General features: G+C 38.5%; 2 protein-coding genes and 2 non-coding genes across 4 annotated transcripts; 1 reads left to right on the forward strand and 3 right to left on the reverse strand.

Annotated features, from left to right (window-relative positions):
• Window positions 1-7,608: 7,608 nt before the first annotated feature.
• ACRALDRAFT_t90 lies at window positions 7,609-7,680 on the reverse strand. The gene has a single exon. It is a non-coding gene; the product is annotated as a tRNA-Thr (tRNA).
• Window positions 7,681-8,734: 1,054 nt separating this feature from the next.
• ACRALDRAFT_1028816 (uncharacterized protein) lies at window positions 8,735-8,995 on the reverse strand (the record flags this gene model as incomplete). The annotated part of the gene is made up of 1 exon (XM_071014858.1): window positions 8,735-8,995. A coding segment is annotated over one exon (261 nt), but the record flags the coding sequence as incomplete, so codon positions are not given.
• A 1,287-nt stretch (window positions 8,996-10,282) lies between these two features.
• ACRALDRAFT_208373 (uncharacterized protein) lies at window positions 10,283-16,611 on the reverse strand (the record flags this gene model as incomplete). Its single annotated transcript, XM_071022446.1, has 4 exons — window positions 10,283-10,312; window positions 10,487-10,510; window positions 16,180-16,365; window positions 16,597-16,611. 4 exons carry the CDS (start codon window positions 16,609-16,611, stop codon window positions 10,283-10,285), a joined length of 255 nt encoding a protein of 84 aa, XP_070878260.1.
• Window positions 16,612-33,577: 16,966 nt separating this feature from the next.
• On the forward strand, window positions 33,578-33,652 carry ACRALDRAFT_t86. Its single transcript has one exon. It is a non-coding gene; the product is annotated as a tRNA-OTHER (tRNA).
• The last annotated feature ends 38,437 nt before the right edge of the window (window positions 33,653-72,089 follow it).

Raw genomic sequence — 72,089 nt, forward strand, 5'->3', positions numbered from 1 at the left:
CCTATATATAGGGTTTAAAACGCCTAGATAATAGCGGATCTTAAAATCAAAGCTTAATAGCTCCTCTAGCTAACGGGCGTATTAAGGTTTAATTCGAGGCTTATTTAATAGATACTAATAGTTTAAGTAGTTAGTTAATACTTTTATTAGGGTCTAACTATACGCTAAATAGTGGCGCTATTACCGGAACGCTTCGATAATCGCTATTAGCTCGGTGTCTAGTATTAAATAGTTTAGTTCGGGTCCCCTTGGCTTTCTAGGTAGGAATGCTATAGGTCGCTAGGTTCGGTCCTTATACTAGCTAAGTATAGCGCTTAATACGAAGTTAAGCGCGTTAGGTTCTACACGAATAGGCAGGGCTAGGTTAAAATACTATAGTATAGGTACTAACTAGAATAATAATCATAACTTCTCGAAGGCGGCCCTCTCCACGTCCCCTAACTAGAATATGCCTAGTCTACCCCCTAACCTTAATAGGTCCGTAAAAGGGGTAGCGACCTTAGAGTAGCCTTTGATAAAATATCGGTAAAAACCAGTAAAACCCAGGAAGACCTAAATCTTCTTAATATAAGTGGGTTCCTCCTAATCCTTAATAGCCTTAACCCTTTTAGGGTTTATAAAAACACTATTAGGGCTATATATAAAGCCTAAGAACTCGACCTCTTATATCTCGAACACGTATTTCTAAGGGTTTACGAATAGGGACTATTCCCTTAGGCGTATAAGGATCTCCTTAATATATACGCGATAGGTACTAAGGTCCTTACTATAAATTAGGATATCGTCTAGGTATATAATATAGATATTGTCGATAAGACCCTTTAAGGTTTTATTACTATAATACTAGAAACTAGCGGGGGTATTATATAGACTAAAGGGTATTACTAAGTACTTAAAGTATCTATACTTAGTTCTAAAAGCCGTCTTCTACTTATCCCCTTCTTAAATTCTTAAGCGGTGGTAGGCGTCCTTAAGATCTAACTTAGTATAAACCATAGAGGACACGAGGCGGTTAAGGGTTTCGTGTATTAGGGGGAGTAGGGTATAGTCCTTACGGGTAACCTTATTAAGACCTTAATAGTTTATATATAAACATAGCTATCCCCCTTTCTTTAGTATAAACAGGATCGGGGCGCTTATAAAGCTTATCGATAAGCGGATCCACCCTTTAGCTATAGCCTCCTTAATATAGTCTTAAAGAACGGCTAGTTCTTACTTAGCTAGGGGGTAGATAGGGCCGTATAAGGGTAACTTACCTTCCCTTATCTCGATTATATAGTCCTAATACTAGTAGGCGGATAGACCGCCGGCCTTTATAATATTAAAAACGTTTAAAAACTCTTGATAATACTCGGGGATAACGTTCCTTAACTCGTCCTTATCTAATAACTCTTAATACGGCCCGGGATTAAGATATTCTAGGGTCCCTTTATTTAGTTAGGTCGGGTTAGGGGGTATTAGGGGTATAGGTTATAACGGGTCCGATTAGATAATAGGGATTAAAGGACTATTAAGTAACGTATCCTTTTCTTCCTCGGTAATATTCTACTTTATACCAATAACTCGGCTAATACGGGGGGCACCGGACTTTATAAGGCGGATAATAAGCTATATATACTCCTTCGCTTTCTTTAACTCTTTTCGACCCGGGACGCCTTAAAGGTCCTTTTACTAGAGTCGATATATCTATTCGCCGGACCGGAAAAACGTAACGGGGTTATATTCTACTAACTATAGTATACTAAGGATAATTTAGGACTTATCGGAGTCTATATCTAATACCTTAAACTCGATCAGATATATCCGGGTCCGATCCTAACTATTTATAACCTTAATATACGTCTTAAAGGACTAGATAAACTATACGTCGACCCTAGGGATAACCTATCTAAGTCGCTTTAATAGTCCTAGGGGACCGTGGTTAGGAGGCAGGGCCTTTCGGTTAATTAGGTTAACCTCGGCGCCTTTATTAAGCTTAGCGCTCCGGCGGCCCTATCCGCCGCTTAACTATAACTCTAACTTTACCTTCATCGCGCCCTTACTAATAAAGAACGGCTAAGACGGCGGCCCTTCCTAGGCCTAAGCCTATCTAATAACGGGGTGCCTTATATTAACCGGTAGGTTATTCGGGTTCTGACTATTAGAGTATCCTAACGACTAACCTAACTTAGAGGGTTCCTTCGGATACGTTTTCCTATAATAACCCTTTTTATTATAGCTAAAGCATATACCGCCGCTATAGTAGCGCCTTTTAGGAGGCCTAGGGGCTTCTATATCGTTTACTTTAATTAATTCTATAAAACCTTAGAGAGATATAGAGAGTCGAATAGTTATTGTACGGGCCCTGTTAGGGGCCTTATTACGCCCACGCTTCTTACCGCGGGGCTGCCTTAGGCGATTATTCTAGGGCGTCTTTTCTTTATTCTTACGTAAAAGAGTAATCTCTGCCTATTAGGCTACGATACCTAACGCCTTATTATCGGTAAGAATACTAGCCGCCACGATGTAGTTATATATCGGCTTATTAAGCTTTATTAAGATTAACTATATACGCTATTTATCGGGGAAGGGTAGGGACACCTTATAAAATAAGGAGTCTAGCTTATTAATAAACTCAGTATAGGTTTAATTAGGTTTCTATATAGTCTAGTCTAAGAATAGCTTTTTAGTTATAGATATCTTACGGGTTTTATGATTAATTAACTACTCGGTTAGGAAGGTCTTAATATCCTCCTAGGTAGCACCTCTAGTCTTGCTATAAACGCGCTTATCGTAGGCACGCTATCGGGATTTTATAATCTTTAGTAATAGGGTAGAGGTAAGATAGATTTTCTTTACTTTAGACGGCTTAACCTTATCGAGTATAAAACGCTCTTCGATTTCTTTAATAAACGTTTAGAACTGGTTATAGGACTGCCCGTCCTATTCGGGGAGCATTTACGGGACCTTATACTAGCTTTTATAGGAGTCCCCTCGGGGGACACGCTTAGAGGTATTAGGGTCCTTCCTTTATTAAAGGGTAAGGAGGCGCTTCTCCTTTTATTTATAGGCTTAGCGGTCCTTATAGTGCTTAATTGGGAAATCGAGTTCCGCCGATAATAAAGTGCTAGGGGGGCGGCTCTTAAGGTTTTTAATATCGAATTAGGGTCCTGTTCGGATAACTTAGGGGGTCCCTTAATCGAGTAGTGGTTTTTTTACAACGGTCACGAAGAGATGGAACGGAAGAGGAAGATCTAGAGGAAAAGAGGCAGTTTGAATTGTGGAAGACTATGAAGACTGCAGAAGTAAGATACAGAGAGAGAGAAAAAAGGAAAGGAAGAGGGAGGCGGGCAGCCTGGTATATATATAGTCCTTTCCTACGGTTTATTTAAGCTACTGATTTGGTGTCTAGACCCTCGAAGTATAAGCGAGGGTCCGTGGGTTATTCCAGAGGTCCTGAAGGTCCGTGGGCCTACCTGGAGGTCTATGGGTCTACCTGAAGGTCCGTGGGCCTACCTGGAGGTCTATGGGTCTACCTGAAGGTCCGTGGGCCTACCTGGAAGTCCGTGGGTCCACCTAGGGTCCTGGGGGACTCGGGAGGACTCTGGAGGACTCAGGAAGTCCCTGGAGGACTTAGGAAGTCCCTGGGGGACTCTGGAGGACTTAGGAGGTCCCTGGGGGACTCTAGAGGACTCAGGAAGTCTCTGACTTATAGGAGGTTTCGTATATCGTACTATACCGTATATAGTTATATTTATTTTCTGGGTATAGTACTAACAGTTTTATTATAGGATCACGAGCGTCCGGGTTAGTTTATCTGCGAATCTCGAATCCGGGGTTACTATCTTTATCCTTTAACTTAGGTATAAAGGATTACTCGTAATCGGCGCCTAATAGCCCGGCTTTAGCTCCTTTAGTAGTAGGGGAAGTATCCCGGGTACGAATAAGGGCGGTGCGCTTAAGGGGTATCTTAGGTATTAGTTAGGGGTAGTAATAGGATTTTAACAATAACTAGTCTCTTAAACTCTTAACGGTTATTATACCCGTAAACGGTTAGAATAAATAAAATATTATTGGTTTTATATAAGGAGTAAAGAGAGTCGTTAAGACTATAATAAGAATAGGTCACGAAGCTAACCTTAGGGGGGGAATAATTATAAGATTATTCGTTAAGCCCTTTTAACTCAGGACTTAACAGGAAACACCCTACTTAAGGACTAGTGACTATCCTCCTTAGGATCGGTATATAATAACCTAAGGCTCTAAGACTATAGGGTCTTAGGCTAGCTTAATAATCATAAAACATAACTCGGTCCTAAATATCCCTAGGGTTAACCTTAGGACCGGTTCCGGGTTCTTAATATATTCCTTAACGCCTCTAAGTCCTATCCGATTCACTTAAATAGAATATCCCTGATACTTACCCTATTAGCATGGGGCTACCGTGTTAAGGACGTATATAAGCTATACTTAAGTATTATTAGGAGCCTAGCTATATACGCCGCGCCGGTTTTCTATACCCTTATAAAAAAGGGTAAAACACCTAAAGGCACTATAAGATAACTTACCGCCGAATAGGCTTAGTGCCTATATATTATTACCGGCGCCTATAAGGCCACTACGACTAAGGACCTAGAGACGGAAGTAGGCGTTCACCCCTTAACCTTTATAATAACCTCCTAGTCGTACAAAAAATAAAAGATATAAAAGAAACCCCCGTAAAGGAATTCCTAATAATAACCAGAACTATAGCCGACACGGCTACGCGTATAAGGCGTAGGGGCCCCGGGAGGCACACGCCAAGGGGCTAGGAGCACCTAAAGAACTAAGTATAGATATAGCACCTAGGGCGGGCCCTAAGACATAGACTACGCAACGAATAGCGGTATAGATAGGAGAATATAAGTACCAGTATTTGCAGCCTGCCTGTCTGGTATTTACAGCCCACTTTATCCTATTTCGGAAGGTTACGCGAGCCCGCGTAGTAGTCTATATACGCCACCATCTTAGCTACAGATATCGCGTACCGGTACGTATATATTAGGATAAGACTTTCTTACCTAATCTTATCTCTAATATCTATAACTATAAATTCACTATTATAATAACCTTCTATACATAAACCTCTAGGCGATACGAATATATCACGTCTACCTAGAGGTAGAAGAGAGTAGTAGAAAAGGGTGGTAGAAAAGGGTAGTGGAAAAGGGTAGTAGAAAAGGGTAGTAGAAAAGGGTGGTAGAAAAGGGTAGAAAAGAGTAGTGGAAAAGAGCGCGGAAAATCTTTTCTTATAAGGCCACGTAATCAGTCACGTAATCAGTTATATAATTAGTCACGTATTTAGTTACGTAACTAAGAGCTAATAATATATATATATATATTAATATCATATAATACGGTATATAAAGAGTCACGTGATTAGTTACGTGGCTGATTACTTGACTGATTATGTGACTGATTATGTGACTGATTACGTGGCCTTATAAGAAAATTCTTTCCGCCCTCTTTTCTACTACCCTTTTCCACCCTTTTCTACTACCGTTTTCCACTACCCTTTTCTACTACCCTTTTCTACTACTCTTCTACTATCTTTTTAGCCCTCGGACAGGTAAAGGATATCGGGTATTCTAAGATACTTAAAGATAATAAAAATAATCAAAAAATAGCAGTGATTTTATAGTACAGAGTATTCGAGATAAGTCATAGTGAACAGCAGCAGTCTCAATACCATAAACATTTTATTATAATCCGGGGTACGTTGTACGTACCGGTACGCGACATCTACAGCCAAGATAGTGGCCTATATAGACTACTGCGCGGGCTCGCGTAACCTTCCGAAATAGGATAGAGAGGGCTGCAAATACCAGACAGGGCGGCTATAAATGGTGGTACTCGGAGAATATAAGTCCGCGATAACATAGTAGCGTGGCCGTGGCGTAGACGCCCCGCTCCTTAAAGACAGCACTTAGAAAATGTAAAGGACTCTCTAAACCCTAGAGCTCTATTCTTATATAGATACAGATAAAGAAGCTAGGCCTCCGTAAATTCCTTTTCTAATACGGTATCCCTAGCACGGTAATACCGCGCTACGCCTATATAGATAAGGGAGCAGAAATAGCTAAGTATATCGTACTATAATGCATAGATATAGACGATTAAATATGGGAGAGACTATAAAGCGTAGCGGGAACGGAGCTAAGGAGTAAGGCGGATTAGCTCCGTACCCTTAAGGACAATAAATAGGTAGGAGCGGTAACGAAATAGTTCCTATAAATAGGCAGACTCTACGATTTCCGCCTTGTAAAGGCCTTAGACCCCGAGGAGATAGTAACGGTATAAGGACTATCACGTGAATATAGTATAGGGCAAGATTCGTGCGGGCGTTAATAGGTTTCTTAGGGGGTACCGCGCTTATACACGGCTAACCCCCCGCTATCTCGATTATTATCCAGGCAGCCTTATTACCGGTATTTTATATATTCTCGGCCTTATCGGCCTCGCTCTTATTATCTTTAGCACTATTCTCCTCCTTACCGGAGGTAGTAGTGTCGGCGGCGGCGGGGACTTCGAGGTTCTGGGCAGGTTAGTAACGGCAATATAGCGGAAATAAAGCTAACCCACTATTTAGCGGCTAATATTCTTAACTATTCGCTTAACTCTAGCGAATTATGCCTGAGTTATAGGATAATTAGTTATAGCCGTAGCTTTAGCGGCGGCGCTAGCCCGATGCTAGGAGCTACGGTTAGCACGTAGAGCCCGTAACTAATACTCGCTAGCGGCCTTATAAATACAGCGAGCCTAAAATAATTAGTAGAGGCTAATATAGTAACCCCGCGATTAATACTTATAGCGGCGGTATCGTCCTCCCTAATATAACGGACGGCTTATATTAGGCGGTTTAAGGCTATACGATAACTTACTAGTATAGATTTATTACTGTCTCTTTTTCCTTTAGCTTGATAGTAATAGCGAGCGCCCGTGCTAGTAATATTACGGTATTCGTCGACTAGTAGATTAACGGCGATAATAAAGACGTAGCGGGTATAAGGTGAAGCTTAAATAGTTATAGAAATTAGTTCTTAGTTCCTATATAAGTTAGACGCGCTAGATATATAGAGATAGCATATAGAGGACGTATATTTTCCTTACTAGCCGGGGCGGGGGTATTACCGGCGCTATCAGCGCTGCTAATAATAGTTTAGTTAATAATAAAGGTGATGATGATGATGATGATGAATATATTTAACGTCTGGGAGATCTCTAAGAAGAGCAAAGGATGCCCTATATCGTACCCTAAGGGGTCTATATATATAAACACCTTAATAAAGTTAAGTAGGGAAGTTCGAATAAGAGGGGTTATTCAGGTCTCGCGGGACATCAAACGTCCACTAAGAGTATTTTCAGGTATTAGCCGAGCTAGGGCTAGGTGTGTGTTTCTGCAGCTAGATAGGTCCTGTCTCCTTAGTATAGCAAGTTAGTTTCTAAGAAGACTTGGCTATATAGCTATGGTTTTAGTTCTTCTATTAGGCAGTGCGTAAATGGTCTGACTAATATATCCCTATTGCTAGGACCCCTATTCCGTGTAGGGGCTCCGGGTAGTCGTGGCGAATTAAAATTCGCGCACGGTTTTGAGGGGAGTAGGATTCGAACCTACGGCTTTACGCTGCCACCAGGCGTGTCTACCACCTACGCCATCCCCCCTAATAATAAAGGTTATCTAGACTAGCGAACGTTAGCTTAGGCGAAACGGACTTAAACTAGGTATATAGATAACGCAGGCTACCCGCGAGGATAGCACTAAACTTACTTTAATAAGATAGCTTAAAGAAAAGAAGAGAGGAAGGAAAAGGGAAGAAGATCGGAACAGGATTTTCTATTAAAAGGGCTTCTATAACGGGGCGGCTTTAAAGGAAGGCAGGTATAATCGCTATTCCGGTGCCTGTTATAAGGTAGCCATGGATAAGCGGAGCGGTAGCGTAGGTAAACCGCACCCCGCCTAGGGGGCGTATAGGATAAAGAAGACTATGTAAAGGAGGAGCGTAATAAAGAACACGGAATAAATAGGGCTAGGAGGCCATAGGGCTACTAGGTCGGTAACGCACCGCCCTAACACAGAATCACGAACCCGATAATAGATACCCCGTTAGCTACTTTACTGGAGGTAAGATCCAGAACACGCACCGAGTTAGTATACGGCCGTATAGCGATATCGTAGCGGCCGCCCTGGGGGCACCCACACTATACTATATAAAGGGAGAGGTTTTCGTCCTAACTAGTTTCCCCCCCTTCTAAATCAGAGAAGGACTATCGCCTAGAAGGCTAGCCTATATAATTAGGTAAAAACAGCGTAATATATACTAATAATAATACTAATAGTAATTATTTACTAATCTTAACTAGGTTCTAATAATACTATTCTAAACCATAATAATAAGGATAATTGTAGTTATAATTATCGTGCTCTCTAGTCGTCCTAATTAAAGCCTCTAGCCTCGAAATCATACTCCTTATCCCGAAACAGGCGATCGCTTTTATCCTCGTCATCGACTATATCTTCCTTCTTAGCTGTACCAGGCAGATCGACCTGCTTACCCAGATTAAGGTGCTTCTTTATGCTATCGTTAAACTCGTTTAGTCGTTTTAGAAGTATCTCTTAACTAAGCTCGTAGATATTAGGCGTATTAAAAGCAGGCCTATTATTTTAGCGAGGGCAGGTGCCTCTATTATTATAGCGCTTATAAGTATATTCTACAATCTAATAAGAGGCCTGCCTAAAGGAGTGTATGCCTTTCTGCTCTGTACTAATAAAGCTCTTAACGGCTTTATAAATAATAGTAATATAGTTACTATTAAATACGAGTCTCTTAAAGGCTAATATAAGAGCGTGAGTTAAGTTCTTATTATATTCAATATCCAGCGTATACGAAGCATTAATATACTTAATTAGGAAGTTAATTGCTTTATAGCCATAACTAGCAGTAATATAACGAATAAGGCCGCCCTTTAAAATAGCGTCGCTTATATTCTAGTCGGAGATATCTAGATATAATAGCTAAGAGAAATATAATATTTCTGGGCTATACTTCTAGGATTTACCGCCCTAGAACAGGATAGGTAGCTATAGTATACTAGCACGGAGGAGGCTAAAGTGTTTATATCATATAGCCTTATATACGATAAGTAGGACCTCCACGTATTATAAGAGACGATAGTATCTACCGAATTCCACGTTAATAGTGCTGGTGCTATTCTCTAATCGTCTAGTATCGCTGACCCAGGGCTTGAAAGTAAAAGGCTTCTCCTATAACTTAGTCACGTACCTATTAAGTTTATTATGGAAAGTCTCCTTAGCCCGTCTTCAATATTTACTAGTATAATCGCTATGTTTTCGACTTAAGAACCGTCGAATATCTTATAAATAAGATAAGCTAGGTTTCTTACTATGAATCTATATAGAAGAACGGGTAATACCTGGTGGTATTTGATATTTTTACGGTTAATATAGCGGCCGCGCTAGAGCTATATTATATCGTAGGAAATCGTGGCGCTAGATTAAAGGCGTTAATTGCCGGTGCCCTAGAGGTTATAGAATAGTATCTCTAGTATATTTAGTTCAATATAGGAGAACGTAGAAATCGGAAGTATGTAGGCACGTCGCCCCTAAGGGATTCCGGACTTAAGCTATAATTACTTAAAATTAGAGATAAATATAATGGTCTTCTAATCTCTATAAATAAGAATAAGCCGCTCGTTAATAGTCTTCTTATAATCTAAACCTAATCTCTACCTAAAAAGCTCCTTATATAAAGCATAGACTCCGTAAATCATGCCTTTATTCTTAAAGATAGCGTCTATTAATAGGTAAGAACTATCGGTATAACTAAGCCTCTTAACGGTTGGTAATTTATATCATTATCTACTATTAATACCTACTTTATAGTTATAGGAAGTAGAATTGGGAGTAAAGATATATATATCTTTGTATAAATATACTTATCTTAATATCTAATTCTTAATATAGGTAATTAGTAATATAGAGGTATAAAATATAAGCCGCCTTTATAGTATAGTAGTGGTGCACCTAGTATATTATCGAGGTGACTAGGGTGGTTCGAATTCAGCTAGAGTCGCACGTAAAACAGTAACCCCTTTGCTTTTTTACGCTCCTCGGAACCTATTCTTAGGGGGCCCTTATCTGCCTTACCACGTAGATAAGGGTTAAATATAGGGCCTGTTAAACCCACCTTCCGCCTGGCTTCGCTAGTCGATAATATATTCTATAGGAAAGTTAGTTGCCCCACCATTAAAAAAGAAAAACAAAGACGGTACCGCGCTATCCATGAGCGCGTAAGTAAAATACACGGCGTTGCTTCTACGATACGGAGGCAGCCTTTTATGCTATTATATAAGCGTTTTACGAAGGTATATAGCCTACCTTAGCCCTACCTATAGCTATAGAAAGAGTAGGGAAGCTTAGGAGCTTTTACCCTAGGAAGCGCATACACACTAGCCCGTCGTAGGCCCGCAGGGGCTAGCCCCAGGGCACACAGGGTATATAAAGACAAAAGAGGATAACCACGCGCGCGCCGTTAATCAAGCACGTAGTCGGCTTTAAAGCCGCTATAGGCAACGTTATAGGCTTCCTAGTATAAAAGCCGCGAGTTTCGTACTAGTAGATAAATTAGTACCGGGGCCGCCAGGGCCGTATAAATGCACTAATCCTTAAAAGAGGGGAGTATAGGGGTTTTTATCTAAGTCTTATACCAGTTCTATAAGTCTTATACTGCGGTTGTCCCCCCTATAAGTATCAGAGAAAGAATATATAGTTAGAATTCTGGCTCCTAGACTCCCTAGGTAGTAAAAAGAATAGCGGAGTAAGAAATAATAAATAATAAATAAATATATTAGCCGAGGCAACAAGTCTATTATATAATAAAGAGCCTACTATATAATATATTATGAAATACGGAGTCTACTACATAATATAAAGAAGACTATACTAAGTCTACTATATTATAAACAAAGCTTATTATTACTGCTTTAGGGCTAGTCTCCGTATATTCTATTTATCTATATCTATCTGCTCTATCTCCTTCTTTTACTCTCTTTCTTATACTTTTTATTAATTACTATATTCTACTATTAATACTATAGAATATTACTCTATTAAGTTACTCGACCTTCTATTACTTAAGCGTCTCTTACTTTTTGTTCCTTTAACCTACGGCTTCTAGTTGAGCTTATAGATTTTATCTAAACTCTTATAGGTTATAAGCCCGGTAAGCTTAAAGATCTATAGGTGCTAGGGTTTATAAATCCCTTGATTTATTACTTAAAGCTCGAAATCTATCTTAAAAATAATAAAGCAGAACCTTATTTCCTGATAGTTCTTAAACATTACGCTGTTAATATAAGAGCTTCACCGATTAAGTTTCTTAGAAGTATTTAGTATTTTCTTAATTAAAACGGACTCCTTTAACTAATAGTTATCAATTCCCCTCCCTTCCTTTCTAAGGAAAATCTGGGCTCGCTCCGCTATAACGATTATTTATTTGCCTCTTTCGAAAGGAGGGAATAAGAAGCTATTTATAAAGAAGAACCGTGCTTCTGGTCTACTTATTATATTATAAATAAGTTATTCAATAAATTATAGATTATTATTAATCTTACCAATAAACAACTCTCCTGCCTACGTATTTTCCCACTTTTGGACTATTAGTGTATTCCACTATTGCATAGCGAAAACACTAATAAACGTAATTTCCGCTCCCTAAGTATAGCCCCGGCTACCGCTTAGGGGGCCGGTATACCGGCCCCCGACCCCTCTAGGACCCCCTAAGGCCTCCGGCCCCCCGCGAGACTAATACTAGCTATATCTAGCCCTTTTATAAGCAAAGGCTTACCCTTAAAAACCCTCCGAAAAAGAGTTACTATCTTCTCCCCTAACCTAATCTCGAGCCTTATTACTACGATCAGAACAAAGAACTTAGGACGACCTCCTGGTTTTCTCCTAGGAACTAGGAGGGCAGCGCCCGGACCCTAACTAGGCTCTACTGGCCCTACTATAATCTCGACTACCCTATAAAATAAGATGACCGCTAAACTCGCTAATATCAGAAAGGCCTAGGAATCCTCTTACTATATAGGAAAAACCCTAGTTAACTTTATCGAATATACCCTCTAAAAGCTATCCGGAACTACGCGGAAGTATTAAAGCAACACGCTAACCTCCTTATAGATATACTCGTGAACTTTATATCTAACCACCACGCTAACTATATTAAGCCACGACTCTAATAAGAATTAAAACCCACCGCTATTACTATGGCGGACACTAGGACTATACCTAAAATAAAATCCTATACTAATATTACCGCCACTAACCCTATACACCCCCCTTTAGCGAGGAGCACCGCCGCCTTTTACTACGCTAACTATAGGTAGTATATAGACTATATAAGCGTTACCTAAAAAGCCTTTACAGGCAGCCTAGGATAACTGAATCTTTATCCGGATCTTTAATAATAACCTCTATAGTATAATTAACCCCGCTATTATCTATTAAAGTATTATTAAGTACTACTAGATTAAGGATAATAGTATTATAGCGTTAACTCAAGTTCTAACCGGTTTTATAGTTACTACTAAGGGCGCGAGAATATAGTAGGCCCTACTTACTTATAGTACTAAGCTTTCCAAACTATTTAATATAATAGCTATTAAGGGAGCCACGGTTTAGAGCACCTACGCTATCCTATATATCTCCTCCAGGATCTACGACTACTCCGGACCGGTCCTAATCTCCGGTACCCTTTAGGATAAGATCACCTCGGTTATTAGTATCGCTCCTATCCGGCTAGTCCTAGCCGGGGGTAGATACCGCCCTAACTATACCATCTAAAGCTGGTTCGCCTTATTTATAAAGCCAGTTAAACCCTTCCGGGTCTATAAAAGCGGCTAAGCCTGCCTCCTAGATAGAAAGGGAACCCCCTTATCGTATAAGAAGTGTTTTAACTAGTATAGTAGCCGGGTCTACTATAAAAAGTAGCGTTACTATAACTATAGCCGACTCGAATAGCCCTCCGACTATACTAGCCTAACTATATACTATATAAACTATAAAGGACCGTACTATAATGACTTCGACGTCTACCCTGTATAGCTAAAGATAGTTAACTGTATTACTACCCGCCTAACTAGGGTAAAGCTAAAAGACATCCGTAAAAAGGGCTCCCGTTAGTATACCCTTACCCGGAATAAGTATTTAGCCTAGGCCGATACTAAGGCCTCTACGTAGGCCACGGAATCGACCTAAGCTATTACCGCGACCCCCTTATAGGCTAAATAGACCACTAAGACTAAGACCGAACCCTAGGACCCGGCCCCCCCCCTAATACCCCCTAGACTATCCCCGACTCCTCTATACCTAGCTTATAGAACTCCCTATTAGAAGCCGCGACCCCTACCCCCTACGCCCCCGCCTAGCTTACTAGCTTATTAAGCCCTCCCTTAGCTTAGACCCTATAAGAGGAAGAAACTATTACCTAGATACTTAAAAAGTACCCTATTAGTAAAGGATGTACCACGCCTACCCCCCATATCAAAGATAAAATAAACCTCGATAATATAGATATCGACCCGCCAATACCTATAGCTGCTTTATTAACCCCGAAGGCTAGACGTAAATCACTCCTAGCCCGTAACTAATACAGAAAGACCTTAAGATCTTTTAGGCTACTATAGGCAAAGGAGGCCCTAGTCACGATATCGCCCTTAACTATACCCACTAAGACGGCGTAGATGTTATCCTTATCGAAGAGACCTAGTGCTCCCTTAATAGGGACTCTAATAATATAAACACGTACCCCGGCTACGATTACCTATCCCACGGCCAGATATAGGACACTATATTAAACCGCGCCCGGGTACTTATATATATTAAGAAGAACTCCGGCTATCCTATATCCCTTAACCTAACCTCCCTATCCAGGGATATACTAATAGTAAAGGTTCGCGGGCACTATATCGTGAATATCTATAGGGACGGAGATAAGCTATATATACTTAATATCCTCGATAACTAGGAACCCCTATACAAACTCCTAATCGCCGGGGACTTTAACGCCTACTATGCTATATAGTAACTAAGAGCTACCCCGAACCATAGCGCCGCCTAACTTATAAAATAAACGGAGTGGCATACCCTTACCCTCCTTAATACCTTAGGGGTCCCTACGCATAACGCCGGGAATACCCTAAACCTCGCCTTCTTACATATCCCCCTTACCTCTATATAAGTTATAGACTATCTATATACTAGATCCGACTATTATACCCTTATAATTACTATCCCTACCCCGCCCCGCTCTAGGGCCATAATCCCGGAGCGGTACCGGCTATAGCTTAAAGATATCCTAAGATACACGGAAAAAGTTAGACTAAACACCTAGCTACTACCTATAACCCTTAACTTTACTAAGGACTTGGATAACTTAGCTATAATAATCACCTACCTCCTCTATAGCTCTCTTAGAACTATAGGACGCCGCTACCGCCTAATAGCTAAAGCGGTAGCCTAGTAGAATAACGACTATAACTAGGCCCGTAGAATATACTATAAGGCCCGCCGTGTCGATACCCACTCCGATAATATTAAGGAGGCATAGACCTACCTAAGAAAAACCGTATAAAGAGCTAAAGCCAGCGATTAGTAATAGTAAATTAAAGGGATTAAATGGGATAAGGACCTATATAGGATTATAAGATAATATACGCTACGGTTATAACTATAGGCGCCCCCTCTTTAGGATAGTAAAAGAGTCCTTACCGCGCCTAATTAGAAGGCAGACTCCCTTAGAAGGAGACTACTCGTGAGGATATTATTATCCAATAATATCTACCCGCTAACCCTAAGCTGCCCTCGGAGGGTTGTCCCCTAGGATAACTTCCTGCACTATAAGGAAATAGAATAGGCAGTCCTCTTAGTCGGCAACACCACCCCTAGACTAAATAAAAGATCACGGTAATAATACTCCGGGTAGCCTAGCCCTCTATTAAAGAGCCAGTTACTAGGCTATACGATAAATACCTTACCCTAGGACACCACCCTTAACCCTAACGGGAAGCTAAGGTAATAATAATTTTTAAGCGATTGGGCTACGAGTAGTAGGCTGTACGCGTGGAAGAGGGAAAAATCAAGCAAATAGCTGTTGAATTCGTAGATCCGTAGGATTACTGCTTATTGCGCGAGCTTGAAGCTGAGTATAATAATATTAATATTATATATAAAGAACTAACTTCTGGGATTTCTTCCTGGATCTGGGGCTGGCAAAAGACCCTGAAAGATTGGGTGGCGACTATTACGTCAAGCGCCTACGCGACGGGTATCACGCCACGTTATTAGCTTAAGTAATAACCAAGATATCGAATTTACTATACCTCGTATATTTATATAATATATATCATAAGCCAAGTATATATACACGTATAATACGTATAGTATTATAGTATAGGTTAAGCTGGTTATAAAGTAGACGTCTAGTTATATAGCTATAGTCATATACCATTTATTTTGACTTAGATATTATACTTATGATTATTATAATTATTACTTATTATAAGTATAATATCAACACCCTCCCGTAAGCTGACTCTTATATAATAAGTGCAGGTTAGTCAGGTTATAGTTATGGTTATGGTTATATTATAGCGCAGTAATCCTAGTCTATCTAAGATTATAATATATAGAGGAAAGAAATTAGAAAAACCTCTTGTTATTAATTTAAGGGAAAATCTTAAGAACCCTTGTTCTTATTATGATTTATTATTTAAAGAAAAATTCAGAAAAACCTTTAATATCCAGGAAAACCCGAGCATAAGAAACCTAGTTATATCTCCTTATATAGAACTAAGAATACTAAGTAGTAAAACCTAGTATTTTAATTCTTTAATATTATTATAAGGCGGTAAATCATACTCAGGCAACGTATCGTCCTTGTGACCTAGGTTCATATAACCGTAAAGAGTATTATGAGTCTCTTTTGCTAAACCTTTAGTCATTATATCAGCTATATTAAATATCGTATTTTTACATACGATTTTTATTTTATTATTATAAAGTTATTGCCCGTAGTAGTGATACTGCCTGTCGATATGCTTTACCCGTTTATAAAATTCAGGGTTTTTAGTGAGTTTCTTTACACTCTTACTATCTATTAGGATAGTAGGAATCTCGAGAGTTTTATTATTATTATTATTATTATTATTATTATTATTATTATTATTATTATTATTATTATTATTATTATTATTATTATTATTATTATTATTATTATTATTATTATTATTATTATTATTATTATTATTATTATTATTATTATTTTCCACCTAAGATTTCCACTCTTTTATATCTGTTATAACCATCGTTTCATACTTATCTAAGAGCAGTTATGCCGATAGAAACCGAGTAGAACGGTCTAGTATAAACAAAATCCAAGGCTTTTTATTTCTCAGAAACAGGTTCGATCAGTCCGCAAAGATCTATATAAACCTTTTCTAAATATAAAAAGTCTTTATATTTATTAACTAAATCTTTATTCGCAAGTGTAATAGACTCACTTCTCTTATAGGCATCACAGCTCTGTTTTTCAGTTAACTCTTCTTAGTTATATTATATTCTTTTTAAAGAGTATTAGTATAAAGACTTTTTAAGGTAATAGGGTTAGTATAACCTATTCTATTATACCATAGCGTTATATTTTCAGCTATAAAGGTAGTTATTCGACGGTTATTACGGTCTCTTTATTTATAAAGCTCTTCTTAAGGTTAAAGAGGTTAAGGTTTCTTTGTTATATTATTTCTTTATTAAGGTTTAATCAACCCCTTTCTTTATTTATTTAGTTTCTTTAAAACATATTCTTTATACCTTTAAAACCTCTTTATTCTAGTTAAGTCTTAAAACTATTCTTTAGGTAAAATACCTCTCTATAACAGTTTCTTTATGTTTTGTCTAGTATTTATTATATTTATTTTCGGAGACTTAACCCCCCCGGACGATAGTGCCTATACTATAGCCTAGTATAGCCCGTTATAAAGCAGAGCCATTATATAAAGAAAGAGGGGCTCTTCATTATTAACTAATAAGAGCTTCTTATTTCTAGTAAGACCGCGAGCTTTACTATTAACATAAGAGAGACTAATAATATTCGTGCCTATTTCCGGTATATAAAGACACTCTTTTAAAAGCAGAAGCTTTCTAGTATCCCGGAATTCTATCACGTAGTCTCCTTCACCTTATATCTTTATTTCTTTTACCTAATCCTAACCAACAGTTCTTCGTTTTATATTATAAGTAGAATAGAGTCTTTTATTAGTTATTATATACGCCGTAGCCCCGCTATTAACACAGAAATTCAGATTAAGCTTAATACTATTTTCTGCTTATATTTTATAGATCCTTTCTACTAACCAATTAATATTAAGGTTAGTATTATTATTATTATCTTTATTATTAATTCCAGAGCTGCCCTATGGCTTCCGGGCAGAGACCTCTTTGCTAGTGTCTTATTAAGCCATTTTTAAGTAGCAGAATGATAGTTTTAATTATTTATTTAACTCAGAATTAACTAAGTCATTTAATAATTTATTTTTATTATTTTTCTTTATTACTTTGTCTTTATTATATTATCGATAAAAGACAGAAATAAAGAATACTAAGCTAAAGGTCTGATTCTGATTAGCCTAGCTTCGAAGAGTGGGTCTAAAAGCGGGTCTAAATAGGAAAGCTATTTATATATCTCGCGGCGCGAAGAAAAGCGATGCTTATATAAAGCGAATAATAGGATTTCCACGGGCAGACCTTTTACTAAGAGCTTATATACCACGTTACGATATTCTGTTATTATAGACAGCGCGGTAGGTTAAGTAGCTTAATCGTTATAGCTGTTATTTATAGAGCAGTTATAAGAGCCTTTATATTTAATTCACGTATTCGTTATTTTTCTTTTTTAAAAAGCCCTTTATAAAATAAAGGAATAGTATATCCGATCATACTTAAGAGTCTTATTCCGATCGTGTAGTTCTTCCGGCACAGGAACAAAGAGCTGGCCTCTTAGGACGACTCTTAGCGACCGTATTAGGAAGAATAAAGAGCTTTAAACCGTGGTATCGGTACGAACGGTTCGAATCGATTAGCTATCTTCGGGAGATAAAGGAATTTTGTATGGTCAGAGATAAGGATCTGCGACCGGGGGAGAATAAAGGGACGGCCTGAATAAGCAATAATAGCCTAAAAAGGCAGGAGTCTTTTTGGTATTTCGAGTAGAGTAAAAGGATAGAAAAGAGTAGATTTACTTCTTTGCTAACCCGGGCTTATAATCTTTTAAGGGATTAGGCTACGAGTAGTAGGCTATACGCGCGGAAGAGAGGACAATTAAGTAAATAGCTATTAAATTCGTAGATCCGTAGGATTACTGCTTATTACGCGAGCTTAAAGCTAAGTATAATAATATTGATATTATGTGTAAAGAACTGACTTCTAGGATTTCTTCCTGAATCCGGGGCTGGAAAAAGAGCCTAAAAGATTGGGTGGCGACTATTACGTTAACAGCCTACGCGACGGTTATCACGCCACGTTATTAGCTTAAGTAATAACCAAGATATCGAATTTACGATACCTCGTATATTTATATAACTTATATCATTAGCGAAGTATAGATACACGTCTAATACGTATAGTACTATAGTATAGGTTAAGCTGGTTATAAAGTAAACGTTTAGTTATATAGCTATAACCATATACTATTTATTTTGACTTAGGTATTATACTTATGATTATTCTAATTATTACTTATTATGAGTATAATATTAACAATAATCCCTAAGCTAAATAAAGATACTAGCACCTATAAGGCCTAGAGACTTATCGCCCTCCTTTCCTGCCTTAGGAAAGGACTTAAATACCTAATCGGCCACCGCCTTACCTAGGTAAGTATCTTAAATAAGGTGCTAAACTCCTAAATAGCGCGCGCCCTCCTAAAACGATCCGCCACCGATATTATCGGGTCCCTAATATATAATATCAAAGCCGTCTTTATTAGAAAATAAATCGCTATATTTATTACCCTAGACGTTAAAGGGGCCTTTAACGCTATACTCCGCCACCGGCTCTACTATAGGCTTAGGGAGCAAGGCTAGCCTTATAACCTAATCGCCTAGGTCCTAAGCCTTATAGAAGGCAGATAGGCCCGCGTATAATATAAGGAATATACCACTTAAATATCCCCCCTATAATATAGCCTCCCGTAAAGTTCCCCCGCCTCCCCTATCCTCTTCCTCCTTTATACTACGCCTATTTATCGAATAGGCCCGACCTATACCCGTTTCGGCTACGCCGATAACTATAGTGTTCTATATATCAGAAAAGGCCTAGAGGAGACGTCTATTATAGTACAGGCACTCCTTAATAATACTATTAAATAAGGCCGCTAGAACGTAGTTATCTTCGACCCTAGTAAAACTAAGGTTATGTATTTCTCCCGGAAACAGGAAGCCAGCTTCCCCTCTATTACTTATAATAACCGCTAAATCACCCCGAGCTAGTCCCTACGCTAGCTTAGAGTCTAGCTAGATAAGATACTCTTATTTACATCTTATATCAAGACTAGAGCGGTAAAGGCTTACTTTAGCGCCGGCTATATCCGGGGCCTTAACCGAGTCCTTAGCGGAGCACTACCCGCTATAATATATAAGGCTATTTATACTATTATCCTCCCTAAGGCCCGTTTCGCCTCTAAAATCTAATACCCCGCCTATACCCGCCTTAGTTTAAAGCATAGAAACGGGGGCTACCCTAGGGTAGGCACTAGGCTTATAGATTAGACTAATAAACTCTAGATCGCGACGAACCTGGCCCTTTAGGGTTACCTCCTGGTCTAGAAGACCACCTTAATCCCTACTATACTTAGGGAAGCTAGTATACCCCCGGTTAGACTTCTTAATACCGCTTATACCCGCCACGCCATACGGTTATAACCCCTAGATAGTGCCTACTTACTTAGTATAAGGATCGCCACCTATAGGACTCTCCGGAATAAAGGTAATAAACCCCGCCTAACTACCCTTATAGACGCTTTATAAGCAGCGCCCGACTTCCCCGCCCCCGTACTTACGCCGCTAGTCTATAATAGAGTCCCTAAATCCCGATAGGCACTAAAGGATAAGGAAGCCGCCACGTTAACTTTTGAGGGCTAGAGCGCCGCCCGCTTACCGATAAATATCACGGTATATACCGATAAGTCCTGAACCGACTCTGCTACTAGTATAGGGACGGGATACGGCTATATAGTATATAAGGGTACTAATCTTATATATATAGGTAAGCGCCCCCTTCTAAACGCCAAAGTCTTTAACGCTAAGATTAAAGGCGCTAGGGCCGGCCTCAGGGCTGCCCTTCTTATTATAGATATATAGACCGCCTTTATCATAGTATACCTTAATAACACCTCGGTTATCTAGGGTATTAACGGACCGCTTACTACGGTCTTATTATAAAAAGCCTTCCTAGACTTCTAATAAAAAGCCCGTAATCCTATTATCTTAATACGGTAGTTACCCGGCTATATAAGGATCCCGGGTAATAAATTTACGGACCGGCTTATAAAGGAAGGCGCGTATGTACGCCTCTACCTCGCGCCTAAGCCTATATATAGCCACGCTAAACGATAAGTAAGGTTAGCCGGTAAGGAAGCCTTTTAGACTTAGTAGTAAGAGAATAAGCCCCGGGGCTACGATAATCTACCCTTAGATACGTCTATTAAACCCACCGGGGAGCTCCTAGCCCTAGACCGCTAATAGCTTTACTAGCTGCTAGCAGCCCGTATACTATATAGCGATTTCGCCGCCTATTATACCCGCTTTAACCACGAGGATACCCTCCTAATATACTCCTATAATAAAGATAAGATCCCCGCCCACCCTCTCTTCTGCTATATAGCTTCAGGCCGGGCCGCCCTATAGGCCGGACGCTGCTAACACGTCTCCTAATAGCTAGGCCTAGAGTGGCCTAGCTTTATCTAATATCTAGTCACGATAAACTTCTTCTTAAGAGTTTGCCACTACTTTAGCCCTATAGTATAATACACCCACTTAAGCTATTAATAGGTTATAACGCTACTAGGCGCTCGCCTTAATTAACTACCCTGGATATCTCTGATCTTACCTACCTCCCCTAAGGGATCGATGGCCGCTTAAGATACGGGCTTAAACGGCCGCTATATAGGCGGAAGACTCGTATAACACCTCTTGGTATAGGCAGGGATACTATACGGCCTACTACGAAATTATATCTAGTAGGCTTTTAACGCCCCGCGGCTCCGTAAACCATAAATCCATGAACCTCCTAGGTGTCCACTAACGCACACAGTTTCTTCTGGTGTCTATACTCTTTCTTTTATCGTATTATGGTATATACGTAGCACTATATAAACACTATACTTAAATTATATGCAAAGGCGGACGACCACTTTAGGCGTCCTTTGCTCTTCTTAGAGATCCCCTAGACGTTAAATAATATCACTATTATTATTATTATCTTACCGATAAAGATTAAGATTAATTTTAACTTTAAAGTAACTTAGGTCCCGGCTTTTATTCTCCTAGATCGTCTTATTAGGAATCGTATTATACGGCTTTTTTCTATTGGTCGCGGTTCTATTTAGGAATCCATAGCTCTTTTCTATCGATTTAATTACCTCTTCTAACCGATATAGGTTACACGGTTCCGTTCTATTAGTTCCAGGGTCCCGTTTTATAGGCATAATTACCTCTTCCGACTAATAAGGGTTATTAATATCTTTAACCTATAAACAATTTAATTACTTATTATAAAGACAAAATCAGAAAAGATATAAAGATAAGTCTTATTAAAAGCAGTAATTAAATATATACAGAAGCTATATCTTTACTATTATACTATTATACTATTATACTAGTATACTATTATACTATTATACTAGTATACTATTATACTATTATACTATTATACTATTATACTAGTATACTATTATACTATTATACTACTATACTATGATACTATTTTATATATAATAACTATAAGCGGCTGGTTATAGGTTAGTTATACTAAGTAAGGCCGAATAACTCTATTAGCTGGAATTAAGGAAAGGAAAGGAAAAGGTTTATAGAGAAGTATAGGATTTACTAAGTTTATACGAATCCCCGATAAGGGTAGCGCGAGCTCCGTGTATCGGATCTATATACTAATTAGCGGTTCCGGCCTTATACCGGAACTATATTGTTAAGGGGTTAACCCGTGATATTAACCCCCCCCCCCCCCCCCCCCCCCCCTGGGGGCCGTAATAACTAAGCGCTAAATCTGGTTTGCCTTACCGCGTTACGAGGGAGGCGTGTATCCTCCTTTATATCGGATATATTCGAGTCGCGTAGCGTTTACGGTGACTTTGCTCCTAAGTGGCTAGCGTTCCGCGTTACTCTAAGCGCTTACTCTTTATATTAAAAACGCCCGGTTACTCCTTTTTCTTTATTAATAAATTATTATAATAAATAGCTTTATAGGCTTGTATTATATTCCGTAGTTTAATGTCGTAGTATAAGCGTAGCTTTACCTGGTTTTTTATTTATAGTTAATTCCTTCCTTATAAGCCTATAACGTTATTTTTAGTAATAAGCTCCGTCGCTTATTCCGTGCTAAGAGTCATATCATTCTTAACTCGTGGCGTAGTCTCTATACTCGTAGCGTTGTGTTAATCTAATAAATCTTATCCTTTTTAAATATTTAATTAATTATCGTAAGTCTCCCGATAAGTCCTCGCGCTAATCCGGTTAGGTTATAGCTAATAGAGTATATCTAGATATCTATATCCCGCTATAGCGCCCGCTATACCCGCGAGGGTATTATCGAAGAGTAGCCGGCTATTAGCGATATCGCCTCCCCCTCCCCCTCTGCCTAGGAAGTAGCCGAGGAGGCTAACCGTATGATAGTAGGTACCAGTAAGATCCCCGGTAATAACGAGGTATATAACGGGTCTCTATACCTAGCTATAAGGGCCTTACTAATACTCCGGTAGCCGCCACACCTAATAAGCGGTAGCGCGGCCCCGCTTACCCCCCGGTTACCCCCGTAAGGCCTTTTATTATCCTTATACTAACCGTATTATAGGTATTAAAATAAAATTTAGTTAAATATACTATACCTAATCCGGGCCCGGCGCGGCTCGTAGTAATCCTAAAAACTATAAATACGCTATCGGCTCTTATACGTGCAATCCTATATGTTCTCTACGATTCGTGGGCTAAGTAGTTACGATTAACCTTTTAGCTCCCCGCTAATACTATCTAATTTATTAACCCCCTGGCCGACACGGGACGCGATATACGGGATAACCCTAATAATAACCATATAAGTGTCTTTTATATCCTTTTCTGGGTCGCTGCTAACTCTGGCTTAGCTCCGCGAGGCCTATAAATTAGCTTATAGCGACTAGTATACCTCTTTATTCGAGGTAGCCCCCGGCCCCGCCGCCGCTAACTCTGCCCCCGCCTATACTCATAACGGCGAGGGTCTCCGCTACGAGGTAGCGGCCCTCCGCCGCGAGGTTCACTTATATGGCGTAGCGATAACGCGCCTCCTAGAAGGTATCCTCTCAGCCCTTTAGGGAGGTGGCGGTCCTATTACTAGTAGTAGTATTAATAACACCTAGGAGGGTCCAGGCAATAATATCGCTACTTAAAGTCCTTTACAGAGGCATTACTTACCTCCTTAGAAACTGGTAAGGGGGCTAGTGAATTCCCCCCCTTTAATTAACTTACGATTATAGATTATGCTCCCCTTATATTAGGGTCCTTTTATTTTCGCGTATTCTTTATAGTATAATCTTATAAAGGCCTATTATTCTTATTGGCGGCGCTATTTTCTGCTTTGAAAACGTCTAACACCTTAGTATCCTTTATAGCGTCTAGTGGCTCCAGAATAGGTTCTGTGTATCCCGCTTAGTATACTAGTACCTTATATTATATGCCGCGACCTTACCGTTTAGTCTATGCGTATAAGATACTTTTTACGTTTTACTCCTTATTACCGTGGAGTGTGTTTTTAATCGGTTCGGGCTAGGGGTCGGTTATAACTTAGCCGGGGAATGGGTTACAGCTAGCTTACTTTAGGATATTAATATAGAAGCGGATATATATACCTAAGGGTATATTTAGTTTAATAATATAAGAGTTAATTATTGTTATTACCCAGTATTTCTGGTATAGCTAGCTTAGTTTCTTCGAAGGCCTAGGCGTAGAGTAGCTAGCTATAGATAGCTAGGCGAGGTCTTTTACTTTAACGCGTCGCGCCGGGAGTCGCCGCTGATTCGCGGTTTCCTTATTTTATAGTTGCTTCGAGGCTATAGTAGGCTATATGAACTCTATACTCCTTCATAAGCGACTTAGTAGATCGTGGGCGGCGGCTGCCTTTAGGTGTATAGGCGAAGGGTTATAGATTTAGATAGGGTCGATATAAAACCCGTGTTTTAGGAAGAAAGGGCTTAGCTAGGTTATCGAGCTTTTCCTGCTATTAAGCGATAACTGCGTGGCGGGTAATAGGCGACCCTAGCTATCCTAGCAATAGTATACAAAGGTATAAAGGTAGGCCTGGATATCTTAATTTAGTTCGTTAGGCCCTTTATTAGTTTAAGGGTAATAAGCTATACTAGGTTGCTACTTAATCCTTATAAGTTTATAAAAGTATTACTAGAACCTCTTACTCTAATTCGAGCCTTACTCGCTAATAATTAAAAGGGGTATACCGTGGAACCGAAAATAGTAGTTTAGGAAGTATTCTGTATAGGCTTCTGCTTTTATTGTTATTATTGCTTTTAATATTACTAACTTGATTAGCCGGTCTATAATTACTTTTAGAAAGCGTGCCCTGCCTTTATTAATAGGTAGTAGGTCCGTTATAAAGTTTATTATAAGGTGGCTACGAATTCGCTTTAGTATAGGTAATAGCTTTAATAGTCCGCGCTTTATATTCCGTTACTAATTACTTTTATTAAACGGGTTATAGTTATAGATAAACTTCTATATATCCTTATTTATACCCGGTAAAAAGAATTATCGGGTTATTATAGCGCTTATATTCTCCTTACCCGGGTAGCCGCCGATAATAGAGTTATGGATAGCCTCTGCAAAGCCTCCCCTTAGCGGCGAGTCTTCCTTAGAGCTCGGGACCTAAAGACGATCCTAGAAAGTTATGTAACCTATAGGGTTAAGGGAGTATTCCGCGATCTATAGTTATAGTCTAAGGGACGGGTCGAGGCTATAAGCTATTGCGGTGATTATTATAAGAATACCTTGATACTAAGGGTCGGTCGTTATAGTGTTATCCTAAAGTCGCTAAAGACCTTTGTTTATTTCGAATACACGCTTAACGGAAGTCCTTTATATAGCTGGTTCGGAGACTATTATAAGGATCATAGCGTTAGGTATTAATTAAATTACTTATCCTTATTCTAAATTATCCGAGTGGTCCTTTAGGGCGCCCTATTCGTGGCGGGATAGCGTATCCGCCGCGAAGTTCCTAATACCTTACCGGTACTCTAATATAAAGTTAAAGTAGGCTAGTTCGCTAGCTTAGCGGCTCTGCCTTTTAGTAAGGGACCGTTTAGTTATAAAGTACTTAAGGGCTTTATAGTCCGATAATATTATAAATTATTTATAGCTCGTTAGTTCTGCCTTTTAAACGAGTATATAGCTTATACTAGCTAATATCTCCGTATTATAAATAGGGTAGTTATACTCCGCCGGGGTATGTTTACGCGAGTAGGACGCGATGATATAGCGACGTCCTTATTCGCTTACCTATGATAGGATACCACCTAATATATAACCCGAGTAGTTAGTCTTTAATATTATTTTATAATCGGGGTTCTATAATTATAAGACGGGTTTTATCTAGAAAAGTCGTTTTAGCTCCTTAAAGGCGGCGTTTCTTTGGTTCCCTAATTAGTGCTAAGAGGGGGGCTATAATATCTACGAAGTCGTAAATAAATATCCGGTAATAGTTCGCGAACCCTAAAAATCTTTATACTCCTTTTATAAACGTAGGCGCCTCCTAGTCACGAATAGCCTTTAGTTTCATAGGGTCGTAAGATACTCCTTTATTAACTATAACGATAAACCCTAGATATTTTACTATTATTATACTAAACTTATATTTAGCCGGGTCTGGGTTTAGGCCGGCGTCTATAATCCTACGTAATACTAGCCGGACCTTCGCTTCGTGGTCTTTATAAGATCCACCAAAATAGATTAGGACGTTATCGATATATATAGTATTAAAGTTATTAAGGAAATCTTATAGTATTTAGTTAATATAGCGTTTAAAGGTAACGGGTACGCCGCTTAGTCTAAAGGGATATACTAGCTACTCGAAGAGACCGAAGCGTGTTCTAAAGGCTATTTTACTTTTATATCCGGGAGCTATACGGATTTCATAAAAGGCAGCGATTATATTAAGCTTTATAAACCACTTACCGCTAGCTAGGTTATATAGGGTCTTAGTGATTAGAGGGAGGGGGTAACGATCTCGCTAAGTAATCGCGTTTAAGGCTTTATAGTTATAATAAAAGCGTAACCTATCCCTTAGCTTCTTTATAAATAGAACCGGTATAGCCGCCGCTAAGCTACTAGCTTATATAAATCTATTAGGCCGTTAAGTGTTTTCCGGAGTATTAATAACTCTTTCCTTAATATACCGTTCAGGGGCCCTTATAGTAGGGTCGGCTTAAGCTTATCGGGACCTTATTTTAGGGTGATTTCATAGTCGATGCTAGGTTAGTGGGGGGGGGTAAGTCGTTAGCCTTATTAGGCGCGAAGAGGTCGCCGAACTCTTATAGTATATTCGTAGAGATATAGTCCCGACGGTTTACTAGTTCCTCTTTATAGTGGGCCTTATCGATATCCCGTATACTAATAGCATAGATTAAGGCATTAAGCTCGTCTCTTTCTTTTCCCTTTAACCCTTTTCTTATCTATCGTATCGTGGCCGTAAATACCGACCCCGAGATTAGCCTTATATTACAGATAGCTTATATATCGGCTAGTTCATTTTCGCCTACTAGTAGTAGGTTAATATCGGCGACTCTATAATATAACCTATAATTCTTTATATAATATACAACGTTATTATCTTCTAGCTATAGCTTCCCGAAAAATATATATTAATATAGTCCTTTTACTATATAGACAAAGACTCATTAAGTATAGCCGCTAATCTTAAGCTTAAACGCGGCGATCCCGGCGTTAATAGTTAGCTTAGCCATATCCGAGAATTCTTTTAGTAGTTATTTTCTTTTATCGATTAACGGTAACTAAAGTCTTTAGGTAAAGCGTTTATTTATCGTAATATGGTAGTTATAACCCGTATCTATAAGAGTATATATATATCGTTTATTTACTCGCGTTAATATTAGGGCTAAGTCGCCGCTAGCTAGGTATTTAAACGCCTCCTACTCCTAATATAAAGCGGCTATTAGCTTTAATACCTGTTTTTATATTAAAGCTATTCTTTTTCTGACTTTTTATTATCCGAACTATCTAAACTTATAGTAATATTACTATCCCTAGCCTAACCCTTTGTGGTACGGGCTCCTCTTAGCCTTCGAGCCCTTATCCCGGGACGTATAGTTTGTATAGATATATCCTTTCCTCCTATACTCTTGGTATTCCTGGTTATCGCGAGGTCGGTTTATAGTCGTGTTAGGCCGGACCTAATTAATCCCGTTTATTATAATATCTTTATTAGCGTTGGTCTCTTGTTCCGGGTTTAATTCGGTATATAAGTATTCTAGCTAGTTAGCTATAGGCCTTTTAGCTTTTAGGCGATACTCTAGACCTTAATAACCTAGCTTAGATAGTTATAGCGTAATTTCATAGTAACTAAGGCGCTACGTAGCCTCTGGCTTAGGGCTCCTTTAAGGAAAGTGATCTTCGCTAAGTCTACCTACTCGCTGCTACCTGCTTAGGCGATCTGTTTCTTAAATTTTAATAGGAACTATACGAAGGTTTATTCCTTACGCTATCTAAGGTAATATAGCGCCAAGGCCGCGCGAGGCTATTTATTCTAGTCTTTATATATACAGTCTAGGTAGGTAAGGAACGATTCTAGGTCGCGGGTACCTCTTGGCCCCCTACTAGCATAGAAGGCTAACACTATTTACTAAGCACTCCCTTCAAGATATAAGTTAATATAGTATTATATTTTAGTTTAGTTATTAAATAAGTGTTTATTTAATAGGAGCTTATTATTTCTCTGCTACGATTAGGTAGCGTACTCTGTTTACCTGCTACTAAACTTTATAGGGTATAGTAAAGGCTTAGTATATAGCGGACATAGTTCCTAATATAGTTCCTTTAGGACTTCGATTTAGGGGGGAGTAGAGGTAGCCGGGGTAGGAGGGCCCGCTACCGACTCTATAGGTGTATTTATAGGGGCTCCTTTTAAGGGAGGCGCGAGGCTAGGGATAGGTTATTACGGGGCCTAGGCGTTTATAAGACTGTTCGTAAGTTATTAAAAAAGCTTTTATTATTAAGCTATCTATTCTTATAAGGGACCGAGTATCGTATTAATAGCTTCAGTGATCCTTCTATCCGTTTACTTAGCTAGCTTAGCGGGGCATATAGGACCGCCGCTGCGTAATAGCGTGTTCGTATCTAAGTCTATACTAATATAGCGCGTAGAGTTCGCTGAATTCTAGCTATATAAGCGGCTAGTTATAGGTTAGTCGTATTAAGTAAGGCCGAATAATTATATTAGCTAGAATTAAGGAAAGAAAAGGAAAAGGTTTATAGAGAAGTATAGAATTTGCTAGGTTTATACGAATCCGCGGTAAGGGTAGGGCGAGGTCTAACCGTCGGATATACGTCCTAATTAGCGGTTCCGGCCTTAAACCGGAACTATAATATCGAGGGGTTAACCCGTGATAATAACTTATAATTAACTAGATATATACTTAGCTATAGCTTAGTATATATCTGATATATAAGATATTATCTATAAAGGTAAACGGTTTTAAATACCGTTCTTGGTTCTAATTCCCTTAGTATTTATACTATAAAATACAACTTTATTCTATTATTATTTATTTCAAAATAGGATATAACGAAGATATTAAAGAGATTTCTATCTCTAAAGTTCTAGGTCGCGAAGGGTATAAAACGTAAACTCTTAATATTAAAGCTTATTTCTTTCGGAAAGGATGGCTCTTATAAGAGGTTATAACCCTACTTCCGGCTAGCCCTTCTAATAAATAAAAGAAAGAGTCTTTAAAAGGTATAGGAGATACTATATCTACATTATCAGCTAGACCTTTAACCTATGTTTTTAACCTTAATACTCTATACGAAATATAGGATAGGCTTAAAGACTTATAGAAAGCTAAAGACTTCTATGCTAATTATAAGGTTCTACACTTACTATTTAACCCTATAGTATCAGATTCTTCTAAGTTAGAAATCCTTCTATATAAGGTATAAGAAAAGATTATTAAGCTATAAACTCGTAATATAAAGCTATTAGATACGGTCATTTTTACCTGAATCTTGAATAGCCTTAAGAATAGATATAATTCTATTACTAGCTAAATAGCTTAAGCCCTGCACTATAATATTCAAGAATATTCTGTTAATATGGTTATAGGCGAATTAATTACTGCTCTCTTAAACTAAAACACTCTAATACTACTTTACTCTGAAATAAAAGATATAAAAAGTCCTTAAAACTTTAGAAAAAGGCTAAAGCAAAACACTATAACCACGATAGTAAAGTTAGTTATAATATTACCGATTACTTTAAATTATACCTTAGGCACAAACCTAATTAGTTTAAATCTATGGTAGCTAAACAGTAAAAGGTCTTCGAGGAAAAAGATAAAAGTACTAAATCTCAATTAGTTAATTTGTCTAAAAGAGATCGGCAGATTCTAAATCTTCTATCTAAAAGAGACTAACTATCTATAAAAGAATAAAACGTTATGAAACTTACACCTTAAGATATAGATAGAGAACATAGTTTAACCGACTCTAAGGTTACTAATATTATATAATAACGTTAATAAGCCTTACTATTAATACTAGAAATCCTACTATTAATAGAGACGTTATTCTTAGAAATATATATCTATTACCTATCTATACAGAAAAATTAGATATAATAGAAGATAAAGAGGATGTATTAAACTATTAATCTATCTTATATTAACAATAAGTCATAGATGTCAATATAAATCAAATAGTGGAATAAATACATAAAGTTTAACTACCTTCGTGCCCTTTAGCTATCGAATATCATTTCTATATCGATAATAGAGTGACGTCTTATATTATATCTAATAAGGGTTTATTTATTTCTATTAAATGTATATCCAAAATGGCTATATAGGGGCGGGTAAAGAGTATTTTAATAACTTAAATTAGAGATACTCTACCTAAATTTAAGAATATTAGTAAACAGCTTTTTTTAAAGGATTATTTATATCTTCCTAAACTAGGTATAAATATTTCTAGCCTTCCTGTCTTAGATACTGAAAATACTCAGGGTCTTATAGGTAATAAAAGACTAATACTGTTTAATAATAAATCCTTGAGATAATATACTACTGCTTTCTTCTATAAAGGTCTCTACTAGACCATAGTACGGTCTATACGCGTTAAAACCCCCAAGCTATTTATATCTAATAATAAGTTTTAAATATAAAAAAGAAAGAAGCTAAAAGGAAGATCACCTTATTTAAGGAATACACTATATTTATAGTATCACCGGCTAGGTTATATAAAGTCTAAGGCTTCAAGCGGTTTATCTTAAACTGCCCTACTTCTAAAAGATATATACATATCTAACGAAAAGTTATAAAAGATTAATAGCTACTATATCTATAAAAGTATAAAACCTATTACTTTAGCTAATAGGTATTAGGATAATAAAAATAGGATATATACCTATTTAAAGCTTATTTATATAGACCTATACGGCCCTATTATACCTATAACTTATAATCAAAAACGCTGGATCTTATTAATTTAGGATTGATTAATAACATATATCTAGATTATTTTAGTACCTAATAACTCCAAGGAGCCTATTACTAAGGCTGTTACCAAAGAGAAGTTATAAGTTAAAAATATATCCAAAACCACTATTAAAGAAGTGGATACCGATAGGGAAGCGATATTTTCAACGATTTGTTAAAACGTTTTTTATAGAAGCTATACTTTATATAAATCCCTCTTATCCACACGAAGCCTAAGGCTCCATTAAAAGAGTAATAGGTATAATACTTATTAAACTTAGGACTCTATTATATTCTTTGGAGGTACTTTTTTATCTACAGGGTAAAGTAGTAATAACTATAGATTAGATTTAGAGTACGTTTATTCCGACTAGGGTATTTGTTTATTCTGACTGGGGCACCATTTTTGTAGCCGGTGCCAGCCGCCCACGATTATAACCGCTTTTCTTTTTTTCAAAAAAAAAAACGAAGTTAGATTATATAACCACGATTTCGACTTTTTTATCCTTTATAATTATGCATCTATCTTTAACGCTTAATAACGTCGAAATGGCCTGTTCGCCGCTCGGTTCTTAAAATAACGATAAGGTCGTGATCGCCCTTGGAGTCGGGGTCAGAGTTAAAGGCGTGGATAACATGGAGGGAGGGGTCGTGGTTAATCGAGCCTAAATTTCGTGGGAGATAACCTAGTCCCGCCTAGATCTTAGTCGGGAACGGATAAGGCTATGCGCAGGCTGTAAGAAGAGCTGGGACGGGGCGTGTAATTAAGTTATAGGAAGATAAGTCGTTATAGTTAATTAACGATCGTATCTAAAGGCAAAAAGACTATGGTGTCTAAAGGCAAAAAGACGATCGTGTCTAAAGGCAAAAAGACGATCGTGTCTAAAGGCAAAAAGACTATCTGAATAATATAACTTACTTAGTAATTGAAATAACTGATCCTATATATATATAAATAGAAAGTTAATAATCGTGGGCGGCTGGCACCGGCTGTAAAATGGTACCCCAGTCGGAATAAACAAATACCCTAGTCGGAATAAACGTACTCTAGATTTGTAACCGAGCTCCTAATTTGGCTATAGACTTTACGACGTCTTATAAGCTAAATAATAATAAAAAGCCTGATATTTTAAATATTAAGGTATAGGGGTCTATACTATATTATCGAAATATAGACCCTAGCCTTAAACAATTAGGGCTATAGAATATACATAGTGCTTTAATAGGCTTTAATAATTATAACTATAAGGTTTATAATCTAGATTTAAAAAGAATAATCTGGGTTCGAGATATATATATTACTAAAAATCAGGTTTCAAAGACTTTAACAAAGCGCGAGGAGTCTAATTTAGTTATTCTAATAAATCGGACCAACACTTTCTTTAAAGCGATCGTATAGAAACTACATTTTCTTACAAAGAATAGAATTTAAGGGCTACCTCCTAGAGTAGTAATAGGGCTCTAACGGGGACTATAAATCGCTAAAAGAAACCTATTATAAATAGGATCATTAGGTCCTTATAAAGGTGATAATAAGGTTGTTCTATAGTCCCGAAGGCCTCTAGAATATATAGAAGTAGTGCTTCTGTCTTTTACTAAAAGGGAAGCTATAAGGAGTTTATCTATAAATCCTTAGATTAATTTATAGATTAAAGAAGTAAGGCCTTACTATATTTATCAGATAATACTCTATTAGGAAGTTTTTAATAGCTTACGATAGAGTCTATACTCCTAACTATAAGTACTATACTTAAACCAGCTATATATAAACAAGCTTTAAAAGGCCGTAAAATGATTACTAGATAGAGGCTACAGAAGCTAGGATTTCAGAATTGAATAAAAGAAATACCTAGAATGTTATTAACCTTAATACACTTCTTAAAAAGGGAAACGAAGCCCACAGATCTTAGGAGGGTAGTAGGTCTATAAAGTGAAATCCGATAATATCGGAAAGCCTATAAGATACAGGGCCCGCTGGGTTATATAAGGTTTAACTAGGTACTCGGTATAAATTACCCTGAAACCTATAGTACTACCTATAGACAAGAAAAGCCATAGGTTAGCCCTTATCCTTAGAGTGCGTCTTGGTTAGAAATTCAAATAACTAAATATTATAAATGCGTTTATACACGCTAATATAGATATTAAGAATATCTATACTATATAGCCTACTACTTTTAAACGCCAAAATAAGGCTAATAGTCGAATATATAAGCTTAATAAGGCACTATACGAGTTAAAACAAAGCCCTAGTTAATAATATTAGTACCTTACTAAAATGCTTAATAATTAAGGAGTTAAGGTATTACTTATAGATAATAGAATCTTTAGATATTATAAAGATAATAAAGAAGCCTTATTAATATATCACGTTAATAATATAATTATAATAAGTTCTAATAAAAAGACTATAAATTAGTTTTATATAGAATAATCTAATAATATATCCCTTAACGATCCAGGAACCTTAAGTACGTTATTAGGCTATTAAATTACTTCTAATTCCGAAAGCCTCTATAGTATAGTAGTGGTATACCTGGTATATAGTCGAGGTGACCGGGTCGGTTCGAATCTGGCTAGAGGCGCACGCAAATAAGGAACCCCTTTTCCTTTTTTACGCTACTCGGATCCTATTCTAGAGGGCCCTTATCTGCCTTAGTATATACGGTAAGGGTTAAATAGGGGGCCTGTTAGACCCACCTTCCGCCCGGCTTTGCTAGTCGTTAACAGGTACCCGGGGGGAGTTAGTCGCCCTACCGTAGAAAACAAGAAGACAGTATCGCGCTATCCCTAAGCGCGTGAGTAAAATACGCGGCGTCTCTTCCACGATACGGAGGCAGCCTCTTACGCTATTATATAAGCGTTCTGCGTAGGCATATAGCCCGTGTTAGCTCCACCTATAGCCATTAAACAGGGAAGCTTAGGAGCTTTAAACCCTAGGAAGCGTATATATAAGTTACCCGTAGTGGGCACGCAGGGGTTAGCCGTAGAGCTCACAGGAAGGCGCATAAAAACAAAACAGAGATAACCACGCGCACGCCGTTAATCGAGTATATAGTCGGCTTTGAAGCCGCTATAAGCAAAACGTTATAGGCTTCCTAGAAAAAAAGCCACGAGTTTCGGATATATATTAAGTTAGTAACGGGGCCGCTATAGTACCCGTATAAGGTAGTAACCCTAAAGGAGGAGGGCATAGGGGTTTTTATCTAAGTTATATACTAGTTTCCTAAGTCTTATACCACGGTTTTCCCCCCTATAGGCATTAGAAAAAGACTGTATAGTCGGAATTCTAACTCCCAGCTACTTAAGGTAGGATACGGATAGCGGAGTAAGAGATAATAAATATTAATTCCGAAAGAAAAGGAATATATATAAGTTAAACGGCCTATACTAATAGAATACTATAGCGGTATAAAAAACAAAGCCTTAAACCGGCTAATACTCCTACTATTACTATAATAACTCTGTTTCCTAACTAGGAAACTACCTACCAGGTTAATATAAGTTAATATTAATAGCAAATAGGAGCAGTACTATACTTATCACTATATACTAGACCTAACCTAGCCTTTATAGTTAATAGATATATAAGATTTATAAGTAATCCTTCTAAAGACTATTAAATGGCTTTTAATAGGGTCTAGGCCTATTTAAATACCTATCCTAATATCGGTCTTATTTACGATTATAATCAAGACCTTAATATATTCGGCTACTCTAATTTGAGCTAGTTATATATACTGGAAGCCAGAACTTTAATAGGCGGTAATACCTGCTATATAAGGTTAAATAATTCTATAAGCTAAAATTCTTAGAAACAAAAAACTATAGCCTTATTGTCCATAGAAGCCGAATATATAGCTTTAACTAAATTTCATAAGGAAGTGGTATATATCCATAACCTAGATTAAGATCTTACTATAGGCCTCGGGTCAGATATATCTTTATAAACCCCTATAGTCTTAGTTCATAACGAACGGGCGAAGAAAATAACCTAGAATCCTGAATTTTATACAAGGGTAAAATATATCGATAGGCAATATCATTACTGCTGTTAATTACACTTGAACAGGAAAAATAAACCCATAATTATTAATACAGACTTTAATATAGCCGATATATCAACTAAGGGTTTAGCTGCTCTTAAGTATAAAACTCTTAGTGGCTATATAAATTTAGGTACCATAAAAGAACTTTTAGTAGAGTATAGAAAGCTTAATTTTACTTTATTAACTAAATTCAAATATTAATAGCTACTTAATTAACGAAATTAGGGGAAAGCTATAGGGTTTTTAGTCCAAAATAGAAATTTTCCTATAAAGAGTTAGTAGCCTCTTACTTATATAGGCTTTTCCTACTATAAATAATATAGTTAGGATATTCTTTCCCTATTATAAAGATTCTTTTACCTAAGTTAAACAATTATCTTTTAATGTAAGTATAAATTATTATGAACTTATTTACTTATTATAACTAAGAAGAAGAAACACAGAAAAAGAAGAGCTTTAACACCTTATATAGTACGTATTAAGTTAATCTAAGCTAGATAGTCCAGCTTACGAGGGGGTATTAATATCCAGTAGTAATAACTACTTTATAGTTATAGGCTATACAATCCGAAGTAAAAAGATATATATATCCTTATACTAATTTACCTATCTTAATATCTAATTATTAATGCATAATTATTAATATAGAGATATAAAATACAAGCCGAGGCAAAAAGTCAATTATATAATAGAGTCTACTACGTAATATATTATATAAAAAGAAGTCTACTGCGTAATATAAAGAAGACTATACTAACTCTACTATATAATAAGCAAAGCTTATTATTATTGCTTTAGGACTATTCTCTCTATATCTATATATATCTGCTTTATCTCCTTCTTTTACTCTTCTTCTTACACTTCTTATTAATTACTATATTCTACTACTAGTACTATAGAATATTACTTTATTAAATACACTCGAACTTCTATTACTTAAATACCTCTAACTATATCTTTCTTTAACCTACGGCTTCTAGTTAAGCTTATAGATTCTGTTACGGGTTGACCCCTCGAAAGTATTGTTCCAGCATAAGGCCGGAACCGCTAATCAGTATATAGACCCGACGCTCGGACCTCGCGCTGCCCTTACCGCGGATTCGTATAAACCTAGTAAATCCTGCACCTCTTTATAAACCTTTTCCTTTCCTTTCCTTAATTCTAGCTAATATAATTATTCGGCCTTACTTAGTGCGGTTAACCTATAACTAGCCGCTTATATAGCTGGAATTTGGCGAACCCCACGCGCTGCGTTAGTATAGACTTAGATATAAACGCGCTGTTAGGCGGCGGCGGTCTTATAAACCCCGCTAAGCTGGCTAAGTGGACGGATAAAAGGATTACCGAAGTAATTAATACGATACTCGGTCCCTTATAAGAATAGATAGCTTAATAATAAGAGCTACTTTAATAACTTACGAATAGTGTTATAAACGCCTAGGCCCCGTAATAACCTCCTCCTTACCTCGCGCCTCCCTTAGAGGGAGCCCCTACGAATATACCTATAGAGTCGGTAGCAGACCCTCTTACCCCGGCGACCCCTACTCCCTCTTAAATCAAAGTCCTATAGAAACTATATTAGGAACTATACCCGCTATATACTTAGCCCCTCCTATACCCCGCGAGGTTTAGTAGAAGGCGAACGGAGTACGCTACCTAGTCGTAGGAGATATATAATAAGCTCCTACTAGATAAACACCTATTTAATAACTAAGCCGAAATATAGTACTATATTAACTGGTGCCTAGAAGGGAGTGCTTAATATATAGTATTAGCCTTTTACGCCGCCGGGGGACCGGGAGGTACCCGCGGCCTAGAATCGTTCCTTACTTACCTAGACTGTATATATAAGGACTAAAATAAATAACCTTACGCGGCCTTCGTACTATATTTCCTTAATAGCACGAGGAATAAATCTTCGCGTAGTTCCACCTAAAATTCAAAAAGCAGATAGCCTAAGCGGGTAGTAGCGAGTAGGTAGACTTAGCGAAGATCACTTTCCTTAAGGGAGCCCTAAGCCAGAAGCTACGTAGCGCCCTAATTACCGCGAGCGCATAATTATCTAAGCTGAGTTATAGAGGTCTAGAGTATCGCCTAGAAGCTAGAAGGCCTACGCCTAACTAGCCGGAATACTTATATACCTAATCCAATCCGGAACTAAGAGACCGACGCCGATAAGGATATCGCGATAGGCGGGATTAATTAGGTCCGGCCTAATACGACTATACACCGACCTCGCGATAACCGGGAATACCTGGGGTATAGGAAGAAGGGATATATCTAGATAAACTATAAGTCTCAGGATAAGGGCTCGAAGGGTAAGGGCGCCCGCGTAGCGAAGGTTTAGGCCGGAGATAGCGATATCGCTATAAGCTTAGATAGTTCGGATAATAAGGAGTCGGAAAAAGAATAGGTCTAACATAAAAAGAGGCGTTAGAGCTAACGGCCGCCTTACGGTAGGAGTAAGAGGCGTTTAAATACCTAGCTAGCAGCGACTTAGCACTAATATTAACGCGCGTAAATAAGAGATATATATATACTTTTATAGATACGGGTTATAACTATTACGCTACTATAAATAAACGCTTTACCTAAAGACTTTAGTTACTATTAGTCGCTAAAAGAAAACGACTACTTAAAGAATTCTTAGATACGTCTAAGCCGGCTATTAGCTCCGGGATCGCCGCGTTTAAGCTCGAGATTAGCGGCTATATATAACAAGTCTTTGCCTATATAATAGAAGGACTAGATTAGGATATATTCCTAGAGAAGCCGTGGCTAGAATATAACGATATTACGTATTACGCGAAGAATCGTAGGTTATACGAGCTAAAGCTCGCCCCTTAGGCGCGACTGCGATTTTTAGCTGGCTCCCTATACGATAAATCTAAGCGGGCTCCTAATACGATAGATTACTAAGCGACCGCATAACCGTATTTTAGGTAATATAGTAAGCGATATAACCGCTCAACGCCGCCCACACAATCATAGTATACGATAACTCACGTGCCGTAGTTTATTTGTTTTCTTCCTATTAACAAAGCTCGTTGCTTTTTCCTCCTCTATAATCAAGCTATTCGAGCAGTTTTCCATTAACAAAGATTATTATTTTCCTCTATAACCAAGCTATTAATCAACAATTCTTTTGGCCTTAACCGAGTCTATTTCTATTATTAAAGACTCTATTAATTAACCGTTTTATTTACCGCTAACCTGCTAATAAAGCTTTCGTTTTTACCGCTAATCCATCCCTCCTATCCCTCCTATCCCTTCTAACCTACTAACGTGCCGCTAAGTAAGTAACGGTTATAAATAACCTAACGATCCTAGGAAAGGCGCTAATACTAACCGTAATTCTATAGTATACCTCCCGCCTTATCCGACTCCGAGCCTCCCTCCCCCGCCCATAGCCGCGCCGCGAGTCCGTTAGACTTATCGTCTTCGTGCTAGTCTATTCTAGTAACGCCCGCGGCCGCCACTCCTACGCCCCCGCCGGTCACTCCCCCCCCCGCCGGTTACTCCCCCCCCGCCGGTTACTCCCCCCCCCCGGTTACTCCCACCCCCGCCGCCTAACCGCCCACTAACTCCCCCTCCGGCGATAACGGTCGCGTATAGGATACGATACCCGTTAACGGAGGATTTAAGGTCGCTTAAGCGCGGGTTATTAAGCTTATATACGATAGCGGTTACAAAGCTACGAAAGCCTTAAAGACTATATAGGACCTTCGGGTATATAATAGTTAACTAAACCGCGCGTTATATACTAACTAAAGCCACTACTATAGGTTAAACGCGATCTTATCTTAAGAGAGGATAAAGACCTTAACTTAACGCGACCGGCTAACCGCGAGGCGGTTATAATAACTATTATAGGCTCGCCGTAAAAAGACTACTATCACTACGGTAATAAAGACGGACTATTTACCCGCTGCTTCACGGTTATAGGCATCGCCGGAGGTAGTTATAGTAATTACCACTATAATTCTAAGGGTAGTAAATACTCGTACCGCCCCCTCCCTAACACCGAAAAGGGACCGTTATCCCGCTATAATAAACGCCGCCTAATAGAAGGTTAGTCGTATTCTGTTCTAAAGCACTCTAACCCTTAACGCTATATATACTAATAAACTAGCCTATAAATATAGAAACGCCCGCCCCCCCGCCGCTAAAAGATATACTATTAGAGTAACGGAGGTGCTGCCGGTCCTACTACCGGTTAGAATAATAAAGGCATAAAAGCAGATAATTCAGTTTTATAAGAATATAATTACTATGCTAAAGAATAGCCTATAGGAGGAGGAGGAGGAAAAGTAACAGGGCTTTTTTTTTATATTTTACTTAAGGTTTAGGGTATTTCTTTTCTTTTTTTTTTACTTATTTACGGTCTACGATTATCTTTTTATTTTTAATTACGCTATCCGCACCCTCTAAAAAGGGTATATAATATAAAGACCTTTACGACCGCTCTTCGCCCTTCTTATTAAGTGCCGCGGGAATATTTAAGACGTCTAAGCGACTAAAGAATCTATTAGCACCTCGGGATATATAATATTCTCTATATACCGACCCTTCTAACCCGAGACCAAAATAAAGAGCCGCTAAACGTCTATAACTCTTAATATCGTAACATAAAATTAACCGTGAGTAAACATAGCCTACTAAACGTTAACGCCGATTATACCGAAGGATTAACCCTACTACTTATTAATTATTATTATAAAGCATAGCCGAATAGGAAACTATCGGCGACGGATAATATAAGTCAGATCCTCCTCTAAAGAGTCTAAAATAATACGGGGGATTAACCGTATATAACCGGTATATAAGCCTAAGAGTATCTTAGCCTCTAGGATATTCGTAGCTATCTGTAAAATAACTAATCGCGTACCGTTATAAAGACCACTCTACGGGCTAAGATTCCGTAACAGAATAATAGGTGCCCTAACCTTAAGCGTTAGCTTACCTAGGGGTATATAAGTATACTCCACTAATATTAAGTATTCCGGCCTAAGCTTAGGAAGAGGACCGTTAGTATCCTCCTGGCGATTAGCGACTATATTCGTAGAGAGATAAACCCGTGGCTTACCCGGCAGGCTATCCACCACCTTCCTATTAATCTTAGTAACGGTCGTGTTACGGGCTATTAGGATAACACGATTAGAAAATACCGTATAATCGAATAGGGCCTAGTAAAGTATATTAACTAGATAAATTAGATTATAAAGCCGAGCCGGAGTATCGACTACTAAAATCGCCTAAAATAGCTCCGTGGACCTATAAAGCTCCTTATAGTAAGAGAGGTCCTATAGCCACCGAATAAAGGACTAGTTATTAGTATCGGCAGACCTTACCCGTATATTTAATATTAGGCAGAGTACACGAAGCTATAGCGAGATAGGCGAGCGCTAGAAGCACGCCTATATAATTTAAGGACGCGAACCACTCCGAATAACCGGTAAAATCTAGGCGAAGTCGCCGCTAAAAATATCTAGAATATCACTAAAAAGATCGGTATAACCGCGAATATCCTATAACGTCTAATTCATAGCCTTAAAATAGTATCTATATTATATCGGAACCTCGTCCTATATAATTAACGTCGTCTCTTATAGTAACCGGGCGAGGTTCGTATTCTTACGGATATTATAAAAAAAGGTATTATCGATCCGAATCGGGATCTTAAACCGCGAATAGGCCGTTTAACCACCTTCTAGTAGGACTACTATAATACCAGAAAAGGCGATATATAGGACCACCTTTCCCTAGGACCAGAAATAGGCGTAAAGACCGCGATATATAAAAGTCTTACTTATCCCGCTAGGACCCTATAAGAAGAACCGACTATATCGCCCGGATTCTACCGAGTTAATAATCTCCTTAAACACGGCGGCCTAGCACTAATTAAACTAACCGCTAATCTCGTTAAAGACCGTAGACTACTCCTCGCGGTTATAGTCGAGCTCTATAACTAATAAAGAGTTCCTTATTATAAGCTCCTAGTTAAATACAGGGATAGGCAGCCCGAAATCAGCGAGAGTCCTCCCCGTATTAGTAAGACGCGTCTAGAGAAGGAATAAACCGTAGTCGATATACGGCCGTTTAAGGGAAGGCAGATAGGGAAGACCTTACCGGCTTATTCGACGATTAAGATTATCGTAAATTAACTCTATAAATATATCCTAGATTACCCGCGGACTAGAAATATCGCTATATATAAGGGCGACTATAAAAAGCTCCTATAAGGCATAACCGGTTTACTAAACCGTAGCCTCCTAAAAACAGGTAACCTAGTAGCGGTTATCGTAAAGTAAGCCGGCTATAGTATAGGCGTCCCGAAAGGTATTATAGGGGCTATTATTAATAACCCGTAGGTTAGTAAATAAAGTCGGACCCCGAATAGAAACTAAAAGCAGCCGTAGATAGAACAGCTTACTAGACGTCGGGGGTATATAGTATAAGCGGCTAATCTAAAAACCCCGCTATTATAGCCGCTAGGCGAATTCCTATAGTAACTAAGTATAACGGCTAGGAAAGTTATAATATAATAAGTCACGACTATCTTTATAGTTACGGTTATAATTAAAGAAGGCTATTAACGGACTCTTTCGCTCCTATAACTAACCGTTAATATAATCAGTAAATAGGAAGAAGGGCACCTATACCTTTAGTTATCTCCGAATCTAAGACTCTATTACGTCTTAGTAGAAGACGATTAGCTGCTAACCCTTAAGGTAAATAGGTAGGCGTATAACTAGCAGGAACTCGTAGTGGACTAGGAACTCGAATAACTAGACCACTGCTTTTAATAAACCGATATATCGACTCTTAAGGTAGACGGACACCTTATCTCCAAAATCGCGACCGGTAATCTTAACCGTTATTCGGTCGCCGCCCTTATAAATATACTTATATATATACTTAATCGCTTTTATACTCCCGTAAAGGTCGATATTAAAATAAGCGCTATACTTTAGCGATAAATAAGGGCTATACGGGACTATAAAGCGATTATTTAACCGCACCGGACCTGCTAGGCCCCTCTTTTTAATATACTAGCTAGTATCTCGGCGCCTATACTATAAATAACTATCGTCCTGTATAATAGTCTCGGGGTTAAACGGCTTTAGAAATTACTTCGAATACTTACTACCTAAGCCGTTTAGAGACTATATACACGGCGCCGAAGGCTTATTAGCATAGTAAGGCCTATAGACTATATTCCTACTAATAATTTCATAGAGGCGGCTAGTAGGGTTAGACTTAGGAGTCGGGAGCTTTATAGAGATAACTCTATTAATATTAGCAGGGTCTTTATAAAAGCCGGCCGCCTCCGCGCTTAGAAAAAGAAGTATATACCTATAAAGGAGACCGCGTTTCTGATATTCTATGGTCTAGATAATACCGGTAAACGTGCTAAAAAGACCGTCCCGTAATTCCCTCTTAAGCTCACGACACTTTAGCTCGAAAACACGTTTAACTAAATCAGGGCGGTCGCTTATACTCTAGCCCGGTAGAAATTCGCGTACTATCTCCGGCTAGCTCGGGTTAGCCGTAAAAGTAATAAAAAAAATCAGTGGCCCTAGATAACGGATAATAGCTATAGAATCCTAATAGTATTAGGATATAAACCGCTAACCGCTAAGATACGTTATAGGCAGGATAATCCGCTAACGGATATTCGTAAGATCCCTATCACTATAATAGACCCAGTCCACTATACCCGAATATACGTCTACCCGTAATTCCCGCTAGTGGTTCTGGATCTATCTTAGCTTTTTCTAGTTACACGACGCCTATAGATCTACTAGAAACTACTAAAAAAGGCGTCCGTATATAAAGGGGATATACCTTTATTACCGCCGTGGGTATAGAAGGTAACGGTAGTATTAACGGAACTTAACCTTTATAACCTGGCGTGCCCAACTACGAAGATTATATAGCCGTATATTCTAATAATAACCGGTTCCTCCTAGAGGATATATTAAGGGATAGGCGAGCGGTAAGTAGGCTAGATACTTATAGTCGACGCGATAAAACCCCTGTATACTATTATCTACCCGCCTCTTTACTAGGACGATATCCCGATATCCTCTTTGGCTAGACTTATTAGGAACCACCGCGGTAACTTTATCTATAACCGGTAGGTTTTTAAAACGTATATCGGCTCCGTGTTTAATAACTAACTTTATCTACGGATTTAGCAGGATACGACCCTGCTATCGGAGAGACAGGAAGTGTTCGTGGGCCGTAAGATAAATCTTAGCGAACGGATTATAGGTATATATAAGGTCTAATAGACGACTAAGAACCTCGCGGTTAAGCGTAGTAATAAGGCGTTATACGTTCGCGTAGCGGTAGTCGGCGGCACTCTAAGGATCGTGAAAATATAACTATACGAAAGCGGGATACTATTTATCGGAATTTAACGGTCTAGTAAGGTGGTAAAGAGCACCGTGGATCTAGAAAGCTACCGGGTTACCGGCCGCCGGAACACCGCGACGGGTCTCCGTATAGTTAACGGAGGTAAATACGAATATATTATTATATAGGCGTGTGTTTTTACGAAACGCGGAAGAGCGGGGATAGTTAGAGAGTAGTAATCGTTAGATTAAGTCGGGTAATAAAGGGATTAGCTTAACCTCTACGTTGCCCTGATTATAATAGGTACTAAACTTAGGGTTTCTAGTAGTAGACTCTTATAAGATTAATATTTTTAGTAGGTACTAATAAATAGTAAAAAAGACGCTATACTTATATATAACCTCTTACCTATCTAATAAAGGGTAGCGTAATACTTATACTTAACCCGTATAAGACCGAGGTTAGAATACTCGATAGCTATATAGCTATCTAACGGCACCCACCCTCGCGGTTTAAGGGGGCCTAGCGGAATAGGCGGTTAAATATCTTAGTATATAATACGATTATATAACGCCCGCCTATTACCGCCAGGTAAGGCCCGCCTATTACTGCTAGGCACGGCACTAACCCTATTATTACGATATTTATAGCACCTATTATAAGGGGCACCATTATATCGGGTCGGGAAATCGGCGGTTAGGCGGTATCGTCTATACACGCTATAGAAGTGACCGAGAGACGAAAGGATTGGCTGCCGTGATATATAACGGTGACCTGCAGGAGGATTATAACTATTACCTGTAAGAGGAGATAGTAAAGGGTCTGGATACTATCGGCGATTATAGGGCCTGCGGGCAGCTTAACACGGTATATAGGTGACGTATAGCCTGTTACGGCGATTAGGATAATAACTAAACTTAGGGAACGGTTTAATAGTCTTATATTTACCGTAACTCCGCGTAGGAGGCGTAGATTAGGTGACTATCTATAAGGAACCAACGTAACGGTCGAACCGTTAAACACGAAGACCGGTATAGACAGCGACCGGTAAAACTCTATATAGGGAACTAATATAACGGGCGAACCGTTAATAAGAGTATATCCTAATATAATGAAATAGGTTAGATTCTGTTATAATTTACACGTTAATTTCTGTCCCTGCACCTTAATTTCTGATAGTAACCTCTTTTTGGCTTATTTTCTATATATAGCGAAGTACCTATAATAATTGTTAAGGCATCTTCAATAATTGTTAAGTTTACGGTACCTGGTACGGTACTATGGACGTAAGTCACGGAACTTAGCGGTAAAAATAGCGGAAAACGGGCGACCGCAGGTACCTGTACTAAATGAATAACCACCTTTGAAGTGGGTCAGGCTTAGTGTATATAAGACTACGGAGTCGCGGATATCGACCTACGACTAGTAGGCAAGGAAGAACTAGCCGACGTGCAAGCTATGCGCGAGGTAAGGCTGGTCTTAGGATCGGTATTTACGGCTATAATACGATAAATAAAAAGGGGGTAAAAAGGAAAAGAAAAAACGAGTTTAACGCCTTAATACGTGCCGTTAGTATATAGGATATTAATAAGGTCCTCCGTAAAAAGGAACTCGTAGACCCTCGGGACTAAGTCCCTATAAATATACTATAAGAGTTCGGCGACCTCTTTACGCCTAATAAGGCCAACGACTTACCCCCTTACTAACCCGGTGTTAACTACGAAATTACCTTAAAGCGAGGTCTTAATAGACTCGAGCCGACCTTACCGTGGGGGCCCCTTTACGGTCTATTAAGGGAAGAGTTATTAGTACTCCGGAAGACGCTTAATAACCTAATAGATAAGGGATTTATATAAGCTAGTAGCTTAGCGGTTATTATACTAGTCTTATTCGTAAAGAAGCTAGGGGTCGGGTTACGCTTTCACTACGACTATAAGGCTTTAAATGCGATCACTTAGGGAGATCGCTACCCCCTCCCTTTAATTACTAAGACCCTACGTAACCTAGCTAGCGCTAAGTAGTTCACGAAGCTTAATATAGGCGCTACCTTCTATAAGATCCGTATAGCCCCCGGGTATAAGAGTAAAACGGCCTTTAGAACGTGTTTTGGTTTATTTAAGTAGCTAGTATATCTCTTTAGACTAAGCGGCGCACCCGCTACCTTTTAACGCTGTATTAACTAGACCTTATAGAAGTCCCTTAATAACTTCATTACGGCCTATATTAACGACGTCCTAATCTACTTACGCGGATCTTATAAGGACTATAAGGCGAAGGTCCGACTAATACTACGTAAGCTTATAGATACCGGCCTAAACCTACTCCTAGTTAAGTACGAGTTTAGTATAATAACAGTAAAATATCTAGGCTTTATTATTATAATAAATAAAGGAGTGTCTTATAACCCCGAGAAGTTAAAAGCTATCCGCGACTAGGAGGCTCCTACCTTTATAAAGGGAGTACGAACCTTCCTAGGATACACGAACTACTACCGGATATTTATCTACGACTTCGTAGGTATCACGGCCCCCCTCTTAGCACTAATAAAAAAGGACCGACTCTTTAGGTAGGGGGCTAAAGAAGACACCGCTTTTAAGGAGCTAAAACGACTTTTCGAGATAGAACCAGTCCTAAAGTTATAGAACCTATACCGTAAGACTATACTAGAAACCGACTGCTCGGGCTACGCGTTAAGTGGTATCTTATCCTAGGTAGATAAATAGAGACGTCGCTACGTAGTTATATATTCCTTGTATAAGCTTACCCCGGCAGAGTATAACTACCCTATTCACGATAAGGAGATATTAGTAATTATAAGCTATATACTCGCTTAAAAGGCAGAACTAAATAGCTATAACTAATTAATAATATTATCAGACTATAAGGCTCTTAAGTACTTTATAACTAAATAGTTCCTTACTAAAAGGCAAAGCCGCTAGGTAGGCGAACTAGCCTGGTTTAACTTTATACTAGAGTATCGGTAAGGTACTAAGAATTTCGTAGCGGATATACTCTCTTATCGTAAACAGGACGCCCTAAAGGATAGTTAAGACGACTAGGAATAGGGGCGGGTAATTTAACTAATACCTAACTCCGTGATCCTAAAAACGATCCCTAAGCCGGTAATATAGAGGATATCCGTTAAGCGTGTATTTAAAGTAAATAAAGACCTTTAATAACTTTAGGATATAACTATAACGACTAACCCCTAGTACTAAGGGGTCCTCGCCGCAATTACTATAAGAGCTTATAGCTTTAACACCTCCCTTAGACTACGACTATAGATCGCGGAATATTCTTTTAACCCCGTAGGATATATAACCTTCCGGGATCGTCTTTAGGTTCCGAGCTCTAAAAAGGACTCGCCGCTAAGAGGACGCTTAGTATAAGCCATCCACGACTCTGCTATTAGCGGCTACCCTGGTAAAGAGAATATAATCGTTATAATAGCCCGATAATTTTTTTAGCCCGGTATAAATAAAGATATACAGAAGTTTATTTATAACTATAATCCGTATACTAAAAGTAATTAGTAATAGAATATAAAGCGTAGGCTACTAAAACGATTACCTATACTAGAGCGAATTCGTAGCCACCTCGTGATAGACTTTATAACGGACCTGCTACTTACTAGTAAGGGCAGGGCGAGGGTCTTATAGGTAATCACGGAATAACTAATAAAGTTAGTAATATTAAAAGCGATAAAAATAATAAAAGCGGAGGCCTATATAGAACGCTTTCTAAACTGCTATTATAGGTTTTATAGTATACCCCTTTTAATTAATAGCGACTAAGGCTTAAATTAGACTAGGCGGTTTTAGCGATACTTTTTTAAACTTATAAGGATTAAGTAGGGACTTAGTATAGCTTACTACCCTTAAACCGATAAAGGGCCTAAAAGGCTAAACTAAGATATCCAGGCCTACCTCTATAACTTTATATACTATTCTTAGGATAACTAGGGTCGCGTATTACCCGCCCCGTAATTATCGCTTAATAGCAGGAAAAGCTTAATAACCTAGCTAAGCCCTTTTTTCTTAGAACACGGGTTCTATATCGACTATAATCTAAATCCACGACCCGTTACCCGTATACCTAAGGAAACCTACCGCTTATAACCTACTGAGTTGCTTATAAGGGGCTATAGAGTTTCTATAGGCCGCTATAGCCTTAAAGTAATTATAGGATAAGGAAACCGCATATAAGCGGCGACTCCTAGCGGGGCGCTTCGAAGTAAAAGACCTTACCTGGCTCTTTATAGCTAATTACTCTACGCTACTCTACGCCTAGGCTCTTAAAGAAGCTAAGCTAGCTATCCTAAAAGTATAGAGTAACAAAACTAATTAACTCTTATATCATCGAGCTAAACGTGCCCTCGGGGATATACCCTCGCTTGTATATCGATATCCTAAAGCGAGCTAGCTATAACCCCCTCTCTAGATAAGTCGTAAACGACCCTTAGCCCAAACCTATCCGGGACGCCCTTTATAGCGATAAAGAGTAAGCGGTAAAAATTATCTTATACATATAGAATAAGCGGCGGGGTCGCGGCGTATAATACAAAGTATTAGTATATTAGGTAGAATACGTAGAACCCACTTAGGAACCACTAAACGCTATAAAGGATATTATAGCGTTAGACATTTTCGAAGTAAAATACGGCCAGGCTAATAAGAATAACGGGCCTCTATAACACTATACTATAAGGAATAGGTGAAGATAAGGAGACCTGGATATAAGGGGAGGATAACCTCTAGTCGTAAGTTAATTAAGGGGGGGGATTTATTAGCCCCCTTACCGGTTCCTAAAAATGCAGATAGTGCCTTTATTAAGGACTTTAGTCGGTAGTATTATTACTTAAGCCGCCCTTATTACTATTATAGAGGGGTGGATCGGAGACCCAGTGCTATATCGTTAGGACGTCACGTGACGTTATAAGACGCGCGCTTTTTTATTTATCTTATACATTATATATACATAGCGACGCCACCCAGACACAGAGGATGCTTATTATCCTATATAATTATTATCCTTTTAACCCTAAGTTTTGCCACGTTTATTATATTCACTTCGTTTAAGCTACTTTGCCCTGATCAGAGCAGCGCGCACTCCTAGGAACCTTTTCTAAAGGTCTCCTTATTATATATATTATTTTAGTTATATACACTTCGTGGCCTTAAGCACTCCTATTATCGAAGACTTATCCGAGATTATACTGCCTAAGCCGTTCTGTATAGTAGCGGCTTCGCCTTTCTTTAATTAGTGCTTAGAGGCAGATCTATTTAGTGCCTAGGAAGTCCTGATCGTCTAATCAGGGTAACCGAAAATACTTAAGGGGAGTTCCGGCCTACCTAAATAAACTACACGTTAATTACGGAAGTAAAGAGGGAAGTATACGGCTAAGAGGCCGAGATTAAAAATAAAGTATTAATAGTTAAAATTAGAACGGCGATTATAATAATAACCTAAGAAACCTACCCCCTATATAGCTTTAATAAAACCTAATAACTAGAATATAGGGATAAATCCTCCTTACTAAAAATATAATAAGAGCTATAAATAGATAGATAGGCCTTTACCGCTAAAAAGGTAAAGGTGGATAGAAAAGCGAAAGATAGTTAAGAAAAAGGTATAACGAATAGAATAAAGAATAGATTAACTATAAAACAGATTCCGGATATAGTATAGATATAGACACGGAGGGCGCGCTCCCTTATTAGAATAGGAAAAGCTACGGATATAGACTATTAAGGGCTATAGAGCCTAGATATAAAAAAACCCTTTACTATAACCCTTTAAGTATAAAATAATAAAGGCGTAGGGTTAACCTTACTATAATCAGGGTAATAAAGGCCTATACGAATAGCGGTAAGTCCTTAGCCCTAAGAATTTTAAGAAAATCTAGTTATATAAGGCCCCGATAGTTAAAAGAACCTATTAAGGAGCCCCGAGATACCGCGCCCTTATAGACCCGGCGGTTAGGAGAACCTGCTAGTGGATCCCGGATACGACTTAAACTAATCTCCTATAATAGCTAGTAATACCTTATCCTATTCCTTATAGGTATCTCTATTAGTCTAACTATAATAGGTTCCCTCCTAAGCCTTAGCGGAGAGTACTTATATTATATCCTTAAGGGCCCCTAAGAAAAGGGCTCCTCCTACCCCCTATCGCTAAGTGGAATTATCCTTAGACTTATAGACTTAATACACGATTACTTTTTATTTCTTAACCCTTTCTTTCTTAAAGACCCTAATTCCCCTAATCTACCTAAACCTATTACTATAATAGATTAACCCCCCCCTTTTAATAATATAACGGCTTTATAATAGACCGATTATCGCGACCCTCCCCCCTATAGTTATAGTTTATAGCGACTCTAAGCCCGATAATAATAGCATGTATATAGCTATCCTAACCCTAGTAACCACGGTTACGCCTAATTAAGGTAACGCCGCTTTTACGGCTAACCCCCCTTTTATAACCGCCTTACTTAGGTAAGGGGATATAGACCCCGGTATCGGCCTATTAATAACTATCTCCTACGGTTAGAGCGTCCCGGTATCCGGCTACGGAGCCGTATCGGCTTCCCCTTCCCCTAGTTAGGATAACCCGAACCCTAGCGGCGGGCTAGCTCCCCCTATTCTCCCTATTCCCCCCGTTTCCCCCGGACCGAGCGCTCCCTAGCAGGCCTACGCTCCTAGTATAAAGGTCGCGCCCCCTAATAACGTCCTAAAGAACTTTAAGGCGAGCCTTACCTTAGAGACGCTTACGGCTATCTACTAGTATATTAGCCTATACGACGATAAAAGGGATAAAGCTACTATCACGTCTCGCGCGCCCCTAAACCCCTTTACTAAGGGAGCCCCTCGCTTTAATAGAATAGCCCTATCCACCTTCCTTAGGGATTATTAAGACTACGCTAAGCTTAACCGCCTTAGCGAGGCTAATAAAATCTCCTATATTAGCCTATTCACGGAGGCTAATATCCGTTTAGCGGTTAATAAGATAATCCGACTAGTCGAAGTATCTGGCGGCCGATAAAAGAACCTAAAATAGCGGCTTATTAATAAATAGTCCTACCTAGACGCCGATTAGTAGCTTAACCTATCCGATAAAGTACGCTAACTACGACTTACTTATAAGCACGAAAAGGTTAAGAAAGTCTAATAAGTTAAACAGCTATTAATAAGCGTTACGGTATAGAAGTTAAGAGCTAATAAAGTTAGCGGGACCTTTATTAAGGACCACGAGCTTTATAATATCTTCCTTGCTATCCTATACTAAGATATTAATATATAGCTTATAAATCGGATAAAGTATAAGTTCGTGGACCTAAAAAACCGGCTATGTAGGTATTACGACCTATCGGATATATTAAAAGAGTGGGTAGAAGATATTTAGGCGGCTAACGGGCGGCCTATTAATAAAGTAGCGAATATTATAGATATTCCTACTCCTACGCTAACTACTAAACCGATACTAGCTATTACGCCTCGGCCTAATTAGGCTAACCCGGTAACGTATACGCTGGCTATTTTATAGAGGCCTACTATAGTACCTAAACCGGCCGTATAGATAAGGAGCGATATAGATAAGTTAATAGAGCTTTTAAAGAAGTGCGCTATCTTTATGGTTTATAATGGTATAGGCGTTATTAGGAAGGCGGTCCCTTAAATCGTGGCCCTTTTATATTAAGTAGGAGCTAATAAGGTTAACGCGATCCTCGCTACCGACCCTTACCTAAAAACCCCGTTCTATACCGCCGTAAAGTAGTCTATTTCGGAAAGACAGGACGCCGCCCCGGTAGCTTATTATATTACCCCTAATTAGACTAATATCGGTATATATAAGGACGATATATAGTATAGGCAAGGGCTACCGTGGTACGGGAATAGGAATTCCTACCCCTATTCCGGTAGCCTATTATAATACCACCCTATTAATAAACTACCCCTCTATTACTTTTATAATAAATAAGATCGTTACCGCTATAAGCAGTGCGCGGTACTATAACTAAATAAGACCTAGCACCTAGTTAGGTTTAGGTATCCCGACTACCTAGCCTTAGACTAGAATAATAAGTAATAGCCCTGCCCCTAGGATATATATCTTAAGTAGTAAGACTAGCCGTACCGGCGGTCCGTCCTTTACTAGCTTAGCACGCGCCTTTAAAGGAAGTATAAAGACCTAGCTAAAGCCTACTATATTAGTATTAACTCTGCAAGCCTCTTAGTTAAGATAAAAGACGTTATAAGAGTGATATTAGAATATTATATTAGGCTAAAAGAGGAAGAAGCGAAGGCCAAGGCTCCCGTAGTAAGCTTTAGCGTTAATTTTATATTTATTATATCCGATTATTAGTAGGCGGATATCTATACCGTGTTAAAGGATACTCGGAAAAAGCAGCCCCCCTTATAGCCTCTTTATATCACTAAGAGCAGGAGAGTCGTTAAAGCTACTCCTAAAGCCGTCCGTTTCCTTAATTAAGTTATTAAATAGCGCCTATAAAAGTTAAGCCCTAGTCTAGGCTACCGGGTCCCGACTCTACTTATAGCTAAGACCGTTAATAAAGAAGTGGATATAAATAAAGCGCCGATATAGTATAAGTAATAGCAACCAGAGACTATTAGTAAACGTAAGCCTAGCTACTCCGCGGATTAGCCTTATAACCTAGAGTAAGCTTGATTAGACCTGGATAGGCAAATCAGGGACCTCCGTATTAAGGTTCCTATCTAGTACCACTATCTTACCGACCCGGATATAAAGCTAAGAAATAATAAGAGGATATACGCCGCTAAGACTAGTTAACCGTAGCGCGAGATTATTTATCTAACCGCTAATAAAGCCTTCTTCCTTAATAAACAAGGTCCCCCTAGTATACCTCCTCCCCTACCTTCGTTAAAGGGATACACCGTCTTATTCGCCTAACCCGATAATACTAGCTTAAATACCCTTACTATTATTAAGAGAGAGGTAGTCCCTAAAACCGATAACCCCCTAGTTATTACCCGGTATATAGTCTTAAAGTGCCGGCTTACTTAAAAGGGTGCCGTGATATATAACCCTAATATTTTTATAAAGGCTATTATCGATATAGGGGCCACCTTTAATACTATCTTTATAGCCACTATAAAACGCTTCGGTTTAGAATATCGTATTAGCTAGACCGAGATCCGAATTAAGGGCGTTAATAACTAAGAGGGGTAACCGTGTACTAGATACCTTAAAAAGCGTTTATAGGTTAGCGAGGAAAGCGGCGTTTTTAACGTCTAAGTGCTCCCCGGTCTAGGGCCTAATATACTACTTAGTATACTATAGATCTAGGAGACTAGAGCGTCCTTTTCTTTCCGGGATAGTTAGATCGATACCGACTTTATACTCGGTAATACCCGTATTCTTATACCTATCGTCTATTATAAGTGGATCGAGGAGATACTAAGGAACTAAAGCTAGCCGAACTATAAGGCTAATAAGAGGCGTCGGATCGATAAGGATCGGTCTAATCAGGCTAATTAATATTAGCTCTAGGATAGCGACCCTACCTATTAGCCTAGGGCCGCTGCCTTATTATCTGTTAAAGATAAAGCTAACTATTACCCTTTAGACGTTCTAGAGGAGGGCAATAATATTTAATACATAATCGGAGACACTAACGCAGCGTCTTTAATAGCCTTTATATTCTCTAAGGAGATTAAGCCACTTTTGCTAAGGGTATACGTGGCCTCGAGGGCGATACTATAGAATTAGGGCTAAGGGTATAGGAAATACGATAAGGAAGCTAGATAATACTATAAACACCTTTTCTTCCTTTATTACTATGTTTATCTATAAGTCCTTATTATAGTTAGCCTAATTAGCCTAATTTATTTTGATAAATTGGGCTACTAGTAGTAGGCTGTACGCGCGGAAGAGAGGAATGTCAAGCAAAAGCTGTTGAATTCGTAGATCCGTAGGATTACTGCTTGTTACGCAAACACTTAGTTATGTGTGTGTATAGAACTGACTTCTGGGATTCCTTCCTGGATCCGGGGCTGGCAAAAGACCCTGAAAGATTGGGTGGCGACTGTTACGTCAACAGCCTACGCGACGCTTATCACGCCACGTTATTAGCTTAAGTAATAACCGAGATATCGTATTTACGATACCTAGTGTATATATATAATATATATCATAAGCCAAGTATATATACACGTATAATACGTATAGTATTATAGTATAGGTTAAGCTGGTTATAAAGTAGACGTCTAGTTATATAGCTATAACCATATACTGTTTATTTTAACTTAGATATTATACTTATAATTATTATAATTATTACTTATTATAAGTATAATATTAATAATTTATACTAAATCACTTATACTAATTTTAAGTCGGAAGCGTGGAAGTCTTATTAGTTATTAGCGTTATCGGCTCTAAGGGCCGAAGACGCGCGTATTACTAGCACCGCTATAATAGCCATAAAAAAGCTATAGACCGCGAAGAGAAGAAAGCACTAAGACCTAATTAAGGAGGTATACTATAAGCCTAATTAGGCTATCTATACTATATATAAGCCGAAAGCCCTTAAGATTCACCCTATAAACCACGCGCTATCCGATAGTTCCGTCCCTAAAGGCGACCCTCTCTAGAAGCAAAAGATCTTAGCGGAAATCCCCGAGGATATATAGGAATAGGAAAACAACCGTTTTATTAGCCTAATCACCCTAAAGTTCTCTAAGATTACCCCTCGCTTAAGACTTACGGAAGAGCGACTTAGAGATATATTAGACTCTACCGACTATCTACTGCCTATAGAAAAGGAGCTCTTAACGAAGACCCTCCTAAACCACGAAGCTACCCTTATATAGGATTAATAAAAATAGGGAAGGCTTAACCCTAGAGTCGCCCCGCCGTAGAAGATTAAGGTGGTTCCGTATAAGGTATAGTAGGCGAAAGGGATCCCTATCCTAAAAGCCTTAGAATCTATTATCGTTAAGATAATTAAGGATAGGAAGGCTAAGGGGGTTATTAAGGAAAGCCATACGGCCTACCGAAACCCTTAGTTCCTTATAAAGAAGAAAGACGGTAATATACGCCTTATTAACTCTGCTACTAAGATTAATGCTATTACCCTATACGATACCTTTATCCCGCCTAGGGCCAATAAGTTTTCTAAGGACTTTAGTATATATAAGATAGTTTCCTTTCTGGATTTCTTCTCCGGCTATAACCAGGTTACCCTTAATAAGGAGTCAAGGGACTTAATAACTTTCGCCACGTTTTTAGGACTCTTTAGGATATACACCCTTCCGTAAGGGGCGACTAACTTAGTGGCTTAATTTATATATACTATAACCTATATCCTTTACGACCTTATTCCTTAGTGCTACCGACCCTTTATTAACGATATTACGGTTAAAGGGCCGACCACTACCTATAACGATAGCCTAATTAAGCCTAGAATTCGCCGCTACGTGGCTAAGTATATTAGTAATATTAATAAAGTCCTTCTTAATATAGAGCTCGCTAAAGGTATTATAGCTAGCGCTAAAAGCTAATAGTATTAGTAAGCGGCTATTATTATAGGCTATATATACGGCACCGATAGCCGTTCCCCTAAGCAGGCTAAGGTAGCTAAGTTAACTAACTAGTAGAAATACCGGACTATTTCCGAAGTCCGTTCTTTTTTTAGTCTTACTACCTTTTACCGTATTTAGATCTACCGCTTCGCTATTATCGCGGGGCCGTTAATAGACCTACTAAAAAAGACTTCCGTCTTCGTATAAAGCGAGCCTTAATAGTACACTATAAATACTCTTAAGGTTATCCTAACCTTTATACTAGTTCTAATTATTATTAAGTATAGTAAAGGGGCTAGTATTATTTATATAATCGTCGACGTATATATTAAGGGCTAGGGCGGGATCTTAGGCTAGTATATTAATAAGAAAAAAGCTATCGCCCGGTATAAAAGCGGTAGATAGAACCCGGCGGAGAAGGTCTATAACGCCGGTAAGCTAGAACTAAGGGGAGTATTAAAGGCGCTTCGCCGACTCCGTAATTATCTCTACGGAGTCCGCTTTATACTAGAAACAGATACTTAAGCCTTAGTATCCTAGCTTAGTGGTTCTGCCACGGACCTACCTAGCGTATTTATTACTTAGTGGATTACCTGGATCCGACTCTTTGACTTTTAGGTTAAGTATATTAAGGGAACTAAGAATATTACGGCTAACGGACTTTTAAGGATACCTGCTACTCCGTTTAATTAGGCTAATAACGCTACGGAAAGAGATATTAACGACTTTATTAACGGCTAAATCTTCCTTATAGATACGGATAAAAGGTTTAATAACCCTACCCTGGCTAAAGACGTTTTAGTCCCGGACGTTACCTAGAGCCAGTTTTCTTAATAAGTGGCCTTATATTTAACGAGCCTACGGATACCCTCTAGAATAAACCCTTATAACGCCCGCCGCGTTAGAGATTAATCGACCCGTGTTTTTATAAAGAACGGTCTGCTATAGACGAGAGTTACTAAGAAAGATTTAACTCCTAAGAGGTAGATTAACGATAAAGAGACTTAGGTTACCCTGATTAAGAAAGCCCACGATAAGTTAGGCTACCGTGTAAGGGACTAGACGTACTAAAAGCTTGCCCCCCTATATACCTAGGACGGGATCTATAGGCAGACTAAGGAGGTTATTAAAGTATACGCCGAGTATTAAAGCCGCTAAGGCAAAGCACGCGAAGATCCCTTAATCGCCACTTAACTGCCTTAATAAGCCCTCCCATTTATATAGGTTATCTCTGCCTACTACCCCCGCGCTAATAGTCTATATAAGGTAGGATATAAGCCTATCGCCTATACGCTGGCTATCTAGCAGAAGATCTACCGCGGTACGTTATATAAGATCCTGCCTATAGTCCTTTTCGCGGACCGCACGATTATCCCAGTATCTACTAGAAAAACCCCCTTTTACCTCCTTTATAGCTATAAGGCTATCACGCCTATTAAAACGACCTGCCTTACTTAGAGAGTGCTTAACTAGGGCCGCGTTAAGACCCCTAAAAAAGAGATATTACTACGCCTAAGGGCCTTGGCCTAGTTAGAAGCCGACCGGAGGACTACTACTAATATAGTTAATAAGTAATGGTAGTAGAAGACGGACTCTATTAACTGTTTAAGAGTCAGGACCCTATATAAGTAAAGACTCCGAGTCGGCGACCTTATCCTTATATATAATACTAAGCTAGTTATTAATATAAGCCGCGATAAGAAGCTAGACTACCGCTAGAATAGCCTATTTCGTATTATATCGTCTAATTAGAATAATAAGACCTTTAGGCTATCGACTTTATTAGGAGAGGAGCTCTAGGGCGTCACTTTTACCGCTAACCGTCTTAAGAAATTTATCCAGGACAAAGACGGATACTAGGAGCCGGAGGACTAGACGATACTAGAAAAGGACTACGCTAAAGAACTAATAATTACGTACCCTACCCGCGGTATCCTTATCGATAAAGAGCTAGTTAAAGCACCCCTTCTCCTAGGTAAATCTATTAATAAAGATACTAAGGCCAAGGATAATAAGCGTTAAGATAACGTAGGTTCCCTTAATTAGACCGTTAACGCACTTCTACGACGGTTAGCGAGACTTCGGGACTTACTAGGCGAGTATTATAAGAGGTTAGAAGCAGAGCTTTAGAAAGCGATATAATCGGGAAGAGTCAAAGTCTATATCCCTAGAGATCCTAACTTTAACCTAAGTGAGTATAAGGACTATACTAGGACCTTATACTTTATCCCTTACTATTCCTTCCTACCTAGTTAACCTAATTATAGTAATACTATACTTAATAAGAGTCTTATATATAGTATTAGGGCTAAGGATATATAAGGCACCGCTATCTACTTATTATCGAAAACTAACTACTACCCCCTAAAATAAAAACACCACTTTTAGGACTCCTTTACTCGCTCTTTTTCCTATTTCTTTCCCGTTTACCCTTTATTACCCTAATTACCCTATTCCACGCCCTTCTATTTATTATTTTATTTATTAATTCCTTTTATTTATACTTTACTATTATTATTTTCTGCTTATACGCACTAACTAAGTGGATATTATAAAGATATATCCACTAAATATATTTATTATTTATCTATCTTTCCTTTACCCGTTTATACCGCGCACCGAAATAAAATATCCTAATTATACTAAGGTTACCCTGATTATAGTAATCACTACCCGAATCACCTATCTATATATTACTTAGGCTTACTCTTATAGTCGCTATTACTAGGGCTATATACTTCCGACTTCTACCGCTAAACCTAAGCCCTAAAGATAAAGGGGATATAATACCACTCCACGGTCTCTTCTCGATCCCTTTTTATCGGGTTATTCTAAATAATATAACAGAACTTCTCGAGGTCGTCCTTATATTTATACGCTAATATAGGGACCTATGCTATTATATAGTCCTCTGGTTTAAGACCCCTTCCTTTATAAACGTTACGTATCTGCTAAGCACTTTCACGGTATAGAGTAATAGTGCTTACCACGAAGACACCGCACTAAGGCGAAAGCTATAAACGTATCTTATCGTCGTATATAGACTATAGCAGCACTAATAAGTCTTTAGCACACGGATTAGCGTGACTAACACCTATATAGTCACTATCTGGCTATAAGATCTCCTAATTAGACTAATAAAACTGCTTCTAAAGTCCCTTATCGCGATATATATAAACTATCTCGTTAAAATAGTAGTTAGCGTAGTCCGGAAATCGATTATTACCTTAAAGCGATACGTACTTAAAGAAAGGATAAGTAATCTTATTATTAACCCGATTACTTATAGCTCACTACCGTTCCTTATAATACTAGCATAGCACCTTATTAATAACCCCGAACCCTTAGATAATTCGGGCTCTGACCGTATAAGCCCGGGTTATTATCTTTATAATATACTCCTTTTATAGACTAGTAAGGTCCTTAGCCACGAATACACGGCGATAAAATAAAGACGAACTATTATTAGACCTTACCTTCTTAAATAGCTCTTATTCCACGTCTTTATTAGTAAGGTTTAGTAGGCTATCCTATACCCGGCCTACGATAATAGCCTTAGAGTCACCTTAGATAACTTAGCCCACGAAATCCAGTTTAACGTATAAAGCGCCACCCTTACTAGCCACTTTATACTAAATAAAATACGAGTTTGCCTATATCTATAATATTAGCTTACCCTAATTAGGGTAACAGGATAAGAAGCGTAAAAAAGACTTACTACTATATCTTAAACCGTCGTAAAAATATTATACTTATTAACTATACCCGCGATAAGTCGTGTCTTAGACTAGAAACACGGTATAAAATAGACTAACTCCTAACGAGCCATGGCTTTCTTACGCTTATAAGAGCTAAGGTTATTAAGCCCCGTGATTAGAGCTTTAGCGGATATATCGATAATCTTATTATTATTATTAATAATAAGAAGTTTATAGGAAAACACGATATCGAGTCGTAAGATAAGGTGAAGACGTAGAGCCTAAAAGATACGCCTCTGGCCGGCAGCCCTCCGCCTTATATCCCTTAGAGATAAATAATATAGCCTAGCGATTTATAGTTTTAGTAACTTAAGGAGGCGTAGTTAAATAAACAGCCTATTTTAAGTCACTAAAAGATTAGGCTTTAAGCGTGATTCACGATTACCTTCCTTACATCGCTTTATTATATAGTTATAACTATAGGTATAATAGAAAAGGTATTATCTAATCTTTTCGTTTAATTAGATCGGTTATACGGTAAACCGATTTCCGTATTTAGATCCCGCGCCTAATTCACTAAGTTACCTTTATCCGAAAACCATAAATAGTATCAGGATTACCCTTTCTTTAATAATTATAACCCTATTTAACTAGTAGCCGTAATAAAAACTCCGGTTAAAGCTAGTCTCGTAAAGGAGGCACTACCTAAAAATATTAGACGTCGATAAAGGATATATATCCCCTATCACCAGCTCTAGTTAACCCGTTTTCCCTCTCTTCCTCTCTTTTCCTATATCGTTAAGTTTATTTTTCTAACTTACCCCCGCTAGCTATTTCTTTACCACTTATTACCCCGCTACCCTTATATATTTTTCCTATATCCCCCCGCCTATATATTACCGTGATTAGGCTAATAGAGATATTAAGAATATCTATATCCCTTACTAACTATTAGGAGCCGGCTCCCGCCGGTCCCGTCCTTACCGCTAATATTATCCCCGCTACCCGCGTTATTATCGATAAGACTATATATCCCCGCCGTATTAATAACCCTAGTAATAGTCGATAGGTGTTCCTTATATAAGGACTGCCGTATCGTCTATTTAACATCCCCGATAACGCCGCCCCCTTTATAGGCTTCCCCTAATAGCCTAAAGACGATATACGCGTAGTCTAATATCTCCTTAAGAATACTATAGATAGCGAACTCGACGCTATCACGGTTAATATAATACTGCCTTATATTCCTATAATAAGCACGTTTGCTAAGAGACCGCGGGATACTTATCCGGTAGTATAGTCTTCTTTTAGTACCCACTATAACCTAATAAATAAGAGATGGCTTAAAAGAGATAGTCTAGAAGATATAATACATGCTATATTTAAACGCAGATAAGGGGATACCCGTCCTATAATATAGATTAGTGTTATGCCTTACTAGGAGTTAAATAGCGGCATGGTAGTCTACTTACCTTAGCCGCTTAAGGAAGTTAACCGTATTAACAGGAGTCGTTTTATCCCTATTATTTATTATTTTAAGAATCACTTTATTAGTCTGATTATAGATTAAGAGATATAGTGTATATATAGGTATAATAGTATTTAGAATCCTAGTAATACTAAGGACCGCCTTTTATAGTTATTTAAATACGCTATAGGCTAGTTATATAGTATTAATACACCTAATAAGGCCGTCTTTAGCCTTACTCGCCGTTTCTATATTATTCCCGGTCCTTATTAGACGGATAATTACTTATACGGCCTTTTTATTATTAAGTGGATATAAGCTATTATCTAGAAGGGCTACTTGTTCCCTTAAAGCTCGAAGATTTACCGGTTTGTATAAGGACGCTGCTGCTTAAATAACGGTATAGCTTATGCCTGTTATATTAAGGAAGAATAGCTATCCTATATTAGAGTAATTCTCGGTTTTAGCTATTAGAAGATACTAGCGGTCCCGGTGGTCCCTTAGTCCCCTCTGCCACTACCTCCTAAGAGTATAGGTTTTACCCCTATTAATAAACCTATTATTAAGTCTAAGCCTATTACCCCTGGTTCCTCTAAATAGGTTAAGAAGAAGACTTAGGCCCTAGTTACGAGTGCTCCTAAGTTATAGGAGCCTAAGATAGATACTAGTATCCCGGTGCGTCCTAAGACACCTAAGGCTATCTTTAAGAAGCCCTCGGCACCGGTTACGCCTAAAAAGATTACTAAGGTCACGAAGAGTCCTAAGAAGACTCCTAAGCCCTTTAAATCTTCTAAGTTTACTAGTAATAACCTGAATAGGTACGAGATTATTTAGATATCGCTAAAGAAGGTCTTAGTATAGCCTAGGAAGATTAATATCCAGGGTAAATAGATTAAGAATATAAAGGAGTATAATAAGGGTATTAAGATATCTCGTAGTTATCTATTCTATAGACTATATAATCCTCGCCTTATAGACTCTTATATTAGTCCGATTAGACCTAGCTTGTTCTTTTAAGATAATTAGGTTTATTTATATAATAGTGTTTACTAGGCGATACTCCACGATACCACCGTTAATAGTTCTTTATATATACCGCCTTTATACACGATTCCCTAGTAAGGATAGTTACGGTATAACGCTAGGATTAAGTAGGATAAGGATATAGTTACGGCTATTATAGAGCGAGTATATACTAAGAAAGAGAATTATATAGTTAGCGGATAGACTCTTTATAAGTGTAAGTGAGTTTTAGGATGGTTTTACTAGATTATACTTAGCTTAATTAGGGTAACCTAATTATATTTAGAGTTATTATAGCTATAAGGATATAAGTAAGATAACTAGGGCCGATTATAGAGGGGTGGATCGGATACCCAGTGCTATATTATTAGGATATCACGTGACGTTATAAGACGCGCGCTTTTTTATTTATCTTATATATTATATATACGTAGCGACGCCACCTAGATATAAAGGATACTTATTATCCTATATAATCATTATCCTTTTAACCCAAAGTTTTGCCACGTTTATTATATTCACTTCGTTTAAGCTACGTTGCCCTGATCAGAGCAGCGCGCACTCCTAGGAACCTTTTCTAAAGGTCTCCTTATTATATATGTTATTTTGGTTATATGCACTTCGTGGCCTTAAGCACTCCTGTTATCGAAGACTTATCCGAGATCACACTGCCTAAGCCATTCTGTATAGTGACGGCTTTGCCTTTCTTCACTATTGCTATTATTACCGGTAATAGGATTACTACCCCCCTAAAGGGCGGGAAGAATGCCCTTTAGGAGGCGCGTTATTATAGCGCCCTGGCCTTAAACCTCCTAATAGAGGGTCTCTACCTTATAGCGGAGACCCTCGCTATTATTAATAGGGGCGGAGGCGGAAGCGGTAGTAGTAGTGGTGGCGGCGGTAGGGGGGGCTTCTAAGATAATAAGGTATAGTAATCGCCACGGGCTAGCTTAAAGGCCTAGCGGAGCTAGACTAGAGTTAGCGGCGACTAAAAAAAAAAAAAACTTAGGATTACTTATATTATCGTTATCTAGATTATTACGTATAGCGCGACCCGTGGTAGCTATAGGATAAACGAATTTAGCGGCGCCGGGAGGGAGCTAAGGAGGTTAATCGCGACCACTTAACCCTCGGATTATAGACAACTTACTAGGCGGTATATATAAGATCCTATAGCGTATTTATAGTATTTAGGCTTTTTACGGGCTATACTAGGCCCGGACTAGTTATAACACGTTTAGTTAAACTTTATTTTAATACCCGTAATACGATTAGTATAGGGGCGGTAAAAGTCGTTATAGTAATAACCGGGGGGGTGGCTAGGTCCGCGCTATCGCTTATTAGGCGTGACCGGCTACCGGAGCGTTAATAGGGCCCTCGCAGCGAAGTATAGACTCTAGTCTTCTTTACCAGGACGCTTACTAGTACTTGCTATTTTAGCGATAGCCTTATTAGCTACTTCCTTAATAAAAGGGGAGGGGGGGGGGGGGCAGAGGCGGCGATATCGCTAGCGGCGGGAGTCTCCTTAGCGGTGCCCTTATAGGCGTGGCGGGCGCTATGCCGGGGTACGGATATCTATACGCACTCTATTAGCTGTAACCTAACCGGATTAGCGCGAGGACTTATCGGGAGACTTATAATAGTTAGGTAAATAGTTAAGAAAATAAGGTTTATTAAACTAATAAAAGCTACGAGGATAAAGAGACTCCGTCGCGAGTTAGCAAGGGAGTATATGGCTCCTAGTACGTAATACGATAAAAGCCTATAAAGGTATTTATTATAATAGTTTATAAATAAAAAAGAAGGAGTAACCGGGCGTTTTTAATATAAAGAGCAGGCGCTTAGCGTAACGCGGAAGGCTAGCGACTTAGGAGTAAAGTCGCCGCGAACACCGCGCGACTTAAATAGGCCTGATATAAGGGAGGATACGCGCCTCCCTCGCGACGCGTCTAAGCAAAATAGACCCCGTCCTTAGTTATTACGGCCCGGGGGGGGGGGGGGGTAGGAGGGGGGGGTAATATCACGGGTTAACCCCTCGAAAGTATAGTTCCGGTATAAGGCCGGAACCGCTAATTAGCACGTAGACCCGACGCTCGGACCTCGCGCTGCCCTTACCGCGGATTCGTATAAACCTAGTAAATCCTGCACCTCTCCATAGACCTTTTCCTTTCCTTTTCTTAATTCTAGCTAATATAATTATACAGCCTTACTTACTACGATTAACCTACAACCAGCCGCTTATAGATTCTATCTAAACTCTTATAGTTTAGGCTTTATAGCCTAAGCGGTAGAAAGAATAATCGAGATAGTATAAGGAGTTAAGAAGGGGGAGGCCTTATCGACCGAGAGCTTATAAGGGACTAAATACTCTAGGATTATCTTCTTAGTAAAGGGTTTTATCAATTATTAAGTTAACCTATCACTATATAATAGGTCTACTAAGCTCTGGGTATTATACTATTAACGAGTTTATTAGATTCACGAAGTAATCCTGTTTACCTCTAGTAAGATCTTAAACACGATTTAAAATGTTAAAGTTATCGTAAATAATAATAGGGTTACGATTATGAGCTACGCGTTTTATATCGATTATTATAGTCTTAAATATAGAATGCAGTATATTATTAAGGTATTTATAGGATATAGAGACTATAAGGCGAGCTATACTATCGACTATATGTCTTAGTATATTATTAGATAAGAGATATAATCTAATTATAGAATAAAAGAATATTATACTTCTCTTAGTATAACCGGAGAGTAAAAGAGATATAATAGTATAAGCGGAAGGCTATTTATCGATATCGATATAATCTGCTTTGTGATTAATAACGGTATTAGTAGATACCCTTTATTAGATAGTTAGCTAGCTAAGAACGGCTATAAGCCGAGGTGTATTCATATATAGAGTGCTTTAGACTCCTTAGAGCGTCCTATTAAACTATTCTATATTATAGACCTGGTTAATGGTTATCTCCGTATCCCCTATATTATAGTGGCTGGCTGGGTCAAATATATTAAACCTACACTTATCCTTTAAAGACTTAACCCCTTAGGGAATATTAAGAGTATCAAAGACTTAATTATCCTAATAACACTTATTATTATCGGCGCTGATAATAACGCCCTGATCCTTTATATAGTCACGAACCTCCGTGTCGCTAAGGGCTTCCTTAAGGAGGCGCGCCCGATAAGGCGTTCTAATCTAAGATATAATAAAAGATTTAATTAACTAGGTAGTATTAGTCCGTCGGCGGCGAGCTTTATTACGCTAATTATACTAGAGTTCTAGAATCATAGCGATGATAGGCTTACTGGATTATTCACCGCGGCTCCCTATATACATAGAAGGAGCCCTGGGATATAAGTGGCTAGTCATAAGGTATTCATAGAGTAAGGCTAAATAATTAGATTATCTAAAGCTAAGGAGAAAAGAAGGAAAAGGGGAAAACTCTATAAGTACTTATAACCTAAATATAATATCGCGGCGACCCGCTAAGAACACGCTATGATTAGTCGGAAGATCCGGTGCTTTACCGGATTATCTTTATAGGGTTAACCAGTAATATTACCCCCCACCCCTTGGTAAGCCGTTAACCTTCGGTACAAGTTCGTAAAGCGTTATTATTCGATTAAATAACGCCTCTTTATCAAATAAACAACGACCTCTAGCAGCTCTTTTATTATAAATAACCTCTTTACTTATTAAAGAGCGCTTAAGGCGAGCCTTTATAGTTATACCATTAATTAACGTTCTGTGTAGGGATATAGTTATTATTTATAGTCGGGTTATAGGGTCGTTCCTATTATATAAGGAGCCCTGGTAGTATACCTTCTCTAACCGAGTAACTTACTTATACTAATAATACTAACTTCGCTATCGCCTCCGTGGATCTATTTTTCTTCTTTTCTTTAATAATTTCTATTATTATCTATAATATATTTTCCGTTAACTATAACTCCTTCGCTTATCGTATTATTAAACTAACCTCTTAACTCCCTTTTCTAGAAGATATTTGAGTTTTTAGGATTATCTCCGGCCTCGAAGGTACGTCTTCTTATTCTTCCTATAAGCCTCGCGTAATATTTACTAACTTATATATATAATATAGGGGGCTAATAATAATAATAATAATAATAATAATACCGGCACGGAGGCACCTACTCCTACCCCGGCTAATAAGGAGATTACCACTCCTGCCTTAGCTATAGACCGCCGCGTATAGCTAGCCTAAGCCGTTAAGGCTAACGGTAAGCGTTCCGCGGGTAAAGCTTTTATAATAGTTAAAAGCCCCGCGAAGCGCGCTCGTGGAAATAAATATCCTTTTAAAGGGACCTATTCGGTCTTTTACTATGCTTATATAAAGGTAGTGGCTAATAGCTAGGATACGCGGCGCTACCGCGATTAGTTAGGACCCGGAGCGAGGATACCCGATTCTAAATACTATAACTACTCGAAGAGCGGTTATAAGTGTCTTCCTCCTCCGCTTAGGATAACTAGTCCGTTAATAGTACTCCTAGAGGCGGCGAAGGCGGTTATCGATAACCCTTTTTATAGCCCTAAGGCGGTAGAGGCGCTTATAACGGCTTATTCGGCCTTTTAAAAGGCGTTTAGGGTCTTAAAAAGGCTTTTAGCACTTTATAAAAGGATAAGCCTATCTAAACGCTTATTAACTCGGGAGCCGGTAAGCCTTACTTATTAGTATATACCACCGCCTCCCCCCCCGCGGGGACTCTTATATTATAGTAGGTGGACCTATACTTATAACGGCGTCTCTTATTATCGTTACGCCTATTCCTAGCATAACGATTACCTGAACGGGGGTAAAAGGCCTACGCCGGCTTAACCGGTTCCTATAGGTGGTTAAGAATATTATAGGGGTTATAGCTATTAAGGTAGAGGATATTAAGTCCTTTAAGGGAAAAAAGACGGATAGGTAGGCTAAGGTCGCGCTATCTATATTATCTCCTATTATCGCGGAAAGCGTTAACGGTTATAAGGATATTCGTAATAATATTAATCTTAAGGCCTAAACCCTATAGCTAGGGGCGGGGCTTATCCGCCCTAACTTAATTTATATAGATAGCTTTACCGTTATTCTAACCTTTATTTAATCCTTACCGCCCTTCCTATAACCCTTTTTCTTTTTATAACGTTTATAGGGTCTAGTATTCACTTTAATCGGGCTATACTTCTCTTCGTAGTGATTAAGGGCGCTTAATTCTTATATGGACTTTATTGGTTCCGAGGATATATAGGCGTATCCTTTTTACTTTACTAACGCCTCTTTTACCACGCCTCTACCTACCTTCCTATTCCTAGTATATAGGAATTCCTTTATTATCTATTCGTCTTCCTCTAGACCGTTACGGATTAGTCCGGGCTAGGGTTATATAGGACTTAACTAGGAAGCGGGTCTCTGCTTATATATCGTAGGAGGTCTATATAGAACCTTGGGTATACGTTTAAAGGTATATCTAGTTTTACTATATACGGGTTAATAAGCTTAGTTACCCTATACTTTTAGTATAGGTAGCTTAATTTACACGACGGTTACGGGGTAGAGTAGTTCGCGAGTAAGAGCTATATAAGGTCGCCTTCTTAGAACTGTTTAGTAGGGATACGATGCTTATTGGCTAACTCTTTTTATTATAGCTATATAGCTACTATTAAGGCTTAGGCGAACTCTATAGCCTTTTGGAGGCGGCGGAGTAGGTTATAGGCTATAAACCCCTAGGCGTTACTGCTTAGTTATTAATAAATCTAGATCGGGTTAATATAGTATCCGTGTTCTAGGAAGAATAGACTTATCTTAGTAGTAAAGCTCTCCTAGTTATTTAACCCTAGTTAGGCTACGGGCAGTAACTTATCCTAATCGTCTTAGGTATAGTAAATAAAGGCATGGAGGTACGCTTATACCTCTTAATTTACTAACTTAGTAGTATTATCGGTCTAAGGGTAATAAGCTATACTTAATAGGTATTCGATTCTAGTTAATTTATAAAAGTATCACTGAAAGCGACTTATCTAGTTAGAACCTTTATTACTTATAATTAAATAAGGTATACCATAGAACCGAAAATAATAGTATAGGAACTATTCGGCGTAAGCTTCCCCTTTTATAGAGTCTATCACTTTAAGCGTAATAGCCTTCGTAAGTCGATTAGTTATAACCTATAGGTACCTATACTTCTTCTTATTAGTAGGAGGCAGATCCGTTATAAAGTCTATTAATAAGTTACTCCTTATTTATATAGGAATCAGAAGCGGTTTTAAAAGCCCTTATTAAGTATTCCTCTATATATAGCTTTAATTATGGATATCGTACTTACGTATAAACCTATACATATCTCTATTTATCCCTGGTTAAAAGAAGCGTCTCGCTATAAAAGCTATTATATTATCGTATCCTAGATAGCCTTTAATTATAGAGTCGTGTATAGATTAGATTACTCATGTTCGTAATATACTCCTTTCTTAGGCTCCCGGCACCTATAGGCGGTCTCGGAATATTAGTAGTCTTTACGGAGTAGTCCCGTATTCGGTAATCTAGGCTCGGAGACCTAATAAGGAAGGGAATCATCTATCGCCCTTAGATACGGCTTACGTAGCTTAGCGATACTAGTGATCTCCTTTTACCGTGGCGTCTTATAGCTATTATAATTCGTTATTAGCTTTAAATACCCGTGGATTCTTATAAAGAAGGCGGATCTTTAAGGGGATTAAGGTCTTTAGGATTAACTATATATATTGCGCCTATTCCTGTTTATTAGAGAAGTCTTTTAGTTCGTCTTATTCTTTTTATAAGAGAGTATCGGTAATATAGTCATCGGCACCCTTATAGTATTCTAGCACGAAGTTAAACTAGACTAGCTCGCCGGCCTATTAGCTTTATCTTTTATTAAGTATCCTCTTTATTATAAAGTACTCTAGGGCTTTATAGTCGGATAGGATCGTAAAGCGACTATAACTTAGGAGCTCGGCTCTTTAATACGTTACGTAACTTATAATCGCTAATATCTCCTTATTATAAATAGGGTAGTTATACTTAGCTCCCGTAACTCACCGCGAATAGTAGGCGACTACGTAACGACGTCTTTATTCGTCTTCTTAAACTAATGTACCTCCTAGTAGGAATCCCGAGTAGTCGGTTTTTATAAAGGTTTTATTACTTAAGACCTATTACCGTAAGACCGGCTCCTCCTAGAACCTCTTTTTAACTTCTTTAAAAGCCGCCTATTTATTAGAACCCTAGGAGAATGCTCGGTCCTTCTTTATTAGTCTTATTAGGGCAGCTATAATATAGGCAACGTTCTTTATAAATATATAGTAATAGTTTATAAAGCCTAGGAAGCTTTAGACTCCTTTTACTAAGGTCGGGGCTTCTTATTCTCGGAACGCCTTTAGTTTATTAGGGTTACACAAAATACCCTCACCGGCGGTGACTATAAACCCCAAGTACTTCACGGTCTTTACTCTAAACTTATACTTCGCCGCGTTAACCGTTAATCATATATCGCTTAGCGATTATAGTATTGGTTTAACCTTTATCTTATAATCGTATAGGGATCTACTTAAGTAAATCAGGATATTATCGATATAGGCGGTAATAAAATCGTCGAGGCAACGCTATAGTAACTTATTAATATATCGTTAAAAGGATACAGGGGCGCTACTAAGTCCGAAAGCGTATACTAACTATTTTAATAAGCCGAATCGGGTTCGGAATACTATCTACGCTTTATAGCTAGCGGCTATTCGGATCTTATAGAACGTAGTAAAGAAAGCCGAAGCCGTCACTATACAGAACGACTCCGCTAGGGCCAAAACAAACAATCAACCAATAGGCTAGCCGAAAGGAAGGGTCAGGCTCGTCACGAGTCCGTATCTAAACCTAAGGGTCCCGAGGAGACGGTCGCCGGGCCTCTAAAAAGGTCGGCAGTGGTATGATCAGGGGAATAAATAGCTATAGATAGGCAGGCGGGCCTACGGTCGGCTCTTCTTCTAGATCGTCTAGATATCCGGAAAAGGAAGGATAATATAAATTATAATTATAATAGGTAATAGGTAAGGATCGTAAAAGATCGGACGAAAAGTTAGCTAGATATAATGGGTCTATTCCGAAGAATAGCCGTATACAAGACCAGATCTCTGGGACCGAGTAGTCACGTGATATCCAACGTCCTGACCCGGAACACTAGTCTGCCCCTCTATAGTAGTAACTATATCGAGTTTTATAAACCACTTAGCTTACTCTAGGTTTCGGAGTATTACCATAATTAGTAAAAAAACGGTGGCGGTCTTTTTATATAATCGTATTTAGGGCGCGGTAGTTATGATAGAATCATAGCCTACCTCCTAGCTTCTTTATAAATAGAACTAAAGCCTTAGCGGCAGAGCTACTAGCTTCTATAAACCCCTTATCGATTAGGTCAGTAAGAGTCTTCTATAAGACTAACAGTCTTTCTTTAGCTATATTATAAAGAGGGCCTTAGGGTAGTTCTAGCTCCTTACTATTAGGACTTTATATAAGGTTTACTTCGTGGTTAACCCCGGGTCGATAAGGGGGAAGGCGGTTTATTTATAAGTTAGAGAATAAATCAGGAAATTATTATAGGATCTCCTTTAGGATATACTTCCGGGGGTCGATTAGAGACTTACCTTAGAGGGCCTTATCGATATCTTTAATACTAACTACGTAGAGCGCGAGTTCCTTTTTTCCGAACCGTTATTTCCTTTATAATCGGCGTATAATACTAGCGAACACTAACCCGGTTATTACTTAAGCTCCACGAATAGCTTTAATATTCTCAGGCTTTTCTTCGCCTTAGAGTCGGACATTTATCCGAGCCACTTTATAGTAAAGGCGACGTCTTTTTACGTAATAGGTAATATCTTTATATTCTATGTAAGGTTTCCCTAGGAATATATCGTAGTTTAATCCTAGTACTATATAGGCGAATAATCGTTATATATATCCACTAATCTTAAGATTATATACGGCGATACCGTAACTTTTAGTAGACCCTATAGTATCGGAGAACCCTAAGAGGGGTCTTCTAGTCTTATCGACTAACAGGAGGCGGAGGGACTTTACAAGACGTTCGTATATAGCGGCGTAATAGTTATAACTAGTATCTATAAGAGCGGTAATTAACTTCTTATTTATCCGCGCTTATATAAGAGCTAAGTGACTACTTCGCGACTACGATATAAACTCTTTTTAATCCCTTTATTCCTTTATAATAGGCTCTAGTGCCTGTTTTTATACCAGAGCTATTCTTTTTCCGAGTCTTTATCGTTATTTATAGCTCCTATATAGGTTATCTTATTATCCCAGGTACTAAGACCTTAGCTCCGCGGCTTTCCTCCTAATCTTTAGCGTCCTTCTTCTTTAAGCGGTATTTCCTAGTAAGGTATCCCTTTTTCCTATAGTTATGGCACTCTCTTATCTCTTTCCTCTTAGTCTATACTCGATGAACCCCTCCTATCTTTATATTACTATTATAGTTATAGGCGTGGTTATTATTATTATTACTATTACGGGGTATTTAACTAAAACATAGCCTTATAATAAGGGCTTAGAGTCTTTAAGTAATACTCTATACCTCTACTACCTAAGCGTAGTAATTATTTAGTAGTTTCGTAGTAATAAGGGCGGTATAGAGGCGGCTACTAAGAGCTCCTTCTAGGAACGTGATCTTCGCCGTATTATCCTATTAACCTCCGCCTATAATAGCTAGCTACTGTTTTAAGCCGGGTATAAAACTACTAAACGCTTAGTTTTCGCGTTATTATAACGTTTATAAGGCGTTAGCTGCGCGAGGTCATTCGTTAATATCCTTATATATACGATTAAGGTAATTAAGGAAGTCTTTAAGGTTATAATAACCGTCGGTTCCGCCCGCCGCCTAAAAGGAGGTAATAACACGGTAAGGGGCTGTATCTACGTAGGCGTTAATAAAATACCACTTCTTATAAGGGCTTGAGAAGAGGTGTTAATCTAAAAGGAGATTCTTGCGTATCTCGGATAATTAGCTTATATACTCTAAGTATTTACCGTTAAACTTCGATAATAGTAGGAGTACTTTAGTTCGTGGGTTCGTAGCGCGTATCGGGTTAGGCGTGTGCGTCGGGGCAGATATTTAGGAGCCTTATATAACCTCCTTTTATATAGTGGCTAGGCGCGGCGTAGCTATACGTTATTAGTTTTATATCGCTTATAATAGTTAGTTAATAGCGTTCTATTAGTCTTAGATCTAGGTGGTAAAGGTAGCGACCTAAGTCTATGGAGAGTTAATAATCTCCCTCCTCTACTCTGTAGCCTTAGGCGACTCGCCCGCTAGGCGTAATAGAGCGCCGGGAGGCGGATCGAACTAGTAATCTATCTCTATAGGCGTAGCGTATAGGTTTCGCTAAGCTTTAGATATATAAACGGCTGGTTATAAGTTATTTATAGAGTAAGGCCGAATAATTAGATTATCTAAAGCTAAGGAGATAAGAAGGAAAAGGGGAAAACTCTATAGATGCTTACGACCTAAATATAATATCGCGGTGAACCGCTAGGAATACACTATGATTAGTCAGAAGATCCGGTGCTTTACCGGATTATCTCTACGGGGTTAACCCGTAACACTAGAGCGACTATATAATGGATTTTTAAGCTGCTTAGGCTATTCGTCTTAGCCGCTATATTAACGTGGTTTAGGCGTGATAGAAGGAGAGTTACTTAGCTTACTACTCTATAAGTTAGCTATCTCCAGGATATTATAGTAATCTAGTATAAGAAGAAAGCCCTGGTTGTTATAATCTTAATAGTCGAAATTAGTAGATTTAATAACAGATCTAGCGTTATATA

This window comes from Sodiomyces alcalophilus (genome assembly GCF_042370955.1).
Source record: "Sodiomyces alcalophilus JCM 7366 unplaced genomic scaffold ACRALscaffold_2, whole genome shotgun sequence".
Taxonomy (NCBI): Eukaryota; Fungi; Ascomycota; class Sordariomycetes; order Glomerellales; family Plectosphaerellaceae; genus Sodiomyces; species Sodiomyces alcalophilus.